Source organism: Trichoplusia ni, chromosome 3 (genome assembly GCF_003590095.1).
Source record: "Trichoplusia ni isolate ovarian cell line Hi5 chromosome 3, tn1, whole genome shotgun sequence".
In the NCBI taxonomy this organism is placed as follows: Eukaryota; Metazoa; Arthropoda; class Insecta; order Lepidoptera; family Noctuidae; genus Trichoplusia; species Trichoplusia ni.
Genome location: NC_039480.1, coordinates 2513434 through 2585522, shown reverse-complemented (window position 1 = coordinate 2585522; position 72089 = coordinate 2513434). Strand labels below are relative to the sequence as shown.

The 72089-nt window shown below is 33.9% G+C and overlaps 2 protein-coding genes across 7 annotated transcripts; one reads left to right on the top strand and one right to left on the bottom strand.

The window, feature by feature from the left end:
- Positions 1 to 25372: 25372 nt before the first annotated feature.
- On the top strand, positions 25373 to 58338 carry LOC113508870 (cdc25-like protein phosphatase twine). 6 transcript variants are annotated; one of them, XM_026892024.1, is made up of 5 exons: positions 25373 to 25611; positions 53209 to 53785; positions 54572 to 55460; positions 56232 to 56565; positions 56653 to 58338. In XM_026892024.1, the coding sequence occupies exons 1-5, from the start codon at positions 25562 to 25564 to the stop codon at positions 56870 to 56872; spliced, it is 2070 nt and encodes a 689-aa protein (XP_026747825.1). In that variant the 5' UTR covers positions 25373 to 25561; the 3' UTR covers positions 56873 to 58338. The 6 variants fall into 6 exon arrangements, with proteins under 6 accessions (XP_026747825.1, XP_026747829.1, XP_026747826.1 ...); XM_026892028.1 differs by lacking the exon at positions 25373 to 25611 and adding an exon at positions 40854 to 43821; XM_026892025.1 differs by lacking the exon at positions 25373 to 25611 and adding an exon at positions 52085 to 52279.
- Positions 58339 to 64143: 5805 nt separating this feature from the next.
- On the bottom strand, positions 64144 to 69984 carry LOC113508869. Its single transcript, XM_026892022.1, has 6 exons — positions 69417 to 69984; positions 68815 to 68983; positions 67865 to 68079; positions 66118 to 66243; positions 65361 to 65545; positions 64144 to 64764 (listed from the first exon to the last, which is right to left on the bottom strand). The coding sequence occupies exons 1-6, from the start codon at positions 69644 to 69646 to the stop codon at positions 64304 to 64306; spliced, it is 1386 nt and encodes a 461-aa protein (XP_026747823.1). The 5' UTR covers positions 69647 to 69984; the 3' UTR covers positions 64144 to 64303.
- Between the last annotated feature and the right edge of the window lie 2105 nt (positions 69985 to 72089).

Genomic DNA, 72089 nt, shown 5'->3' with positions numbered 1-72089 from the left:
ATAAAATCCGTAAAATTAGTTTCATTCAATGTTTTACGAATACTTATCAGTGACATTATTTTTATATAATATATTATTTTTGTATTTAATTAATAATAAATTAATTAACTTATGCGCTAATGCGTTTTATAATATTAATTATGATTAGGCAATAACTACTTCATATGTTTTGTTCTAGTCTTAGACAAAAGTCCTTTAAAAAAGTGATTTCAATAGTGCTATTAATTTAGATTTTTGTAATTCATAGTTTTAAATGTAAAATGTAAATAAACATAATTATGGTATATGTATAATAAAACTATTAATGTTCAAATCTTTTATTTTGACTTATTGACAGTTGAATTGTCATTAATTCCGAATGACAGTCAATAAATACAATTTTGAGGTAAGGCAATGATTGTTACAGTCGTACAATTGTTTTTTGACATTTCTTTTCGACAAGTGATGTGATTTGAGTTTTCAGTTCAATACAATGGAGTAATTTGTCAGCGTTACGTTTAGAGCAAGGTGACTTGAAAGCATGATAAGCAGGCATAGAATTTTTTTTTTAAATGGTTGCACTCCTCTTCTCTCATTTAACGCCATCTAGACTCAAACTAAGCAAAGCTTACTTATGAGTGCTAGACAAATGATAAATACACTTAAGTATAGTCATCATCCCACAAGCATTCTCCTTAAATCGAAAACACTGGTATATCAGGGCCAAAATCAAAAGTTATGAAATACTCTGTTTTTCAGGCAATTTTAAAATTTTACGAGGACTTTAGTTGCACGGTTCCAAATGCCATTTTATGGAGAAGAACCGGAAAAAAAACCATAAGTATTTAATAAAAATATGTATTTTAAAACTATTTAGTAAAAATATTACGGTATAATCATAAACATAAATAAATAAATAAATAAAGTTTAAAATTAAAAAGAATTCAATAAAATCTCACTTCCAATTATGGAAGAGAAAACGTTACAATTACGCTCTCGATACTTATACAAAAACATATTTAAACTAACCATTAAACACTAGACAACAGGCCAATGAAAAACACTCCCATACAATTAATCAAATCAATTAAATCCAGTGGCACAAAACAAATAAGAAAATACCAACACCTACCTACTCCGATAAGCACTCATTCTCATACTCAAAACGCCTACCGCTTCAGAACAATTCACAACAAAAACGAAATTCAACAAAAATAACCGATCCACTTGAAATTTACACAATCGTAAACACCGGATACACAGCCATTCATACTTTAAAACTACAACAGACATACAACCTTACAAATAATGTAAAAGTACCGACTCAATAACAAAATGGCGGAATTCTGGTAACTGACAATTGTGGATTACACGGACGTCTGAACAGAAGTTATGCGTTCATAATACCTATTTAAGTTAAGGTACGTGACAGTTTGAAATGTTAGGTGTAAAACTCAGAAGGGAAAGGTCGGAAATCAAACACGAAACACATAATAATTAATATATTAACAATTAAATCACAGAAATCATTACTTACGTTATTGCACGTTCGACGGCGTCAACGAAAACTGGGTCTCATTCAAATTGACAATTGACGTTACATTGACATGACAGATTTGACACATGAGAAATATGACATTAGGGATGAACGAATGATTGACTGTTGGGATCGATATGCTTATCGATACCAACTTAACGTAACTTTGGATATAAAACTATAACCCTAAAACATAATGCATGTTACATAGGTATAGAGATTTAGCATTCTATAAATTATGGTCCACTCACTTTTGATCGCTACTTCGTCCGCGAGGACGACTAACTTCAAAACGCGACTTTGTTTAAAAATAACTGTTAAAATATTTGTTCAAATGTTGTAACGTTAAAAACATAATTTTCTTAGTTTAAAAAAGAACATCCCCCATTCAGGAATTTATTTTTCACAACCCATGTAACATTATGCTATGCAATAAATAATTGAAATTGAAATCAATATTTACATCGTCATCATGTTCCATCGGCACCAGAAATATTTCATCTGTACAACTACAAATTTCAACTGTCCATCAATCACAGTTCTGAAAGCAGCCTTTTTTTGTTAAGCGGGGGAATCCTCATGGACACCCGCTATCTCGGGGAGGAAATGGGTAGTGTCCGACTCTTACTGACTAAACCTGAACCGCCGTGCTACGTCATCCGCGTTTTGTGTCGGTGTATGGCAATACGTTGCAATCCTTCATAAACACCTGAAATACAGCTGGTTACGAAATAGACAGCAGTGCCTTAGTAATAAGAACGTTTTAACCCTTTGCAAACAGATCTAAAAAAACAAACATCAATTAAGAACATCCTTCTTTATTGGCCTCGGTTAAAAGGACCAGGTTTCATTATTTTAATGGTCAAAATTAACGCCCTTTTAGAAACTTCTCACATCCTGTCTCCTTTGTTATAAAATTTGCATGACAGGAGAAATACAGACATCTTATTTTAAAAAGATTTTGGTATATTGGGCACAAACAATGAGTTGTTTTTCTTTAGGTTAAGTTGGAAGTGTATTATCTGACTGGTATGTTGGTCTAGTAATTGGTGGCAGTGACTGCTATACCGGAGGTCGTGGGTTTGATTCCCACTCAGGATATGTGTGTGATGAGCACGATCATTTGTTCTGTGTCTAGGTGTATGTATGTTTTTAGAAACATATAAGTATTTTTATCAGTTGTCTAGTACTCATAATACGAGCTTTGCTAAGTTTGAGGCTAGATGGCGTTGTGTGAAAATTGTGGAATTAACTATTAAAACCACCACCAACTTTTACAACAAAACTTCAAAAAGCCTCACAATTCTACAAGCCACTAAATACCTAACCTCAATTATTTCCCGCCAAAATGATTTATTGGCGACATCAAAGAATGTTATTATACGCCCGGGAATCGAACCCACGGCCACACAATACCATTCCACCAACATTTATATTAAAAAGGGAAAAAAATACTTTTGAACAAGATTTTTGGTTACAGGTAGGTTAGTTCTTTTAAAAACCAATTGCAGAATAAAAGATGTTATAAATTGTGTACTAGCTGATCCAATGATCGTCCTAATGGGCTAATTATCCTTTCTTTTATAAAAAAGACTACCGAATTTAGGAATTTTATCCTTGTGTCTTGTGTTTCACAAACATTCAAGTCGCATGCACAAGACACAGATCACACAAATGCTTGTCCTACGAGATCGAACTAACACGTCGCGCTCAGTGGGTTTCGCGTGGTGACCTCAACCACTCGGCTATCCGTGCTGTCAGTCTTTCAGCCGAAAGCCCCAATTTCAATTTTCATTTCTATCAGAACATAAAATAACGACTGTCAAAACGCCTTTGGCTGTCAAACGCGTAATATATTAAAAAAAAAAACTTATTTTGAACCTCTCATACAGTTACGGGTGCCATTGTATATTTTTTATAATAGCAACACAAAAGATCACCTGATATTTATAAATGGTAACCTTTGGAAAGTAAAAACCGCGCCGAATTGATTTATTATTTTCTGAGTCCTACTAAACATGACATTTAAGTTTTTAGATCTTTTGGCTAGAGAGGCAGGCTACCAAAGTTTTATAAAGGCGATACAAATGAGTGTTTGTTCGTTTGTGTACACGGTATAATAGTTATCATCATCGCCTAGCCTTTTCCCAACTATTTTGGGGGTCTGCTTCCAGTCTAACCGGATTCACCTAAGTACCAGTGTTTAACAAGGAGCGATTGCCTATCTGACCTCCTCAACCCAGTTACCTGCGCAACACGATACCCCTTAGTTAGACTGGTTGTTAGACTTTCAAGCTTCTGACAGCCTGTATAACTGTCAACAAAAAAATCATAATTTTCTTGTAACTACAGCTCACAGCAAACCTGAAACTCAAATAGCAAGTGTTGCTAACTGCAAAAACGGACACCATAGACAAATATCTGGCTGTATGCGAATTCCCTTGCTTCCCGCGAAAACTATATTTGTTTATGTTAAAGCAAATAGCCAATACTCGTTGCTTTCCCAACGGATGCGACTATTTATTGTTTAAGCTCTTCGTTAGAGCCTCTGACATTGTGAAGATATTTCAGAAGGTCAAGTCAGCTTAAGTAAAACAGTACAACTTACGTCCAAACATCGAGGTGTCAAATGATGTTTTTTTTTAATCAGCATTATTGTTCGATTTTCAGTAAATTAGTTTCTGCTATTATTATTAAAGGATCAAAACATTTTTGTTTACTACAACCATAATTCCCATAAATTATGTTAATACGAAAATCTTTACTCAGTAAATCAGTACAACTTACGTCCAAACATCGAGGTGTCAAATGTCTTTTTTGACAGGAATGTCGCGAGTGTAAAAATGAGTCAACTTTTTAAACCCAAAAGTTAACAAATACAAATAAAAGTTTATCAATCATTGTTTATTATGGGAAAGAAAAGCAATTCAATTATATGCATATTGTAAACGTGAAAGTTCCTTCGGATAGACGAATGTATACACGGTGATTTTTAGTCGTCTTACAAAAGCAGCCCAGTTCATGTATCCGACGTAAAACACCCCTAGGCGCGATTATTATTTTTTTATCATCAACTAAGATAATAAGTACGAAGAAAATTAAACAACAGAAATCCGAAATATACTCTTAAAAATGATAAAAACGCCGCCGCCCGCGCCCCTCACCATTGTTACAAGGCTCGGACCGCGCTCGCAACAGAGCTGTGTTTCTAAAAAACTACGCAATGCATCATAATATTGAATAAAAATTGCATTTTTTTTTTCAAATCTCGTAAATACCTATTTTTTTATCATGACCGTGTTCTAGTCATTGCATACATGAACTGGGCTGCTTTTGCAAGACGACTAAAAAATCGCGGTGTATTGTCATTTTTTTCTTTCTTTCAAGCAAAATCTCGAAATAAACAGATAGTATTAAGATATAGGTACGAAGGTCGGTGAGTTTGTGTCAGGACTACGTGCTGTCACAATATGTCAGACTCTGAAAGAAAAAAAACATACGTTTGTCATTAGCCGCGCTGTACAATCCTTAAATACGAATAAACTATGTCTTTTTAAGTATTTATATTTATGCCCTAACAGATATTTTATAACTTCTATTTATAAATATTAGAGATTAGCGCGTTCAAACAAACAAACTCTTCAGCTTTATATATTAGTATAGAAGTATAGATTTGATGGTCCCGCTTACAGCTATTATTTCTTGAACTTCAACAAACTAAATATATATAATAACTCTAAATAATTATTTCTTAGTTGTCCTTCTGTATATTACAATTTTCTGTCAGCGCTTTACGAGGAAGGATGCTTCTTTAGGCATAATGTTGTTTCCTTAGCTTTTGTCCGAATGCCGTGTTTCCTTTGCTTATTGACTGGAATGGCGGGAAAGTAATATTGACCAGTATATTTTTTTAAACTATATAAGTAATACAGCGAATCATTGAAAAACTAAGAAAAATATAAAAAATAATTTAAAATAACCAAATTGATTGCTTAAATCAGTATCTGGGAAAATATTTTTAAAATTTGAAAATATTTGTAAAGGTTCACCTGACTTAAAATAAAAACTATTTATCCAAACTTGATTGATTATTTGAATAAATGACAGCGATTTCACATTAAATGTAAAAAGGATCAACAAAATACCCATAAAGTCGAAGTTCTGAGGTACTTAACTAAAAGCCGAATTGATAACCTCCATTTTGAAATCGTAAGTGTCGCCAACCTTAGGAATAAAGAAGGCGCTGTGCTTGAAATCATCCTAGATGCCATCATCATCATCATTTATCCCATAGTAAGACTGGTATCGGTTTATTTCTTTGCACGATGGCTGGCAGGAGCTGGATGCGAGCAGCCGAAGATAGATCTCGATGGCGTGCAATTGGGGAGGCCTATGTCCAGTGGACGAATATGGGCTGGTGATGATGATAAATCGGGATAAAAATATCTTATATGTTAATCCTGGTTATAAACTATCTGTGTACCAAGTTTCGTCTAAATCCTTTCAATGGTTTTTGCGTGAAAGAGGAACAAACATCCATACATATAAACTTTCGCATTTATAATATTAGTAGGATTTACAAATAGGTTATGTCAATGTCAAATTCTATGTTAGTTTCACACGCGTATCATTATGATTGCAAAAGAAGAACAATTATGAGACTATCACTATATCACTCGATAGATTATTATCGACCGGTTTGTGATAATTTTAGTTTATTTTTGTACTTAAATCATTTGTAACTTATTTTAAGATTTAATATAACTAATACTAACACTTATACTTACTTACCTACTAATATATAAAGCGGAAGAGTTTGTTTGTTTGTTTGAACGCGCTAATCTCAGGAACTACTGGTTCAAATTGAAAAATTTTGCGTTGAATAGACCATTCATCGATGAGGACCATCACGCTGCGACTAATAGGAGCGAAGATACAATGGAAAATGTGAAAAAAACAGGGACAATTAATTAATTAAATTATTGTTATTCATCTTCGAAGGCTTCCGTTCAAAAATTCCTAACTTATATCTTCTAACCATGCAGATGAAGTCGCGGGCAACAGCTAGTTTATTTATAATTATTTTATATGTACCTACACTCTATTCCATTGTTCAGAAGTCATGCTTAAGCATTTCTTAGTCATCTAATTTAACAAAATTAGATTACAAAAATACACACTTGACATCTAATTATCTCTTTCAAATCAAACAATGTCTACCAAATTCCTTTCACTATTAAATTATCCAATAATTAATCCAATCACAATACTAATGAATATATTAACTACAAAAAGGTTTTAATACCTTTCAAAAATTGCGGCGTTTAAAGCATGCTTAAAAGGATTACTGAAAAGAAAGGCGCAGCACAAAAGTTGCCTAAAAAGACCTCTAATCTGCTAATAACTAAAACCTTCTTTGTTACTTTTATAACCACTTTTAACGCATTCCTTTACACTTACATTGCTTGATGACTTGATGACACCGCTAAAAGATGTCAAAGAAAGCCAGTATTGGATGTGAAACAACAAGAGAAATTCTAACTTTTAACTACTATTCCAAGGAAACTTTTTGTCCGAGTCAATTTATTTATGAGATGTAGAAACACAAAGGAGATTGGTCGATATTTTTTCTCCTGTCATAGATTTTTGGCTGGCAAAGGGGCTGCGTAGGTAGGATACGGCTACATAGCAGGATTATACTTTAAGTTTATTGTAATAATCGGTCAGAGAAGTAAGTCTCTTGGACTAAAGAATAGCACGACTTCTGTATTTATCTTGGTCAGTTACGACCAGGGAGAACAAATCAGTACAATGTGAACTCTTTTTCGATATGAGGACGTTTAAAGTAACGCGTTAAATTTTATATAAGGGTAAACGGGCATTTAACTCTAATAGACCTTTGAAGCAGACTCCTGCAACCAAAGCATTCTATAATTATATTGTAAACGGAATGACAGCGTGCTGCTGGGGAGTTTGTTGCTCTGTTTCTTCTCTCACAGCAAAAGAACTTGGGAAGCGATGAAGGGTTGGCGAAACTGGGTGCCGTCCAATGTAATCTGACCTTCAAAAAGTGCTACTTAGTAGCCTTATTTGAATAAATGATTTTTAATTTTGACAGCCAGAGAAACCTATTCAAATCGTCAAGTCAACAAAGGTTCGCGTTAATTTCTCGCTTAACGATAGCGTTAACGATGCTATGTTTTTTCTTAAGCCTTTATTTCTATAGACACTATCTTATTCCCTTATCATTGCTGATATTTAAGTGCCTTCAAGGCTTCAAAAAGTAATCTGAACAATCAAACACACGTTCAAGATTTCTCCTTTAAAAACACTTGCCAAAATTCAAGTAGGTAATATACTACCATATCAAATTTGGACAGGCAATCGGATATGACAAATCGCCGGCACCCACTCCCTTTATACCCCAAAAATCCCAATCCCAAGCTCCCAAGGCGATCTCCAAACTTTTTCACTGGTCACTTTAAAAAAAATGGTTTTCGCCAAAAAGTTTTTGCTCAAAATTCAAAAGTATTTTGTATTTGGTTTGAGAAATTATGTTTTATTTGAAGGAGGCTTGAGGTATCAAAGATACTTTGGCCGAATATTTCTTTTATAATACCTTTTAGTGGTTAGACCACCCTTGGATTTCAGTCGCGTTAAAGGCATTTTTCCCACGTAATAGTTTCAATAACACAACTATAAAATAAGTACCTTAATACAATCAAATAAAAGAGGTTTTTCAGGTAGCTTCTGTCAAAGCTCTATAAAACCAGCTTGTAAAAATTCCACTGCTGGGCAAGAGTTCTCCTCAATATAAGAAAGGATTGAACATTGATCACAATGATTACATATTTTTGATTATTTAAAAATATTTGATTATTTAAAGAGAAAGATTTTAAAAGAAGGGTATCTTGAACTCTAACACCAGGCTGTAAATACCTTGCGAAATGAAGATTTACAATAAGGATTTCTTGACTTTCATTTGTTAATTTCCATCGAGATATTTGTTTTAGGCAAAAGTAGTACAACATTAGCTAACAAGTTGCTGAACCTACACATATTAAACACAAAGAGCTATGAAATTTATTGTTTAGTATATGATAGTGGATTTACAATTAATAGCAAATTCAGAATTCCATGGCTTTTTTAATGAAATAACCAATTTGTCAAATAACAAAACAAAAATCGCAAATATTAACTCACGAAACAAAATATTATCGCACGCTTACATAATAAGATCATAAAATAAATCACTTGTCAAAAACCTGTTGTCTTTCAAAATGGCTACCCCGAGTTCGCGCCAAACAGCTGAGCGCAAGCGTGCCAACCTCATGTGACGTCTGGGTATTGACCTGTATTATGAGACGCTGAAATTTATCGAAATCAATTTTTATTCATTTTACAATCGTCTTTATTGGTAAAATAGTGACATTTATTGAAAGTATACATATTTTTATATAAGCCATTTTATTTTTGTTTTATTTTGTGTAATCATTTCATTGGACCCCGAATTAAATCGTTATAAAGAATAGCTGTCATTTTGTAAGCAATAAGCAATCTTATCTAACATAATAGAGGTCAGTGTTTCCTTTGCTTTTGAGTTCCATTCATAAAAAGTATTATTTGATCATGTTTATTGTTTCATGTTTCAGTTTAGTCATCATGAAAATGAATGCGCATTATACGTAATTGACAACTATACCTTACCGGGCTTGAAATGTATGTATTTCAGTTAAATTTCAATTTGGGCAATAAAATAAGCTCTTTTTTTCTAAAAAGTCACTTAATTTGACATTCTTAAATGTGTATCTATCTCCTTGCTTACAAATAAGAATGAGACAACGTGTGCTTTAACGGCGACTTATTTAAATGACGATTCAGTACCTATTCAAAATCTCAGCTGTTTTTTGTGACAGCTCTTCATTTGAGATCTGATTAAGTTAACTTAGTATTTATTTATTTAATTATCACACTAATCTACCATTACAGGTTACTTAACCTAATGCGTTAGGACTAAACAAAGGTCTAAGTATTTATGTGAACTAGGGGTTACAAAGATTCAATTATTATGCACATAGTTGCAGATCTAAATTCCAGCAACTGTTTTAATATGTAATATTCTGATATGCATAGGCAATAAGTTAGCCTGATACACATGCCCATCATTGCTCCTTCTGGGATTGCTTGTTGCTTCATCCACTTTTCTCCTAGATATGAAATCCTTACTATTTACGATTCCCATGTTTCAAATTTCTGTCATTCCGCGATTTCTTGGAGTTCTCTGAAAAAATTGGTTTCCAAGACTCTCAGTAACTGTGTATTTTCTATAACTATAAGTAAAATACGTTTGCTATGCAAGTTCGGTAAATATAGGCAATATTGAATATAGCATTTTCCTTAATAATCTATTTTCCAATAACAACAAAGTTTAATATCCCTAGTCATCTCAAATCAAAATAACATTTCTACTTTTGATCTTATTTTCAAACCACGTGTTTCAACTCACTCAATTTCGCCATGTCGGACTAAGTAAGACGTGCAGAATAATAATATTTCGGAATGTAAATAATAATATACTGATGAATAGATAATTTGATAGAGAACTACAGGACATTGACTGTCAAACAATTAATAATAGTAACACGGCAGCTTGAAAAATGGCAGGTTTTGATTTTGACGTCTATCAACCGTTTTATAAGATTTAAATTAGAAAGGAGACTCTAAATACCTACGTAATTTAATAAGGTTAGAAGATTTGCGAACTAATTAGTTTCAAACTGTATTTTAGTTATGAAAAGTAACAAAAGTCTTAATTTTATTAATTTGTCCGCGTTATTTTGCTATTTAAGTAACTTGACATGTAATTGGGATATTGATCATTTCATAGAGCCAAAAAATAATCGCGTAGTGTCACAAACATTTTTGTATTATCGAGGAATAAAGTTATACAGCCTAATATATTAACAATTCTTTTTATTACTTGTTCAAAGTCTAGCTCAAACGTGTCTTTTAAATTAAACGTTGTGTAGGCAGTTCTTAATTTATTCCAGAACAGACTACAGGCGAATTTCGAGACTAACTTGAACATAATTTGTCATTCCATCTCCGTAAAAGAGGCCTTTGCCCCGAACTGAGACAGTTACAAGTTCTTGTTATTACTTCGTTTTAAAAGCCCAAAAAGCTAGTTCTTTAAGTACATAATAACCCTAAAATGATTTGTAAACACTAACCCATTGCTCTTTGCGTTAATAATAGAATATTTGTCAACTATTGTCGAGTTTTTTTTAACTGTGACGCCCGGTTTTGGCGGGAATCAGCTGAGAGGCGAAACAGGTTACACGGCCTCCTTGTATTATGAGAACCGTTCGATATTCAAACTGCGTAACCAAGCGTGTTCGTATTGTAGGAACGATTTTAAGAAACTGATTAAAAGTTTGTTCTTTTGAGTTTTGTTGTTATAATTTACAATGTCAATAGTCTCTAATGAAGTATCATGATTGTGTTACTCAAGATAAACATATTACTTTAAGAAATATGCCTTAAAACCTGGAACTTTTACTGTTAAATCCGGTTTTTAGTAATCATTGTTCAATACCGTCTAGGGGAGCTTTTCAACGAAAATATCTCACGAAAACCGACTTAATACCGAAAACCAGTCTATGTTCTGCATGGATACCGAGACTTTATGATAACTTTAAGTCAGAAATATTAAAAATGGTCTTAAAATCGATCAATAATAATACCGGTAGCGATAAATTCCAATCGACTGCGTCGCTTGGTACAGGGGCGCCTCAGACCAACGATTTTAAAATCAGCTGATGGAGCGAGCGGCCATGCTTTTTGTCCGCGCGTTTTTTTTTAATTCGCTAACAGGTTTGGGTTCGTTCTCGGAAACCTACGATTTTTTTCGACACTAAAATATTTGAAGCAGGTACTGTTCCGCTTTAAAATTGTGTGGTATTGTTAAATGTTAAATTGTATGCCTTTTACGTGTTTATATGGCCGTATGGGTGCGACGCCGAGATCTTATCAACCTCAAAAGAGGTTACGCACTTGATTTTTGATAACTGTCAAAGCTACCGCCATTTTTAAATGTAACGTAACCTATAATAACTGTTACTTTCGAATTTCTTTTGAGAAATTTCAAGAAATGGCTGTTCGTTTATGATTTACTTAAGCCTCTAATACCTATTCTATGTATTTCCATTCAATTGAAGCCTATTCAAGCCCACATTCTTAACATTTCATTTCAAAGTTCCCGAAAGTTTGTAGTTTCTTTTGCCCAAGTGCAGGCATAGTCTTATAATCTTATTACAATATTCTCATACGATAAGTACCTTATGTATGTTAATTTCAATGTAAAATAGAAAGTAGAGACACAGCAGAGTAATGTAGAGACGAATAACACTCAAATGACGTGCCGGTAATTATTATGACAGTCATTAATACTTCTTTCAAAAATCAAATACTTATATGTTTACTGAAAGTTTGACCAAAACATGTTTGATCTTTCATATATGTCCGTAAGTTCATCGAACATTTGTATTTTAATTATTTTCAAACTCATTTAATGTATATCTTGTGTGGCCCATTGCATTATTTTGCGGGGCTTGGCGTAGAGACCTTTAAAGTAGCTTCAATCGTTACTAACTATCAAGTAATATCGACCCGTCACCATCTGGATTTTCTCATTCAAAAACGAAAAAACAATAGCCAAGTAAGCACTTAAGTACCAAACATACAAAATACTTCTAAGAATTTAGTTTAGTAACTAATATATCACTATATTAATACTAATAACTTCCAATTATGAGTTTTCGAAACCCGCCCAGCTGTGTTCAACATTTGGCTTCATTTAAAATCACGTGCGTTAACACTGGGTTCAAGGTCAATATTGACAGGCTGCAATTTTAGATATTGCGTCGTTTTAAAATATCCATAGCTTATTATTTAGTCCTTTAACTAGTAGGTCATTCAACTATTAGTCTTACGAGACCTGCAGAACAGTTTCAGGCTGGTGTTATTAACAGCTTCGGTAATGGCGCCCCACCGTGGGGCAGCTCACAAGCGTGGTGATCATTTCTCGTTCTCTGTATGAGAGGCCTGCAGTGGGACAGTTACAGGCTGGTGTTATTAACAGCTTCGGTAATGGCGCCCCACCGTGGGGCAGCTCACAAGCTTCGTGATCAATGCTCGTTCTCTGTATGAGAGACCTGCAGTGGGACGGTTACAGGCTGGTGTTATTAACAGCTTCGGCAAAAGTCGCGTATCGGAGACTTTCGTTGACTCTATAACGAAAATCCTTAAATGATACGTCATATTGATTTTATTGTATCTAAAACCCATACAAATTCCAATTTCACACATTAATCTCGGCTTTCTTCAAAACTGCCGACATACGTTAATTAAAAGGAGGTTCCGGATCAAAAGTATTTACTCAAAAACATCGCGTGATGTGTTCTAAGCCAGACCTGTATAATGATAAGCTACGCCGGCAATATAAAGACAAACGGCTTTGAATATTTCAAAGCCGTTTACAAACTTCAATATTTGTATCCAGGTTAACCAGGTTTGCGCACTATGTTTTCTGCGTCTTATCTGGGTCTCATCTGAAAAATGTCACATTGGTAAGTGCCAGCGACGCTATAGGGAGTCTACAAATAAAATCTATTATACATATTGGCGATAATCAGCAATCGCCAGTCATAGCATTACAAATCAGTAAAATCTTGGTCTCTTAATTAAAACAATATAAAGCAAACCTCATTACATATATATTGTAGTTTAATTCCCGCTTTTTTGTTTAAGAGGTGTCAAGTCATCAACTGTCAAAGTCAAAATGGTGTCTACGTTTTACTTAGAGGCAAAGGCATGAGGCATACAGCCAAAAACCGGAACGTCTAAATATCATTAACCTCTTATGTCCTATTATTATAAAACTAGAATCAATTTATTTATTAAGTCTGGGAACAACATCACAAATCAGCTGATCGGTATTCATTGGCTTTTTTATTTCATTTCTAGTCTTTTTTTGGATAAAATCAATAAATGTAGTAAATTATCGTGCTTTCGAATCTCTAGCTCAGAAAATTGTTTATTTGCATACTAGATGACTAAAAAAATTAAATTTTGACGAAATCTGCTTTTTAAAGTTTTTTAAACTGTAAACTATAAGATTTAAAATACATAAGAATATTTATTTCTTAAGTTATTTTTCCGTGGTACTAAAGCAATTTTACAGAGCGTAAGTTAAAGTTTAGTAAACCTTTACACCAATTAGTTAATAAATAGTTTGTTTTATGACGTTACTGCCTAACAAATATGCCTTCTATACACTCTCTGAGCGTAAATCAGCTCTATAATTGAAAATGAACTTCCAGCCGTCATTATTTTCCTAAATAATCAATTAATTAGTAATAAACTTTAGCTTGCGGTTCCGGTATATGAACGTCCGTTTTTACAACAAAAAGTATGAAGTCCCACGCAATCTCTTCGATAAATTACGTTAAGTTCTACACAGCAGTTTATCAAGCACAGCTTAAATTTAAAATGTTCTTTATGTAATGTCGCCAAATGATATAAAAATGCATAAAACTTTGACGTTTTCATATTCCGCCATTTTCAAAAGTTACGTAAGTAGGTATTAATTAAGTAATTGGTTTCTTATTCTGATAAATATATTTAAACTTCTGTCTCTGCTTACACCATAATAGTATATCGTGGACATAAAACTAGAAGTGACAAATGTAGAATTAAAAACTTATCTTTTTATCAATGCATCATAAAACGATACCATAAGCAACCTTCAGAGAAAAGCGCGGGAACTTGTAGCTGAAAACGTAATCGAAATTCAACTTTATGTGAACGACTTAAAGTTGAAATTTAATAAAAAGTTGTGACATTTCTTTTTGCCGTGGCATTGTAATATCGATCGTGAGAAATATTTTAAAGTGAAGGATTTTATGTCTTATCTACCTGAGATAAAGTTGAATTTCCAATGTAACATAATCACATACCTGTTCTGTGACCGACAATGACCTCTTGAAAAAGCGAGGGAAAATCATTCATCGTTACGTTTCATTGCCAATTGATAATTAACTTAACTTTTAAGACTTAAGGTCGATTTTCGCGTAACAAAATATGCCAATGATGTAACGATGATAAAAATTTGATTTAATAATTCAGTACTGTTTGTGCATTCATAAAAATCTGCAATTTGGTCTTTTGACGGCGACCGCCATGTTTTTTTGTTATCTTATTATGCGTTATACCTATCTTTACAATGTCGTTTTGTAATAATATGAAAATAAAACAACTGGGTGTCAATCAGACGGTCTTATTATGAAATACTGTGTTACAGTAACATGTGTTGTGTCGTCAGATACACTGTCGCTCTGTAACTTACTGGTGTTCACTGTTCAACTGATTCTGAAGAGACTGGAAACTTTGTAAACATAACCTAAAATGTAACACAAAATACGTTTTAGGTCCAAGCATAATAAAAGATCACAGAATCAAAATGATGATTTTTGAGAAAAAAACTGTTTTTCATTAGTTATCGAAAGTCGTAAAATCTTGGGATTTTTTTTCAATACACGTTTACTTTTTCAAAACAACGGCCGGTCAAAGACAGCAAAGGTCATAAAACTATACAGCCATAGAGCCTTTTAATAAGCTATTAAAATGTAGCACTTCTAGCCTTCTAGATTTTAACCGTTTTTATAGCGTAAAACAGTTTTGTAACTTTTTTTACCATCTAGATTCTGGGCTCTTCAGACAGGGCATTGAATTAACCGTAAATTTAGGAATAATAGTTGAAAAATTGTATTATTGATTACAGAGGAACTAATTTCTAAATTAGGTGAGGTAAAATGACAAAATTATTATTCAAATCGAAACTAAAGGTATTTCTAACAGGTACTTAGTTATGTCTTAGCACTAACTAACAGTAGGTACATACTGCCTACTAGGTTGGTAAGGAATAAGGATGTATACAGTTTCCTGTGCCTCACATTCCATTCCACGTGTCGTCAACTCTTCTTACGTCATTAATTGCAAAGCAAAATTGACTTACAAAATGATAACTAAAAATACATATTGTTGCGTATATTTATTCAAATTAAAAATCGATATTTTTTTAATTTAAGCTGTCAAATTTCTGTTCCTATGATTTTCCGTGATACGGCAATGATTATTCAGCTTGGCTTTTATTTTACTTGTGCAAGATACATAGGTTAACGTTTATTAGCATAATATGTTGATAATCGATAACGTTTTCAACAACAATTAATAGTTTAAATACTGGAAACATACTCACTTGTAGGTACAAAAATAATGTAGAGAGGCGTAAAGTAATAAGAAAATCATTTCAATTCTAAATTACTAAAAAACTACAGACCACCATAGATAAAACAACAAGACAACGCCCATTTCGTGATTCTTCGAAATGTGACAAAGATTTTAACGTCTAATGTCAAATACAAACAAGAAACGTGGTTACAAGTGCCATTGATGATATTTAGGACTTCCGGCGTAGATTACTCAGTGAAGACCACCTGAGTCAAGGAATTTTAGTTTAAACATCAATGGTTCAAATTTAAATTAGTAATAATAAGTAAATTACTTAATGGAAAAAATAAAAGGACTAAAATCGAATGAAATGTCAAATTATGTTTTTTTTTCATTATGTTTTTTTTTTTTAAATCATTTATTCATATATAACTTTACATTGCATTTACAAGATTACTCGCCAAGCTATGTCGCTTGTTGGCGCTTGTTGTCATTCATTACTTTTTAACAAGCACAGATTTCTCCATACGGCCGCGTCAGCTGATTCAATAAAAAATAAAGCAAAAATTAAAAAACAGCATAATTTCTCGCAGACACGTTAAAAACTGAACCACTATAAAATATTACCGCTAAAACTTGTCAATCTGAATTGTTATCTTTAAACCTATAGCGATAAAGTTCAATTTCAAATATCAATAAATTATAGAGATGCAAAGAGACCGGGATACATTCCAGATTTAAAAACAACGGTATAGTAACCGACGCGGTCGTTTCGCGCGCTTTTACGTTCTGCATACTTAACTTATACACTTCTATTCACCTTTAGTCAGTTGAATTAAGGTTGATTTTTGCGTAACATACAGATGTAATAAAATTGTAGAATGCATGACAGATAAGACTGAATGAGCTATTCAGTTCTTAGAAATGGCGGATTTATTCTGAGTTGAGAAATGGTTTTCTGTTTTGTTTTAGGCTTGAGGCTCAGCTGTTTTGAGTTATAAATCAGCTGGGTGTTGTTATTGGAGTTATAATTTACGTTAAAACTATTAAATACCTCGTAAAGTACAGAAAACTTTAACATTGCTTGCTATGTAAACGACATAATGTTAATATGCTAAGTTAAGCCACGTTCGTCGCGGTTTGCTCCACAATGGGTGTCTGTATTAACATAGGATCTCTGTGTCAATGTCTCCTAGAAAGCATTCAAAACCATTAATTTCACAACCTTTCGCAGTAAATACCTGCTAAAGTTAAAATCGATAGTTGACACTTATTATGTCATTACTGACGCAACGGTTTACTCACGCGTATTTATCGGGATAGCCTGACCAGTTTCAGACCCAACCGGAGTCCTTAATCACGGTAATATTATCCTATTACCGTGCCTTAATCATGAGCTCTATAACCTGAATAACCGGTCAACTGCGAGTCAAATTCGGGACAATCACTCGGGTTTCGTGTTAATCATCATCCACACCACGCCTTTGTCCTCTCACTGCTGGGGATAAGCCTCTCCTATCTCGTGCCTAATACTCCGGTCCTGAGCCAGCCTCATCCAGACTCGACCCGAGACCTTTACTATGTCATCGACCTATTTTGCTCCCGGACCACCGACGCTTATATCCGTAACAGGCAAGGCAAGAAAATCAAATCGGTAGGATGAGACATAATTATAATACTTTAGAACCACAAATTTATATGTCACCGAACAATTTTATGACCTCTACAATGTTGCTTAACCTCGATTGTTATTTTTGTCCTTATCGAGAGAGCATAAATACATCTTCTGTGATCATTTCAACAGTCTAACTATCACGGTTCATAAGATACGGCCTGGTGACAGACGGACAGACAGCGAATGCTTCAATATTAGGACCCCGTTTTTACTCTGCGGAACCCTAAAAATGCCTCATTAAGGGATTACTCAGTTACCGGTAAGCGATGTTATATGCAAGTAGGTAAACCTATTCAATTTATTGCAAGTCTAATATTGTTTCAAAATACGACAAAGAAACTTAAAGAAGTCATAAATACAGTCGTTTAAAACACAAAAGATGAAAAAGGATAAAAAGATCGCTCGGATTGTAAAAGATTTGTGCTAAAACGGTATTACTTTCACTGTGGCAGCCATCATGGAAATACATTGCGTATTTTAAAACGAACATTTATAAAGACATTCGAATGAAACGTTCAATGTAAAACAGTGATTTGAAACGACCAATGACCATGAAGTTTTGTTTTTTTAGGCAAAGGCCAGCCTCCATTGTGCCATTTAGACATAAAATGGGTCATTTTGTTTCGGATTTCAATACAGGAACAATTGTGGCGCCTGTACGTCAGCTGTTTTAGTAGATTTAACAAAAGGCCGGCGAAACTTCAAGTAAAATGTAAACTAATATTGTAAATACGAAAGTAACTCTGTTTGTCTGTCAGGAATACTTACACGCATTACTACGCTAAATTGTTGAGCAGATTTCGATATAAGTTGTTCCGGAGCAAGATTGAAGCACGAGAAGTGAACAAACGAGTAAAATAGTTGTCTTCTTTCTCACGCCTATTACCTATACGCAACCAAAAGTCCTTCCATTGGAAACTGACCCCAACTATGTTGCGGTCGGCTTCCAGTCTAACCCGATGCAGCTAACTACCAGTGTTTTACAAGGAGCGACTGCCTGTCTGACCTCCTCTCGGTACCCCTTAGTTAGACTGGTTGTCAGACTTTCAAGCTTCTGAGTACCCATAACGTCTGAAAAAGATGTATGAATAACAGCCGGAATCACAATTTAACGTGCCTTCCGAAACACGGAGGAACTCGTTATGGCATAGATGGTCATCCACGGACCAACCTTATCAAGAATAGCTTAACCTGTGATCGATCAAATTGTGCACTTGTACGAGTTTAGTCAAATAAAAAGTAAATAAATTTGGAAATGTTGAAAACTGAGTAACGTTCGTTCATTTACGCCATTATTTTGAACATTATTAAAGTTCGTTTTGACACCATCTGTAGACCATATTTATAAAAATAAAACTTTCGATTTGTTTTTGATATCCGAATATTTGAATCTTGACGCATGTTTTTGTGAAACACATCCTACTACTATTATAAGGGCGAAAGTTTGTAAGTATGGATGTATGGATGTTTGTTACTCTTTCACGTAAAAACTACAGAATGGATTTGAATGAAACTTTACCACAATATAGCTTATACATCAGAATAACACATAGGCTACAATTTTTGAGGTTTCTAATGTGAGGTCGTAAAAAAACACATTTTTTGCGCTTACATTGCAAACTCTGACTGAATCCTACAAGATAGATAGAAGGCAGATAGATAGATAAAAGGCAGGTATAAATTATAACTTATATCTTCTAACCACGCGGACGAAGTCGCGGGCAACAGCTAGTGTGATATAATGTGTAACATTGTATAGACGAAAACAATGTTAAAATTTCGATTAAGTTATTAAATGTTCAATTATTGTAAAACGAGTTTAGTTAGTTGTTTAGTTTAGTTTTTTATGAGCTTATACTTTTTTTAATCTATACTGATATTGTAAAGCTGAAGACTGTTTATTTTTAAAAAACAATCAATCAATCAATCAATCAATAACTTTATTGCATTCCATAATGTGTACAAAGCTGGTAGGTAAAATTAAAAGAAACAATTATGGACCCTGTCGGGCACAGCAAAATTAGTTTTTTAGAGGAGAGGATGAAGAGCGCTTTTTAACATTTTAATATTAAAATCAAGGAAGAGAATCTTACTTTTACATATTTAATGTAGATTTATTTTATTTTAATTATTTATTACTTTTTTACTATTATTATTTATTACATATTTATATATTATTAGTTTATACTATATACATTCTATATTATATATAAATCTTTATTCATTGTTTTATATACTATATATAATTATACATTAAAGATATGGCACGGTAAGTGAGGTAAATATATTAATGTATTAAGTATTCGTCGATTGTGTAGTAGCTTCTATCTAAGAGAAATCGCTTCAGTTTATTGCTAAATGTATTGTTTGATTCTGTATTTTTTATGTATTCTGGTAAATTATTGTAGATTTTAATGGACGTAACAAACGCACTAGAGGAGTGCATCTTTAATCGTGAAGTTGGTAGATTGAGTCGATTTCCATGTCGAAGTTTATATTTTGTTTGAATGTCTTCTCTTTTATTGTAGAATTGAGGGTATCTTCTTACAAAATTACAAATTTCAAATATATAGAGACAGGGCAGAGTTAAGATGTTTAGTTCTTTGAAGTGTGGTTTACATGAGTCGGTGTCTTCGATGTTAGTAAGTATTCTTATAAGTTTTTTCTGTATTGTAAAGAGTAAAGGTGCGTCTGTACTGTTACCCCACAATATTATTCCATATTTAAGCCAAGCGAACGCGTACGCATAGTATGTTACCATTGCTGTTTTGAGGTCTGTAGTTTTCTTTATTTCTCTGAGAGCATATGCAAATTTAGATAACTTACTTTTTAATTTCTGTATGTGAGGTTTCCAACGTCTTAAAAGCGCTAAAAGATGTAATATTGTTATCATGTCTGTCTTTTAAAGGTTAACTTTTTACAACGGTAAAATGGCGATATTAAAGTGATGGGGCGATGGCCCAGGGCTACAAATTCTGAAGGGCGCCAAGGTCAGAAGTTGGAGTCTCTTGCCTCTCCTGGCGCAAACCCTCAGAACTGTGCTCTACGCTAGAGGTGGAATACTTCCACCGCCAAACGTAACGCTAAAGGAAAGATGAAATTCTTAATATAATTTTACTTGGGATCAGCAAAAAACTAACACTAAACTTGATATTGCTTCCCTCAAGTGGGCGCCACAATATTTTCGCCTGGGGTGTCAGTGGCCCTTACGCCGGCACTGCTGCCAAGTCTATTAGTCTGTTAGACATTACATTTGTCAAATATACCTGCAAATACTCAGGTTAATCCAACCGGCACCTATACTTACATTCGTGTGAATTAACTTATCAATACATATGTAATCTATGTGGTATCGCGAACGGGAAGTCCTCACAGCTTTGGTCGACCGTTACATTATCAGTGACGTAACTGTTATCAGCAAGCTTCATTGATAACCCTGGATGGCCTCTGATCGCAAAATGTTGGACTTTCTTAAGTAGAGAAAAGAAATAAAATCGATTTGCTCAAGAGCCGATGAATGAATGGAAATTGGATTAAATTTGAAATTGTACCTATTCTCTTAAGTATATTGCCAATACAATAATTGAAAGTTAATTGTATTGACCTTGAGTATACCGTCCCGTACTGCATTTACAATTATTATGTAGAAAAATGCTTAAGAGAATACGAAAATTGTCATTTTAGGCCAAATTTCATTCATTCATCGGCCGTTGTAAATAGCAGAATTGGGGTCTAGGTGTTGCTCGCGGCCCTTTACGCTACAACTCAAATTATGATCTCACTTGAACATAAAATCGGGATAAAAAGTATCTTATGTGTTAATCCTGGTTATAAACTATCTGTGTACCAAGTTTCGTTTATATCCGTTAAATGGTTTTTGCGTAAAGAAACTAACATCTATCCATCCATACTTACAAACTTTCGCGTTAATAATTTGAAGTATCTATGATTTGGACGTCTCGTGTGAAAGCAATATAGATAATTATTATTTGTTTTCCAAAAACATAAAATAATAACTGTTTATTGATAAGTGGAAATATATACAAAATTACAGCAAACAGTAACGTAGTAATTATTATTCAAAACAGACGCCATTTTTACAGATTCATAGAACTAACATGGCGGTATCCTAACAGCTGATTACCATAGATTGTGATTTATAATCTTTTTTTATTGCTAAAGAAATAGAGTCCTACTTACGCAGTTGTACTTACTATTTATTTTATTTTCTTGATAATTAAAAGTAAAGACGTTAAATAAAAATGTTTATAATTCTTAATTATTCTAAGAAATTAATGACAAACAGTAAATCGTCGTGAGGAAACCTTATAACCAAATATTGGAATCTACATGTGCAAGCCAGAGCCCCGAATCTGCTATTTACAATGGCCAATGAATGAATGGCAATGGCATTAAGTTTGAAACTATTCCTATTCTCTTAAGCATTATGCGAACACAATAATTAGAAATTCATTTTGACCGTAAGTGTTTCGCCCTGTACTTATTTTATAATTATTGTGTTAATAAATGCTTAGAATAATACGAATAGCGCCAATTTCATCCATTTTTTATTAATTCAACGGCTTTTATAAATATCAGAATTTTGACGCTGGTGATCAATGCTCAATCTTAGTCTATATGGAAAGAGGCCTGTGCCCAGCTGTGGGACATTTATTAATACTACGTCACCTAAATACGGCTATCAAAAGACCGGTCAAGAGCGAGTCGGATTCACGAGACTGACGGTTTTTCAGCAATCTACCAACAGAACTACAAAATGCACCGAGGTTTTTGACAAAAATCTCTCAAGTAGCAATTAAAATATAGATATAATTATTATCTTTGTTGTATAAAATACAAAAGGTAAGTTTCAAACGTCGTGTGAGGTATGAAATCAAACACTTTATTACTGATTGACTGATTAGTTATCGAAGATCATATTTTATTGTATTTTTTTTATGACAGCTGTCAATACTGTAGGTTTTTAATTTAATAAAGGACCACGGAAACAGTTAAACTTATTTGTGGATCTAGTTATTTGACATATTGTGATAAACAGTGTAATGTTAATCTATACACAGTGATGCTTCTGTTGCTATATCATAGTTCTGTAAAAATTTTAAGGAACCTCGAGATTATTTCAAGGATTGTAAATCCATGTCAGAGGCTTACAGGTAACTTAACGTCTAAGCTAAAGTTAAACATGGTTTGTAAAAGCCATTTCCGAGCTCTACGGGCATTTACATTTTGCAGTAAAATAAAAGACATTTGGGGGGGGGGGTGACTTAATATTTGACACAACCGCCGGCCATTTGCAAATTTAATAACTTCTTTGAACGCCCACGCAAGGGGGCGCTTAAAATACCAAGATCATCTGTCTTTTCATTAGTATTATAATCTGAAATAAACACGCTGCTTACTTCATTAAACGGTCACCGATCCTTTAATAACTTACTTTAGAGTTGCTTAACCTGCAATCAAGTCAAAACCTAATAGATAAATCGTTATTTTCTTAGAAAAGAAAGATTCATAATTTCAAACGGATACAACGGAGGCAGTGTTAACGGATTTTACGTTACATCATTTTTTGTTTAGCTGTTATGTAGATAGATACCTGTTTCGCAATACAAAAAGTAGACAGAATTATTACTAGCTTATGTCTTGCCAGGCAAGTGTGCTTACGTCAAATCTTACAAGCTAAACTGAGACTACTTCTTGACAACCGATTTATCTATTATTTATATTATTATAATAAAATGGTTAGTTTTGTAACCTCTGGATTTGTTAACATATTTTGAAAATTATTTTTCTAAACAATTTTTCTAATGGTGACTGTAATAGGTTATTAATAAATCAGTATGAAATACATCGGAAAGAGATAATTTTATGATTAAGTACCAACGCCATTTTTAATCTGACTAGTTTTTTTTCCACAATTTTAGTAGGTTGGTAACTTGGTATCCGAAAATTCATTAAAATTCAAGTCACTGTCATTTGCATGCAATGGAAACAAAGTTTAATGCCTAGTACGTGTTTAAAAACTAGATATGCGACAAAACTTAGCTATTTTTAGACATTGCGTTTCTATCATTTTGAATTTAATTAGACTGATAAATAGATTCCACTACACAACCTTAAATTTTAGTAAACATTTATCAATACTTAGGTACATATATTTGAAAAATTCTTTGTTGTTACTTTTTGAAAATGAACTAAAAACAACAAAGATTAAATTTTAATGGTAGTTAAAATCAGACTGGCTTTCTAGTATTACTTATTTGTGTATTAAAAATAGTAATAATACGTATCCGGCATTGATCATCATTGTCAATTTACATAAGTTAGGTTGACTTATTTTAGGTAATTATTTTCCTTTAATTAATACTTAGTTATTGTTTAAAATTAATTAGGAATCTTGCAGTTATAAATATTCATAACAAAATTAATATATTGATAAAGTTTAAAAATGATTTAATAAGCATTATAATCGAAAACCTAAAACACAAATGTAAAAAATAAACTTATTCATTAAAAATGGTGGTCGAAAATGGCGTCTGCGAATCAGCTGATTATTAATTCGAATAACTGTTTTCTTGAATAATGCGGTTTATTTATTGAACTTGTACCTAAACCTGTGTTATTTTGTCGCCATCACAAAAGCGTAGCCCACCATATGATTGCTAAAGAATTTAAGGATAACACCAAAAACAAACTTGTTTTTGCGGCTGAGAAACTCGTAGCTAATACAAATTTGATCGCACCCCTTGTTTTTTGATTGCCAATAAGTTGGCGGGCTTTTGAGTTAGGTTACAAATTGTGTGATTTCCGATTTTGAACTCTGTCCGATTGGAACTAGGCTTAGTTTCATAAATGTGTCCCATCCTGCGACCATATGATTGTTACTTTGAATTTTGTCTATGTGTTGGTGTGAGATACTGGACTTTTGTGATGTGTTTTATGATTATCAACCTTATCTATAAGGTTTAAGTCACATATTCCCTCTTACCCCGTTTTTTGTATGTGTAAGAACAGGATTCGTTTCCCATATGATTTTTGTATGGCATTCCTTTCAAGGTTATGTCAACGTGAATTATACCCTAGTCTGTAAGCAATAAAGTTTTAATTAATATAAATCATGAGTAATATCCTCGATCTAGTTAGGAGGTACTTGGATACTCCAGTTGCCAACCTTAAAAAATAAATTTCGTACTTATTTTGTTTTGATTTAAAAAATAACAGCTGATTTTAGGTTATGACCGGAAATTGATTTGATAAAAAAATCGAGATGTTATCTATGATAATGTCAGAAATCTTCAAATATTAATGTCGTAATTATTTACTTTAAATATTCATATGTAATTTAATTATACGCTCGTTGTAATGTACAATTTAGTTTTAACTATAAATACCTTATCGTCATTTTTAAACAAGTTACAAATCTATGAGAAGATGACGATAAATTTAATAGTACCATGCTATGAAGGTTTTTAAGAACCATGCATAATTTAATGTAGATTAAAATTTTACTCATAATAAGGATTAATCATCATTATTACAAATTATGAGAAAGAATATACGAAATGTTTGTATTCTAAGGACGAGCTATTGAAACAAATGCTTAATCAATACCTGCATAGAGTTAGTAAATTAAAGGTACATAAATGTTTAGTAAGGTCTAGTAAGATATTAAAATTATTATTTTTAGAATTATTTAGGTAAAAGGAACAATTCACTGCATTTTAAAAGTTTAAAAAGATCTCTACATTTATCAAACATCTTTATCCAATTAAAATTTTGTAAATCATCCATAAACAAACAGAAATCCAAACAAAAATTACTAAACCAGTAGAATTCCAGAAAAAAGTGTTAAAAAGTTTTCGAAGTGTGGTATCACAAACGGTCGTTTCGCGCGCCCGCGGGAACCCAGGCTCGATCCCCACAGTCACCGCCCGTCGGCAGTCGTCGCCGGGATAGCGTCGCGAGCGGACCTGTGCACCCCAAAAATATACTGTGATAAAACTTTTCTAAGACTGATCGAATAATGAACTATTTGTGATTCTGTGCTATATAATTGTGACAAAATGTGGGGAGAGAGTAGCAAAAACTGTGAGGTTAACTGCCAGTGCTCTGGGTAAGTCAGCCATCATTTTTTTTTATCGTAATTTGTTATTCAACCCTTGTTGTTTTTAAAAGGGGTGGACGGAACTTCGTCATATAAAGTTTATTCGTCCTTAAAATTACGACGGAAAGAGAATTAAGTTTGCGCTACCCGTTGGTCAGATATTCAACTCTATTTACATTTAATAATCTGAATTACTGACTAAAATCTTTGATTGACTAACCAAGGGTATTATAATACTTTCAAGTAAATAAATCGAGTGTTTTCTTTCATATTTCTAACGTTTTTAGTCTTAAACTATTAAGCTTTGGAAAGCTATCACATATGCGCTGAAAATTTAACTTTAAACTTATGTCAATCGATTATTATCGTGCTAATATTGATGTGTTATAAAGCTCAATACATTTTAACAAAAAGCCTTCACGCATGTTAATTCTAAGCTTAAATCGTCGTTAAAAAGTAGAGATTGTCTCTGCTCTGCACTTTATGGTGAAATTCAAGGTCACACCTAACTAAACGTGACGTGTTACTTATATGTATAAATAACCGATTATAATCAGTCAATATTTATGCTAATTGCAAACCTCTGTGCTATTTGTCTTAATATGTGGTCGTTTACGAATTGATATGATCTGGCTTTAAAGAGGCGATGGCTGCCTTAGCGCCAACGTTTGTATTAAACTTAACCTATATTATAGAAGCTCAGAAAACAGTATAATTATATGTAATTATGTGAATATTATAAAGAGATAGTTTGTGACGTTGCAGGGGATAATCGGAATCCACTGGACTGACTTTGAAAATCGTTTTACAAATACTAGTCCACGTCATTTATGAGAGCCATAGGCAAAACTCTGTCCAACGAACGATGCCCTATAAGTTTTAAAATGTTTCGCAACATAACCTCCTTAGGTATATGAACGCAGTCACAGGTACAAGCTAGTGTTAATTTACACTACACCATGCCGTAGATAGCTGGTGTCATATTAACTACGACATGGGAAATTACTATGCCTCTGCTTATCACTAATTCCAAGAAAATGCAAGGAATAAAGCAACTGTTTAAGGTATAAATAGTATCTTTACACTTTTGAGAGAGCTTTAACTGAAATGCGACCGATATTTCGCCGTTTCTTCTCACGCAGCAAAAGCACTTAGGAAGCGGTGATGGGTGGCCGAAAATGGGAGCTGTCCAATGTAATTCGATCTTCCAAAAGTTCTGTACAATAGCTTCATTTGAATTAATGACGTTTTATTTAATACTTTGGTTGGAAACGTCGACAAATAACGACTTTAAACATCGGAATCGTATAAAAATAAAGTCGTGTTCAAACCAAGCGTATACACAAACGACCGCCGAATCAACATGTTTTATGAGTGCCATAGTATGAACGTAACTCTACACAGTTTATTGAGACAATGACTACACTTAGCCAAATAACGGATTGTCGGATAGATGTCAACGTAAAAGTAAATATTATGTATAAAAATAAAACAAAATCGTTTGTAAATGTAAAATATACCGTTTTTTATAACCTAAGATCGATTAATTGTAAAGTGGACAATCAGTATTTATAGTTAAGCGACTGCTATCCGGCTGTATAGCTTTTCACCACTAAGTTTTGTTATATTTTTTTTCTTAATAGCTAGGTACTTGAATTTATCTGTATAATAATTTAGTATCTTGAAATTAACAATTAGTATTTATTCTTAAGCGACTGCCTGGCTGTACAGCTTTTACCACGTAAGATTTATTATAAAAAAAAATATAGCTAGGTACTTGAATATCTCTGTAATAATTTAGTATCTTATCGATTCGATATAACTACATTATACATATAAGCTTTAAAAAACGTGTTAAAATGACATCATAGCTTAGCCTTGGAAATGTAAAGCGTTGTGTAGGTGACTGACCTTTTTTAGCGCGAATCTCTATGGTTCCGAAGTTGTTTGGCGCGAAAGTAGAACGAAAGTGAATTTTTAATTTCTCTTTTATTTGATCGATGTTATGACGGCAAAAAATGATGGGAAAAAAACTGGAATTTTGAAAATTTGTAGAGAAAAACTTCTAAATTGAAAATATATTATCATCAAATGTAAATGCTTGTGTAAGTTTATCTGTGTTACCTTTTAACGACTAGATAACTAAAACGAGTTCCACAAAATTTGGCATAATGATAGCTTGAACTCGGAGATAGGACATAGGTTCATTTTGATCGCGGTAAGTAACATCGAGAGTCGAGACAGGCGAAAACGCGGCCAAAAGCTAGTTCAATAAAATATGTATATCTTTACATCCACACTTCCTGTTTTCAATACACAAAAATAAGTTTTTATCTCAAAGGATATAACCGATAAGTTGTTTATATAGTCATCTCTCTCGCACTCGTCGCAATACGTATAGTAGACAGAGATAGCATGTATTTGCGTGTATGTCAATGGTTAATGTCATTTTTACGTTTTTTTCAAGTATATTTTTTATGTACATTGACTAAGAACTGTGTAGAAGAGATTCAGACAGGTATGGAAACAAACTAGTAGCCGATCTGAAGAATACACGGCAAAATGTCGTCAAGTAGACACGTGGAATTATATGTACGAAATAAATGAATTGACGACGAATAGACACTTCAGAACTTAGCTGAAGTGTTGACACAGCATTGCTTTAGACAGTAGACTTTAATGCCATCTTTTATGTTAAATACCAAGTTGAATTGCTTCGCCTTATTTGTAGATTTTTCGTTCATCTTTCGTTCTGTTATAAGGTCTAAAACACGTTGATCGCTAAACTTCATTATTAGTTGGTGAGTAACTACTAGAAGAATAAAAAAAAATTAAGCTTAGTTTAAAAACATTCAGTGCTTCTTAAATTAAATTCCAACAGTCCATAGACTGACAAAGATGGCGGCTATCAAACGCGGGGTAATCAACATTTTTTGTTAAACTTTTTCCCATTTTAAAACATTAAATTCTAAGGGTCAGGGTTTTCTTGAAACTCTTTATCTGTCACTTATCTGTTTTAATCTTTTATGGACCATAATTATTGTCGAGTGGTGTAGCTTTTTACATTTTTGTTTATGTTAACGATGTTTGGGTGATTGAGATGTCACAGAATACTTTTTGGGTAAAGTAGGTAAAATAGTTGTACAAACAACACGTAGGTAATTCTTTTGTTTTTCAACGACTCCCAGACTCTAAGGGATTAAATGCTTTTTCGCGGGGCTTTCACAAACATTCAAGTCACATGCATAAAGCTAAAATAATAATTCTACCAGCAGCTTTTCGCGCGAGAATGTTAAGTTATGGGGACTAGAGTTAGCCCTTCCTTGCATTTCCGCTATCGAATATAAAATATCTTCCAAATTAATGATTTTCTAACCTTAAAATAAACAAATATTGATGATATTAAACTGTATGTTTAAAAATGGCCGACAAATGGTCAGATTAGTAACGACCGTCGATCACAACTAGCACACTTAAGAAACCAACTCTCCTACAAATTCTTCCACTTTCACACACAAAAACTTCTTTCCACTCCTTGAATCCCACTTATGGGCGTCCACCATCATAGATAAGAACTCCTAATACCAAGAAACGAAACCATTTAACTTTTAAACCTTTTTGTTTCACAATCACTACCAGAATACAAACTTAACTTTGCTGCTGGTGTAAATCGGAACTAAATATATCTAACTAGCTTTTCGCCCGCGTCGATGTCGGTTATATCGCGTTTCCAAGAGAACTCTTCAAAAGTTCGGGATAAAAACTATCCTATGTTCTTTCTCAAGGTCAACTCTATCTCTGTACAAAATTTTATTAAAATCAGTTCAGTGGTTTAGACGTGAAAGCGTAACAGTCAGAGTTACTTTCAAATTTATAATATTAGTAAGGATACATTTTAAACTTCAGATGGTCGATTTTATATGGCTTGGCTGTGAGGCTAGTGGTGCCATCAACTGCAAATGTTAAGTTTGTGTACGCATTACTTGTAGCAACTTTTTAGATCTAGAAAACTAGCTAGAGCTGGGATTGTATGCGCTAAGATTTAGTTTTTCTAGATTCTATACCTGCTAATGACTAGATCTATCTGACTGGTGTGCTAATAATATAAATAGTAAGTTAATGTGTGTGTTTGTTACGTCTAGGTATATGAGTAAACCTATATAGACTGTTTTTAATCACCGACGCAATAAAAGATGGTGTTTTAATTTAACTGATATATCTTTTCTGTTTGTGGTATCGCATCTCTGAAACAGATTGACCAAAAGTCATTTACAAGACTGTGACGGTGATAAACACTCCTAAAATTCGGTTTCAATAGTTAAAAATGCTTTGTTATGTACTTGCCTTGGCCTGTGTTTTCTTGGAGAGCTGTAGTCGGGTACGAAAAAAGTTGTCTTACGAACTTAAATTACAGTTACATTACAGTTCTTAGTTAACTGATCTCTTTGAAGAGAGATAGTTACAGCTAGGCTAGTATTGGCGTTAGTAAATACATAGTATAAATAAGGGCTTAAGAGATACGCACGATTTTAAGTCACGATTTGTTTTCACGCTATCCTAGTAGGCAAAGTGTTGTTATTATAGTCCGATTTTTAATTCGAGGCAGTAAAATGACAATTGCAACTGTCATTTATACAAAAAAGGGTGACCCGCTACAATAGTGATGTTTGGAAATCTTACTACGACGATGACATTTAGTCATGCTTTATTTTATTTGTATCAAAAATTTACTATTTCTATTAATTGAGCTTTTATAATTGTAAGTTGATATTAAATTTGTTTTTCATCCAACCACTGCATAATGTCAGAATTCATCCAGTTTGGAGTTGGATGCGCTCGACTTTTCTTGCATGGTAAGGTGCTTCATCTTATACCAGCACCGCATTTGGCTTTAATTTTATAAATTTAAATTAATATTATTATTTTTTTTACATTTAAAAACAGTCACCGTCAGTCTTTTGATAAATTGTCGTAAATATATTTTTTTTATACAGAGCTAATTTGATATCTGAATAAAAAAATGTAAGCTCGACTAACTTTTGATTGTAATAAGTCGATTCTAACACATCACTATTTATTTGGAATTAAAAACCTGCCACACTGGAAATGTCATTTTACTGCCTCGAATTAAAAATCGGACTATAGAGATATGCAAGTGTTTTAGATAATTATGTAGTAACGACTAGCGAAGAAAAAATATGTAGAATCTTATGTTCGCTATAAGTGACTAAGAAACTAACCAAAAGTTGACAATCCCTGATTAATAAAACGAACATTAGAATTCAATTTTGGAATGTTAATAACATTCTAAACTCGGAAATGTTTCTTCAACTTTAAATTCTAAATTCAAAACAGTTTCTCTCATTTCACAACTTCTAAATTCAAACATTTTGACACCTCAATCAAACTTTTTAAATTGAGATTTAAAACCCTGGTTTTTTATCGATATAAACCTAAATATTGTACAGTTACAATTGAATGAAATTCTCCACACTTTTTACTAACTTCTAAGAGTTTAATACAAACCTCTTTACTAACGCTCTCGCTTTCGAGACAACTTTTGTTTTCGTGTGTACTCGGCCGTTACATCCTTCCGTTGACTGTCCCATTTTCGGTGCAATCATACAATTGGTTACGTGATACTATCAGGACACCGTTGTATATAGTTATTGTATCACTATGAACTATTTTGAAACAAATCGAAGCTATGTAAATTTTGTTTTGTAGAGTAGCAAAAGCAAGACATGTTACTATTAAATAAATAAAATATTGAAAAAAAAATTTTTGGACGTATGCCAATATAAAAATTCTCGATTCTCAGCAATAAACTCTAAAATCTCAAAATGAATATTCCAGTTCCAAGTCCACTCAAGACCTTTTAAATTACGAAATTCAAATATAGATTTCTCCCAATACGTTACGAAGTATCGAACACCAAACCAACGTATTCAAATTAAGAACTCTCATCTTCGGAACGTAAACTTTCAAACTCCGAATAGAACGTGTTCAATTCAAATTTAAAATCCCTCGGGACAGGTTGATAGAACTAGTTTCGAATTAGAAATTCTATGTACGTTATTATCTATGGATAGAACCGGTTTCCGAAATATACGATAGGGATGCGTTCCTCTATTCTTTTTTTTATTATAGAGGTGGGATACGGGCACATTGTTGTCTGTGTAGACCGCACCGTAAAAATATCCTTGTCTATGATGTGTTGTTTATGATTATTTTGTTTTTGAGCGGGGATTATGGGTCTTTATTGTGTAATTTATTAAATAAAACTTTATTTTAAGCTTCTGGATTGTTAAGCTACTTATTATTCAAAATGTTTTGTCTTAATCACCTTTTCTATTCATTTTGTTAAAACTGACGAAAATAAATTAATATTTCTAATTATGAGACTGGAGAACATCATTATTTTTATATATTCTTGGGTTAGATGTAACCAATATGATGAACCTATGCTTGTCCTACGCGGGAATCGAAGACTCGACACGTCACGTATCATTGGTTAGGCTTAATGACTTCAACTATTCGGCTTACGAAATTATTTTACGAATCTTACGACAAGCAAAGCCACAGCGAACGGCTAGTATAATAACATATAAACACATACATACACACATATATATACATAGACCCAGACACCATTACCAAGCGTCCACTTTTTATACTTACCTACGCCTCAAAGAAAAAAAAAGGATTGTCTATGCTTGAAAGTGACCAGTAATGGTATCCTTCGGACGTAAAGGAAATTACCTTGGTGTTGGTCTTTTAAAAAAAGTGAGATGAGTTGTCTTTGGCATTTGCTGATCGATCTGATTGGTTTGAAATTGATGTGATTTGTATGGTATCGATTTTTAATGGAATTGTGTGTCTGTCTGTTTTGCTATCAAGGATGTAGTTGTAGTCTCAGTAGGCGAGGTATTACCTACATGTCTTAGGACGAAAGAAGATCAATTATGGCTATATTGGTAGCAAAAATTGTACAATGATTCTAGTCATATACTTGACATTTTGATTGCTCATGTTAAGTTTGAACCTACGAAATCTCTTGGAAAGTAAAGAATAATAATTAAAACAAATATTTCATGTTACAAAACCAAAACTTTATCAATTAACTAGTTTATATTTAATCCTCAATTATTAACAGTTGCAAACAAAAGTAGCATTATCAACGAACTAGTCGATCAACTAGTTCACATTAAACCTAGAAAAACAGTTACACTATACCGCCATATGTTAAGGAACCCTTACAACGCAACCCCAACTGACCCCTGCTTGCCAAAGCGTGAAATATCAACTGAAACTGATAAGTCTTTAACCCCACTACCACTACCAACACCACATGCCCCACGTGCCCCACATGTGGTACTAGCTATAAGTAACGAATTTTACCGAAAATACCCTGTGTTTTAGAAATTAGAATAATGTATTCTAAATTCGAATGAATGCTTTTGTTTTTGATGTAGTGTAGATGAATTTGTATTTGGAAGCTTTCGAATTGTAGCGCAATTCTTTTTACGTATTTTGAATATTGTGTTCTATTGTTCTTTTTACAAATCAATTTTCTTCTAATTTACATTCTTAGTGCAATTCTTGACAAAATCTTTACATAATAATTCTTCATTATATCTTTAAATAGAAGACTTATAAGTCAGCGAACATCTTTTCGTGAGTTCTCCACAAATATCACACCAAATTAACGTAAAAACTGTTTCTATTTAACTCCCAAGTTACCATCAATTTATATTACAAACCAAACTAAATCAAAGTAACACCAGAAACACTCATCGGTGTAAAAATCGATATTGAACTCTCCCGAATCAATTTAATTCACGAACTACCGTCATTCAAAAATAAACTCAAAATGTAGTGTATAGAAGTACTTTTGCTATATTGCAGTTTATCGTTTAAGCAGGTGTTAGCACCCCTAGCGAAATTGAGGTTTTTTTTTCTGGATTATTTATGTTTTATATAAGTGTATTGCGAAATGCTGTTTCGTTATGCTGATTGTAGTTTTTTTGGCCGTCTATTTATCTTAAATGATAATGATTGTAGTGAAAATAGATATCAAAGGGAAATAATGTTTTAATTGAGGTTATGTGTCAAATGACATGCTTTTCAAGTTTTTTAGGCTCTCGTATTGAGTCTATCTATTATGGAAGGTGAAATCTAGTCTAAAATTAAATAAAGTGACTTCCTCAATCATTTTACAGTAAACTCAAAGATTTTTACTTAAATCAAAAACGAAAAAAAAGAAACACTTACGGAAGTCACGAAATTCACCAAAAAATACAATATACCATAATATGGTTGTATAACCATATTAAAAAACATAATTTGACTTTTTACAAAAAACGCGCCAGAATATGAAAAGCTCGCCTTACAATGACGCACAATGATTTCCAAAATGGTTGCCGTTTACAGTGACAATGGTTTCAAAAGATTTTGAAAACGTAATTATCGGTCAAATTACTGTATTCTTAATACTTTAAATGCCATTATGGAGTAAAGAAGATATTAAATATGCAACTTTAGTCATTTTCGTTAATTTAAGAACTTTTTTTAATATGGCGGTTATGACGTTTGTATCTTTATTGTCCTTTTCTATAAGGTTCACGTTTTTCTTCAATATATGCCATTTTAAGTTTTTTTTTGTCTTTTTTGGAACTGGACTATTATTCAAAAAGGAATATACATGAAACTTTAATGTTTGGTGCCCTGCTTAACTATACAGGTCTATGTTCTAATCCAGCTTTTCCATATTTTATCAAAATAGGTCCATCTATATAGCGTGAAAACAAACAAAATTTTAAAATATCCTTGCCTTGAAATATCCCACTGCTGATCATAGGCCTCTATCGAAAATTTTGAGTTAACATACACAAACAAACACACAATCTCTCGCCTCATAACATTACTATGATAAATGATACCTACTACAATATACAACTACAATAGAGCTTAATTATAACTTTTATAAACTACCCTAACCAAGGGTGTGATACATCTGGCGAGGCCAATGACCTTAGGGGGTGGTATCGATCCAACAAGGAAGCATGCGCACGCGCAACTACGTACAAACCCTACAAATGTACACAGTAACGTGTAAAATAACTTAGTACCTACGTATGTAGATTATATAGGAAGTATAGGCAAACACCTGTGCCTAGAAATGGTGGAAAAAAAAATGCATGACAGTTCATAGTTTTAAAAATAATGTTTCTTGTACGGTATTCGAAATTCAATTGTTTTAGTTTTGGGGTTGTTTACGTTCTTTATTTAAATGTTTATGAATGTATTTATAATGTGATTTGATTGACGAATGGTGTCTATTTTAAAATCTTTTCAAAGGTTATGTTGCTTTCGGTTTCCATAGCTGAAATGTTACTAAACACAGTATCACATAATAAAACTACATGCTTAATTAATTCTAAACTGAAAAACCCTTAAACCAAAAACAACGTAACCTAGAACAAATTCTTAAAAAACACAAGGTCCATGTACAAAAAAAATCTTAATAAAAAGCGCCATTACCGGCTTCATTCAGCCGTTATTTGCTATCACTTTCTAACGCGTAGCTGAGTCTCGCTCGCACACTAATCTCGCATTCCACACTACAACTTATGTCATCTCTTCGTAATGATTTCTGTAAGTGGGACTGTGACACTTGTGTTTTGATATTTATTTTAATTGTATTCCATATTTCTTAGACGAAAATTTTAGGAAAGTTTTTTTTTTTATGAAGCCTATGTACGTCCCACTGCTGGGCACAGGCCTCCGTATAGGGAAGGTTTGAGCACTGATCACCACGTTAGCTCACTGCGGGTTTAAGATTCCAGTATTTGACATCCAGTTTTAATTTAATGTTTGTCAAATTGTATACCTATGTTAATTTGCACTGTATATTACAGAGCCACTGTCTATCTGACAACACAACACATGTTACTGTAACACAGTATCACATAGTAAGACTGCGTCAGAACTGTAATGACTGAACGATCAATAGGTACACTGAAATAATCTGTTACTAAAACAAAAAAAAAATGCAATTTATCGAGCTACGATTTCCCAAAAACGAAAAAATCTGTCATCTTAAACAGACAGTGAAAAAAACTTATTTTCTTCAGTCAGTTAAAAACAAATGTCAAATAGATTCAATAAAATGAATCTAATAGCTTATTAATACAGCTAGCTAGTCGAATGAGCACGAACGGTGTTTTTTCTATGCTCACAACGATCGCTAACGTATCGTCACGGTCGGTGCGTGTAACGAAACGCAACTGACTTAAACTTACGTGTATCGTAACGTAACGTTCCGTTTACATTAATTGAAAGAAATGGCGGCCAAGAAAAAAAAAGTTTGTTGAAATGACAGTTGGATATAAAAAATCAATAAATGTTCGATGATTTGCAGGCGATTACTTATCAGAATCACAAAGTTAGTTATCATGTAATTTCTTTATTATTTTAAGAAACTAAAAAACGGTAAATATCGTGTGATAGTAAGAAAACCGGGATTGAAAATATTGCATTTTAGATTCGCCCGCAGTGATTAGCGTTTTGAACAATGACCAAACTTATGACTGCACGGATAGCCGAGCGGTTGTTACCCTCATTATGCGATATTTCGTTCGATCCCCGCAGTACAATCATTTCTGTGATCCACGAATGCTTGTCTTAAGTCTGGGTGTCTTGTGCATGTGACTTGAATATTTCAAAAACCGCCCGCGATATAATGATTCCTTAGTGCGAGAGTTTGGCGAAAAATACCATCTTTACATGGGAATCTTAGCAAGATAATATTCAAAAGGAAATTATAAATAGTCAAATAACTCTCCTAGTGCAATTCCCAAGTGTTAACTACTAAATGACCGTAATAACGTCTTGTTGTTTCAATCAATTTGACATACATAACACTTCCTCTTACAAAATATACAATTACCACTTGATATTGTAATTTCAACCTTATGGCAATTGGAATAGAGGTTTTAATGGTATGCGGTTTTGAAGAGTAAATATGGAGTGGTTAATTTGCTAATTGTTACTCTTAGTAGATATATACATATACTAGCTTTTCGCCCGCGTCGAGGTCGGTTATATCGCGTTTCCAAGAGAACTCTTCATAAGTCGGGGATAAAAACTATCCTATGTTCTTTCTCAAGGTCAACTCTATCTCTGTACCAAATTTCATTAAAATCGGTTCAGTGGTTTAGACGTGAAAGTGTAACAGACAGTTGTTGGTACAGTCTTTAATTTGAAAGCAATCAAATTGTATGGAATCCGAGTTGCCTCGCCGACACTTGGCCGATTTAATTGACTGACGTGACTCAAATGTCACTTCAATACATTTCATGTCATTCCTTACATGTCATGCCAACATTCCTCCAAAATCTGCAATTCAGTGCAAAGCTACACAATATTTGCCGCACAATATTTAAATAATGATTAAAAAAACAAAATGAACAACGAAAACTTTCAAATAATCGACTATGTCGTTCCAATATTGTCTATGAAAACTTCAAAAGTTCGTTGACTTTCGAATATGGAACGGTATATTTTCCCGACTTACGCAAATAGAAAGCTCATTTCATAATACGAGCTATCAAAGTGTTAATAGCTTCAACCAATATGGCGGCAAATGTCGAAAATATACCTAAACGGGAATACATACTGTTAATTTATGAAGAAAAGTTGGAAAGAAAATGTCTGTATGCTTATATGTACATATTTTGGTAGGTATAGTTAATATTTTGACAGTTTTCTAAGTAATTAATATTTTGTCTACAAGGAAAGCCAAGTGATTGAGGCCCACAACACAACCCAACCAAGTGCAAACATTTATTTGCCACGAAAAATTATGTCCTGCCTCGAAATTTTTGTGACCTATTCATGCTCAAATGCTGCAATTTTGAAAAAGTTACAGAGGTAGCTCAGTAGCTGACATCCTGAATTAAATCATGTTACAAGAAACACCACAGTTCTCAGCTGCTTGCAATACAAATGTTAATACAAGAAAACCTTGACTCCGTAATGAAATTCTCTTAATATTTCTCGACGAAATTCAGTTCGACCTATTTCCACTAATCAAAACCAGTAAACCAACAACGTCACCAATCATTATGATTTAGTCATTCTCAATAATAAAGTGCCCTAATTTATTAGCAAAAGAACAATCTTTGTTCAAAAGATAAACTGGTATTAAAGGTCATATAGCTTCCAAGTATAAAATTATGTCAGTGACAATAAAATCTTTTTGCAATGACGTCACTTCCTATTACATCATGAAGGATGTATCTATTTAAATGGCGAAGGCGTGTTTTGAATTAAGAATTCTCTTCGAGAGTAACGGACTTTTCTTATGGAAAGTGACGTTTTGGTATGACCAGTGACAAATGATTTTGTGTTGTTGCTTTTCTGTTTTATTGCATTGACACTGACTTACGTAAAAATTGACAATTTTAAACTTATTGAAAAGTTTTTCTAAGAGAGGACAAGATTTTTATGTATACAATTTACATTTTAACATGAGTGGTTTTTCCATGCTGCGAAGGTGTTATAAATTGCTCTATCTTCTTAATAATACGTTCTACAGTATTCAGTTTATCAATTAAGTCAAGAAACGAAATAAACAGTTGTTTTACAGCGAGAGAACTTCTTAATTAGCGTCCAACTTGCACAACAGTACCAAACATTCTTAATTCAAATGCTAAAACTCCAACATTCACGTTCTAATTTTTAAATACAATAGATAAGGCGACGCTACAAAGAGGTTTGTTGTGTTCTTAATTCAAAACGTCCTAGTTTAGAGCATAGATAACAAAAGCCGCTGTTGTTTACTTTAAGCTCATGTTTACCATATGCACGGCTTTTAAAGTTTAAAGACGTTATAACTTAAACAAATCTGGTGTATGTCAGAGAGATTTTATAGCCATTTTAAAGATTTTTCGGTCAAAGACCTTAGAAAGATCTTTATGCTATGAATTCACATTTTTTTTTTCGTTGTACATTTGAGCATAAACTTTCTTGATAAAGATTTTTTGGACTGACCAGCTTAAAATGTGGTTCCTAGAATTAAAAAGTGTTTATGAAATTAATAAAATTTTATTTAAAATTGATTATATTGTCAAAGAGTATTAAATTTATATACAGGTTGTATAAAAATACATTTAATATTCGTTGTTTTAAAAATAACTATTTTTTTTCTCTATTATTTTTTTACATGAATCCTTTATATTATATACCTAGTAAATAGATAAAAAACATGTACTTTTACATCTATCTTAACATTTCACAGTATTATTTGTAAACTAATAAAATCTTTGTCAATAGTTAGACCGGGCGACGGTTGCTCCTGCGCTCATTGCTCACATCCTGTTGATAAATGTTAGTGCCACGCGACTGCAACGGTCTTCAAGTATACTTATTTGTTAACATTTTAATGTGTGAGTTAGTTAGTGGTTTCATATGTTTACGCGAATGTTAGACATTGAAATGAAACTACTTTTACGGATTTTATCGCGTCTGCCCGTGACCATGATACCTGCAAAGGTGTCGAAACGTCGGGAACTAAAATCAAAAATTAAACCGCCATAAATTCCGCGACAATAGTGTCATTTCAGTGTGAGTTAGTTCATTAGTTAAGATTGTAGTTTATATATTTACACTTTTTATGAATTGAAAATGTAGAAAGGCGGACTTAATGCCTGAGGCGTTCTCTACCAGTCAACCAAAGGGGTGATGGAGATATATGAAGAGGTAGGCTTACAAATAAATCAACGTAGCCTTACATACTATCCTAATTATACACACATACTGTGCATTATATAAACTTAACTAGCGGTTGCCCGCGACTTCGTCCGCGTGGTTAGAAGATATAAGTTATGATTTATATCTACCCTGTTTTTTCCACATTTTCCATTGTATCTTCGCTCCTATTAGTCGCAGCGTGATGGTTTATAGCCTAAAACCTTCCTCAATTAATGAATTTTTCAATTTGAACCAGTAGTTCCTGAGATGAACGCGTTCAAACAAACAAACTCTTCAGCTTTAAATATTAGTAAGTATAGATAGTATAGATTACATACTAAGCGAAATAATACTAATACATAAGATCTGATATCCCTAAGAAGTTAGGTTTAGCGAATAATGCTTAAACTTTCTCGGTATCGTAAAGAGGTCTGTGTTCAGCCGTGGATGTAGATGACTGACTGAAGAAACTGTTTAGTATCTTTTCGAAATCGTTTTATTATAATGGTGATGTGCAATTAAAAGTGTTTTTTATGGTTTTTTTTATTACTTTAAGATTGTATGGAATATATCACGTAAAATCTTTTTTTTTATATCTTCGTCTTAATTACTAATGAAGAGTTATTTTAGAATTCTATTCGCAGTTTTAAATGAGGAAAAACTGTATTTTGTATGTATTAAGGAAATTTTATTTATAAATACTTAATTCTTATTTTTATTTCGTTTAGTGTTGATGCATTCATGAATAAATCGGCCAGCATCTCATTGAAATTTTAATTATCACGCCCTAAAAAAAAGAATACGTACCCACAAAAATCTCACGAAAAAAAAATCTGCAACATTTCCCAAACGCAATACCTCCAAGAAAAAAAAGAAACAATAGGTCCAAACTAGCATGGGAAACACATCCGATCTAGTTTCACCCCTGCACACAGGTGATACACAAAGATTTCATCCCCTTAGCGTGCGAATTTCATCCCCGCATTATATTTCCGGGTTGTCAGGGGTTGAGTTAAGATTCCCATGTCTTTTGGTCATCCTTTGACCTTTCGGCTATTGTTGTTCGTTATGTCCAAAATTTGCAAGAGATGAGAAATCTTTGCAGATGTCTTGAACAGCTGTTAGTTGTCAAACATCATTGTTTGCTAAATATTATTACCCATAAGTTTTATACACTTACGGTAAGTTACGAGTCTGAAGTTAAATAAAAGATATTTTTATACATTTTCATAATATCTGTCTCACCATATCAATGTCGTAAGCAGAGACTGTCTATCTGACAACACAACACAACACATGTTACTGTAACACAGTACCACATAGTAAAACTGCGTCGCAACTGTAATGACTTGACGACTGTCAAAGATAACCACGTTAGTAGTTGTAATTCAAAAGTTTTATAGTGAAATGTAATAAAAGTTATTTATCTTTCTACTAAAACTACTTAAAAATAAAATAATTAAATCTATTTTTCCTTATAATTAAAAAACAGCTTGTCACACGAAAAAATATGCTAACAACGCGTGTGAAAACACATCAACATCTTGTTTCGTATTCAAATAAATTAGCATAAAATCTGCTACTATTTACATATTTTTATATCTTCGGAAGATTCCTTATTGCATACAACAGTCATATTGTTAGACAAAAACAATTAAATATGGGGTTGGCTTAAGAAACGAATCTGAATATTCTAATTCGCTATTACTTATTTCCATACTGTCCCTGATTTGTGGCATGAGAAAGATACTAATAATAATATATACCAGTTATTTGCAATAACAAGTAACAACAATTTTGCACAAATGCTCCTAATTTATAGACTTAAATGAAAAATCTTATCAAAATTCTAGATTAAATAGTATTATTTGTGAATGAGGATAAATGATTAGAATACTGATGTTGTTGTAATAAGTTGCTCGTATTACATGGAGAATATAATGTATTATATGCATACCTACTTACCTCCTAGCTAGCTATTAAACATAAACTAATGGAAAACAATCATCCTCGTATGTTGAAAATTAGAGGAAATTATTACAGATATTTTTCTAGTTACTGGAAAAGATATGGCCGTACGAAACCGTTGTTAAACCATTAAAATAAAGCAGTTATAGACCTAAAATGTAACTACGTTGCTGTAGGTTTTGTGGTATAAATTCATTTTATATAAAAAATAAGTCTTAATGTCACAAACATAAATAAACAACATACTGTAGTCAACAATGTGCGAAACCGTTAATGACGTCACCCGCTGAAACGAACAGTACTGGTTTATTTGAATTCGGAACGGTTTGAATAAGTATGGAACGTGTGGGAGCGGCGTTTAAAAATAGAATACCAAAGTTAAGTGTAGAAATAGTGTTCCATATTTGGCAAAAACTGTTGGGGATCTATTTGCGAAATGGGTACACATTTCGTTCCATTTTTAAAACTGTGTTCTGTTCTTTTACTTATAATGATTTGAATAACAATGTTATGTTTTCACCCAGGATGAATAAAGGCCATCATTTTTAAATCAATCATTTAACTGCTTTCTATGATCAGAGTTTCAAAAATCTCTGTGGATCAGTAAAATTGATAAGCCTTTCGCCTTCATAATTGGCAATGGACGTTCATTAATCTCTTCAAGTCATAGTTTATCAAATATTATGAATTGTCTTGTAACCTAGTTTAATTTAAAATGGGCCGCTGTATTTGAAGGTCGTTTTAATCATGTAACGGACGTGTTTCGTATTTATCAGCTGTTTCTTGTAAACATAATAACGGTTAGATATCTTCTTCGTAACATAATATTTTCAGTCTATCTGTCACCACTGGGTAAAGGCCCCTTCTCATATAGAAAAGGGTAAAAAAATACTTACACTTGCCCACTACGAGTTCCAATTTAGTTTTTCTGGCTAAATCCATCGTTATCGACCGTCAATAGTGTCTTAAAAGTTTTAAGCAAGAAAACTACAATCTTATTGAATTATTGATGTACACTACGACTTGGTCTCAAAGTGTTAAAGCCGTAGGATTTTGACGTGGCTTTGCACACCCAATAAAAATACCAGGTGTGTTAGTTTTCTTACGAAGTTATCCAGTTAAAGAAATCAACTATGTTGGTTTTCATCTTACAAAATTTTAGTATTATAAGTTTGATCATCCGACAAATACTCTAGTATCCTCGCGATTACTCAAATAGTCTATATTTCTATAACTATATTCAGAGGGTATTGAAGACATCCCTTAAAACGAAAACGCCTAATCAGTCTCCAACACAACCAGATGTAACAGAAAGAAGGTTTTTTTCTCCTCTTTTTTTGTTTTAAAAGCTCTCTCTCTCTAGTTAATTCTGCACCTTGCACAAACCTTCTCGTAAATCATGTGTCTAATACGTTTTGCCGCGTTTTTTGCTGTCACTGTCAAATATACCGCCATTTCTATTTCGAGTTTAGTTTTTTTTGTAAATGGCTTTTGGTAATTTTGATTAGTGACACTCAGACTTTACAGTTACTTTTTTCCTTTTCGCATGTTTGAAGTAGCTACCTACAACCTGGTGTCAGAGTTTAAAGGGCCCATAAGCTCAAAAACGAGTCTTTCATTTTTTTACGGTTTTTAGATTCACTAATTACATAATATTAATATTAAAGGGTCTACCTATCGTTTTTTATTTCATACTCCTAAACCTTACTTCCTAAACCAACTTAATTCGACAGAAAACCTCATCACCGCTATCTACGATCTCTGTTTCTTCTTGCTTCGGAGAAGAAACGCTGCAACAAACTCCACACCAATTACTAGAAATATTAAAAAAAATAAAAGCAAAACTCCACGCTCTATATTCGACATTGTTTTAAAACCAAGATGGCGGGACCTCCCGCGCATCCCTCCCGCGTCGAGCATATGGCGCGCGCATCGAATTATAAAAATTGCGTGACTGCGCCCAATCAAATATTGTTTTACATTATCATATCGCACTGCAGATGGTGCTATTAATTGGGTTATTCGTGTTGGTGACGCCATTTTGTTTTGTATTGCTTTTTGTAGTTTAGTTATTGAGTGGGCTAAAACACACATCCAGTCAAAAAACTATAGCAAAGGCATTACACCGGCAAAGGAAACCATCATACAGCCGGAGCTGTCAAAAGAAAAAACCTCTACATGATCAAGAGACATGTCCTAGAATGTCTTGTGGTATATCATTACGCACAGGAAGACGTGGTCAGTAGGAATCAAGGTTGGTTACTCGCGACCCTATATTATAAAATATGTTACATTACGTACAAACTACGGATGTCTCGCAATCACGGATGTGAGGCAGTCAAGCGAATGCCTTTGCTTTAAGTTTGGCTGATTAAAAAAAAAGTGTCAAATGAAACGTCAGGGTTTTCAAGATGGCTGTATTGTTACGTGACATTGTTAATTTAAATCGCATTTAGGTATTGAAAATTTGAATGCGCTGATAGTAGAAGAAAATCTGTAAGTCGATTTAAAGTCATCTTTAAATATTTCGAATATTAATAGTAATTACTAATTAACATGTTACGTCAGCATGAAAATGAACTAAAGGAAAAAAGAAAAATATATCGGCCTATCACACTCCCAGTGCAATGCATCTAACAAAAATCCCACGAAAATTGACAATAACAAAATTAAGTTCAAGACAACTACAAAATCAAATCGTGAACCCCACACGTCACTTATACAGTCCGTCCACACAACAAAATAATTTAATACCTATAGCAAATAAAATATAACGGATTTCATACACCCAAGATATTCTATAAGAAATGCCGTTGGGAAGAAATCACTGTCGAAAAAAAATACAAGGGGATGTTTGAAGGAAGGAAATAAAAGGCAATTTATATTGTCTATTGTAAGACGCAGCTGTAATGCACTTGTTGCTGGCAGATGTTCAGCACGCGTCTTGTCTATGGTGTACAGAAATTGACGTTCGGTTTGCAAAGCTGTGGGGATTTGCCGCCATAGAGACGTGCAGTAGCTGCATGGAATATTAATAAACGTTAAGTTTTAAAAGACGTTTAAAATATTTGAGAATTGTCATTTTTGGGGGTATTAATGTTATGGCAGACTCTATTGAACTTCATGGTAGAAGACAGTTCCAGGGTAATTAAAGAAAATAAACGTTAAAAATTAAAAATTATTCCTCTCACCTCAAATAAAATTAGTAAGTGTAGTACTTACAAGCTATTAACAGATGAAACATTAATTAAAACTTTTAAGTAACACATTTTTTGTAATCAAGCTGAGACGTTAGGATATTTTCTCTAACTTCTAGTATTTCTCAGAAGAATCACCCGCCATTTCTACTGTTCTAAGCTGCTTCAAGTTTAAAACAATCGTTTTTAACTCAATACCCATTTTTTTTTATCTATTCAAGGAATCACAGCACTCGAATGACATTTCACAGATGACAGCTTTTTGCGTTCTAGAAAATGGGAAACTCAGAAACTTCCTCATTTAAAACTATTTTGAAGGTGATACACAAAATATTCAGGTCATTAAATGCTTTTTGTGGGTAAGTCAGCAGATGGTTTTACAGATAAGGACTTGATGTTACAATTCGATATCTATTTGTAATTAATTTTATTGCTTTTGTAGTGCTGATGGCTGTTAAATATTTATTTATACATAACCAATATTGCGATACATGTCTTTCTGTCAATGTAAGAATTATTGAATCGATTTCGAAATTGCTATAATTGTAGAATATTTGCGTCATAAAAAATACGCAGATTATTTATTAGATAGACTTATTAATATCGAGATAAAAACATTATCATATTATTTTTAATATGAGCATTAGAATCGATTCCACTTCTTGAACATGCAAAAAAAAAACAAGTCAATCACAGACAATAAATACACAATTGTCTATGGATGTGACCGACATTTTTTTATTGGCATAAAAAGTCAAGGATTCACTGTCTTACCGGAAACGGAAACACGTGCGCGCCATACAATGTTCATTCACTCATCTCATTCACTTTCATTCATCGGGTAATTGATGAAATGCTTTGAATGCGAAGACCTTGTTTGCATAATTGAAGTTAGGCTATCCGTTACGTACATAATCTAGTACAAGATGTATTGTCAGATAGACAGTCGCTCTGTGAGATATTGGTGTTCAGCTGTCAGTGAGATTGCAGTGACTGGCCGTAGCTATGAGAAAATCTCGCTATTTTGAAATAATCTTTCTTATACCGTGATTGTAATTCGTAAAATCTCGTTTAATATTTCTTTTTTACACACAAAAGTATAACCTGGAAATTCTGAGCTATCTCTGAAAAAAAACCCTAAACTTAATTGTATTGTTTACGATCTATTTTATGAAACCAAGAATACATTCTGTAAGCGAACTAAAACAAATCATTTGTTCCATAAACTATCTAAGACTTACAAATACAAACATACATAACCATCTAGTATTATAAATTATGAAAACAATATAAAATAAATTCTTAATAAACAAGCAACAACATTAATTCGAATATAAATTCCAATAAAATTAACCACCATATTGATTTGATTTTGACATAACTCCCGCGCTAACGTTACTTTTATTTAGGCACGGACACGCGCCAAACAGCCGCGCGACCGTTACCGATCGATACTCGCGATGCCGGTGCATTGTACTGTAGTACAGTTGTGTGCAATAAAAAAAGTTTAGAAAAAATATTATTGTTTTTTTTTGTTGATAGTGGATTACGTATTTGAAGTATTGTGATTTGGTTTTTGATATATTAGTCGACTATTTTTATGTTAAAATTCTTGAATATTAAATTATAATTTAACTTTTAATTTATAGGTTTATATCTCAATGTTATTTGGCAAATTTATTAGAAAAAAAAACAATTTATTAAACTCGACTAAACTGTTTGGCAGAATATCTGTTGCCTTTGCCCAGAAAAAAAAAACACAAGTTTGATGTTTGACTTAGTTCATGTGAAACATTTTCGAATTATTGTTTAGAATTTTCATAAAATCTCAATGCTATATTCGCAAATACATTTCCAAAATACCCTATACATTATTAAATGACAAGATTGATACACTTTCTTGACCACCTGGCCATTCTAAGATGTTACGGACTAGCACAAAGGTCATATACCAGCTGTTGGTAGCACGCGCCAAGATTTCACTTTATAACATTATTTTTTTAATAAATTGAATTGTCAACTACAATAGCTACTCCCCCATAGCACGTGCCACGCCGTTAAACACAATTTAACGGTGTTACTCTCTATTTGAACTACAATAAGGGTGAAATTCGTTTGTCAAATTCAAGTAACGTGTACTTTTGACATTATTCTTGATTCTACCCTCTGTTTACCACAAAATAAGGTTGAAAATCTACTGCTTTTAAATATATTGTGGGAGTAAGTATAAGTTAACTATTATAAGGTCAAGAAACGGATTTTAATGAAAAAAATGGCGGGTGTCACTATAAAGGGGCTGTCTGTGTGTTACTGTGTAACGATTGAATTGATTTTGATAAGATACGATAAGAGTTGTTTAGCGGTACATGTAGAATTTTAGGGAATATCCCAGAATGCCTTATTTTACTCAAATTATAAACAAAATCAACTAAGCAATTCGCACTCGCATTGTTTTCAAAATAAACATTAGAGTTAAGCGAAAGTTGCTAAGGTTACAAAACCAATTATCTCTTTTTCAAAACCTCGAAAAAGGTTTTTCTGAACACTATGTCGCGAGTCCGACTCGCACTTCACTGTTTTTTTTTTTACAAAATCGACTAAACACACCACCCTAACATTGTTTTTATCCGTTATAACGGTTTTATCGATTACTTAACTATTAGGGTTGTGATTTAATCACTGCTACAACGTGCCAAACATCTGTCTGTTTTTGTAACAATATTAATTAAATATGAATTGTTATTTTGGGAAAGTTATAATCTAAAATAATAATGTTTAATTGAATTTATCCGTTTCTATTTGTAATTAGGTTCCTGTGTAAATTGAATTTTAAAGGAAAAATAGTTGAACTATTTTGCTATCATTATCATTTAATGTCCTTTGAAACTATGTATTTATATTATTTGAATTAGTAACTGTTAGTCCAGTACGATTTTAGGAGGTAAACCGCTGAATCGATTTTGTCAAAATTTAGCAAAGAGTTTTACTCGTGTGGATGTACCACACGAGTAAAACTCAATCCAATTAATGTTTAAAAAATGTTTTTGAATAACATTTCAGTAATTAATCCATAAATGACAAACGAAAACACACCATACACAGAAAAATCAATAAATCCAAAAATAACGGAAACACGCTTCTGCCTGAATGACGCATGCCTTTGCTGAAAAAGCTCATTATGTCAATTAGACACAAACCATAAACTTCAAAGACGTTGACTAAAATGTATCAACATCGGTCATGACAGTACTGTTAAAGCGAGACAGAGTTATTTCTTATAGCGCGGCGTCTTTCTCACACAACTGCAACAATATTTGAAGGAAGCGGTGTTTTTGTCACTTTTTGCGGCTATAACGATTACTTTGTATCGGTATTTCGTATTCACATGTGGTTGGTTCAGTCAAGGTTGGAGGAAGGATATATCGTTTGTGTATCCGGTGTTAAATATCCAGAGGATTTATTTGTACCTTGGTTTGGCATGTCAGATTCTCTAGTTTTCAGAGTGAAAGAATGAAAATGTCTGCTGAATAGATTTGTGGTGGGAAAACTGAACTAAAGTCTGTAAGTGATATGATAACTAAGCCAAATCTTCGCGTAAGACAAGCATTTGTGAGATCCACGAATGCTCGTCCTGAGTCTGGGTGTCTGTGCATTTGCGACGCGACAAATAGATTCAATTCCTTATGGCAAGTCTCATTCTGGTTATCATTTGACATCTGAATCTCTTTCTTCACGTTATGTTTAGTTCTCTAGTAGATTTTATCATAGAAAAGAAAAAGTTAAATATAAAAATTCTAGATCCATATTTTATCTTGGTCTCCCGACGACTACCCTATCTTCAGAACTTAAATTTATGGAAACCGAATTTGAACAAAAATACATTTGCCTCGTGTTTAAAAAAATATTTAGGCCATCAAAAACAACCATTGTTAATATCAGTTACTCGTGTAGAGACTTGACCATCCTGTTTCAACAAAATTGACTGACAGTTAAAAAAAAAACGGTTTTTGACGTCTCAAGAACATGCATTCTATTCTATACTCTTTAAGAAATCTTTTAACGTATAAAAAAGTTGTTAAAAACCAGCTTTCGGCCCCACGGGTGCATAATGCACTGAACATAAAGGCAACATTTAAATATACATATTACATTACTTGTAAAGGAGAACCGACTGTTTTGACGTTTGAATAACGGCCATTTTGATTTGTACTCAATTTGAATTAGCCGTTGAATATTGTCACTTGACAGTTTGATTTTTTTTTATAAATTAGGCATTGTTTTCTTTGTAGTCGTTTTGATTTTAGTCGATTTTCTGTTTTGTCTTCATAGCGAAATATTATACTGTTTATCTGCTTCCTAAATCAACCATTTTTCTAATTAGCTAACAAGATTTAAAAACTGAATATATATCAGTTTTGATTCGCCATTAAATACAATACATACTTACATAATAATTCTTCCTCAATACAACTTTAAACCCTCCTACAGTCGTCTAAAAATCCTCGCTGCGTTAAAACAGGCTATGCTTACCCCCGTAAGATTCCCTCCATTCACAACACATCTTATTTCGTATCTACCCCCGAATAACAATGGGTGCAATATTAAGGGAAGTTTTTTTCGAATAACGGTAAAGGTCGTGACCGGAGAACCGTTGAGCTGTTATAACGTTCATTTGTGACTGATTTGTTGGTAGAAACGATGGGAAAATTTTTAGGGTTCACAAACTCGATTGGTCTCGATCAGCCTGTATAGGATCACGTTGTCTGTCCTATCGTCCGTCCGTCTGTCTAGTGTATTGCTCAGTCTCGATCACACGGACACTACAAGTTGTTGTGTAGGTTGTAGTCTACAACCTATAAGAGCGAAGGAAGGTATTCATTTATTTATTAAATCACTGGCAGTTGCTCCCGGCTTCCTCCGCCTAGTTGTCGGCTATACCTGCAAACACATAACCTTGCTTTTACAAAGTCGGATAATAGTCTGCTTGTTAATCCAAGTTTTCTGTTACCTCCAACCCACATTTCATCGAAATCGATCCAGCCGTTTAAGTGCAAAGAGGCTTTAAACACTCACACATACAAATACATATAATATTAGAATGATTCTCATATTACGTGTGGTCTCATTACTGAAAAAGTAAATATTTTGGCTTCAAAACGTGTTGATAACATTTGCCTAATTTTGTCGTTATTCTTATCGCTACTATTGTTATTAAACTTACACGTAATTGTATCCGTTTTGTATAACAATATTATGTTTTTTATAGTAACGGGTTTTAGGTCATTTAATTAAGAGTTCTATGTATCACTTTGCTGGGGTCAAACCTCTCAGCTTTGAAGTCCAACGCCTGTAAATTCAACGTCTACAAAAACTAAAAAAGCTAAAGTAAAGAGTATTTGTTTTAACGCAATAATCTCAGCACCTACTGGTCTTATTAAAAAAACATTCATTTAAGAAGGGTATATTATAAACCATCTCACTATGATTAATATAAGCAGAGCACTAATTAAATATTTAAAAAAACGAGGATAAATTGCGTGCGTAAGAATTCAATTAAAAAAATCATAGCTTATATCTTTATAGCTACGCAAACGAAGTCGCATTCAACAGCTAGTATTATAACCATTACTAGCTGTTGCCCGCGACTTCGTCCGCGTGGTTAGAAGATATAAGTTATGATTTATACCAGCCCTGTTTTTTCCACATTTTCAATTGTATCTTCGCTCCTATTAGTCGCAGCGTGATGTTTTAAAGCCTAAAACCTTCCTCGATGAATGGTCTATTGAACACAAATTTTTTTCAATTTGAACCAGTAGTTCCTAAGATTAGCGCGTTCAAACAAACAAACTCTTCAGCTTTATATATTAGTATAGATAGATAGATATTTATGAAGACTTCTAACGAGGGTCAAGTCAGTGTCTTAGTTACTACTCATGAGATCATCGCCTAATTAACTCGACAACTGACAGAGGCCAGCATCTAAATAGGTCACATTAGATAAATTGTGTTGAATGCGCGTGCGCCGATAAGCTTTTGAAAACCTCTTTGTTTTGCGATGTTAGTGGGGCTTTTACGCGTAAACTTTTAACGGTCGTTTTGGTGTTAATAATGATTAATGTTTAGAAGATTTAAACAAAAAAAAACAACTTGATAAGTTGTTACATTTTATCCACTGTTATGAAATTCTATCGGTCTTCAATTCGATTTGTATTTTTTATTAGTAGTTTCAAATTTAAGTTCATCTAGTGAAAATATCAAACACGAACAAATATAGTATACTAAGTACCAACTGTTTTTGATAATTGATGGCTCAGAGTACGTTTTTCTTTTTTCGAATAATCTCTTTTCAAAGTTCAAACTTTAAGTACCAGTACAATTTATAATACTAACTCTAATTTACAACTAAAATTGGAAATGTCAAATCACTCGACTTAGAAAATCACATTACTAAAAGCTACATCAAAATTGAAACATAAAAACAGCTGTTTCAACTTCCGAACTTGTTAAAATAACAATTTATTCACAACAAACAGTTTTAACGGTCATTTTTATCAATATAGTTATCATTTGCGTATTGTTAATATTGTGCAAGGTCAGTAAATTACTGCGTTTAAGATAATTATAATTAGTATACATAATTATGAATGAAAGACTTAATAAACGAATTTCTTGGACAAAAATGTCTGATAAAGTGGGCCTTCGGAGTAAAATACAGATTAATGTTGAAAAACAACGATCTTATTATTTTACATAATCAATAATAATAAATATTCTATTTCTCGGTCTAAAGGAAGGAAAATCTATTTAAACAACACTAGATATGCCTTAATTAACTATTTGCGTATTAATAACAATAATAAAACAACAATTATTATGTATATTCTATTAAAACAATTAACGGTTTTCTATTAATATGAAGTCGCGTCAAACTATTTATATTTAAAAACTAAACGAATGTCAGAGATTCAAAATGGCCGATACTTTAATTGAAAATTGCGAATAACAAATAAAAGGCATGTTTATTTTAAACTATCCTGTAAACATTTAATTTCGTCTACTGCAAAATCATTTTACATAATTTGAACTAATTATAAAATTTAATTCCTTCACATACCTATAGATTTAGACCTCTGCCTATTATGAAAAAAAATAACTTACGTCATCATTGAAATTAGCCAGTAAACATACAGCCAAGCTTGCCGCTCCCTACTTAATCGATCGTCTAACTTAATCGATTACAATATCAAAAGCATGTAATATACATCTTAAAAGATCGAATTCATTATACAATCCCCTTATTTATGATTCTAATGAAAAGTAACCGATAAATGTTAATATTTCTTATTATTGCGACCTTCGTAAACGGATTTTGGAATTATATTTAAATAAGATGCGTTAGGTTAGGATTTATTTAACAATTTATTGTAATAATATTGTAATTTTATTTTCTTAGCAGCAATTGGGGCTTCCTACTTTACATACATTGAAAGACATATTTATTATAATCTAAATTAGGCAGTTACACGTCTATTTTGATAAAAGTTAACAATATTCAAAATATATTACTAATTTCGTAAATTATACGATCAAACAACCGAATACTGTAATTAGTAAGTAAACCCCTTTGTTTCAAACATAGCAAAACCGCAAGAGGCAGAACGACCAATACCTCGATCTTGCAACTTTTGACATTTAAAACTTAACCTAAAGAGCGCGAATCGCGGAAATTTGTCTACAGCGATGATTCACAGTCCGATGTAACTACCCTTTTTCTATTATTATTTTAATTAAAATACTATTCAAACACCTCCATAAACTCCTCACAAGTGCCAACAAAACGTGTTCTTAAACTTTCGCATGAGAATTTAGTGTTAAAACTGTGTGCATAGAGGTTAAAAGAAGACTTCCCTGTTTGGTCTTTTGTTACCTTTTTTTAATCGGAATAAGTTTACAATGAGCCTGTCGGGTTAAGAAAAAGGGTTTGTCTTCTTGTGAAACCAGTTACATCGATTTATTTACGAGTATAGATAGGTTAGTGGACAAAAAAATACCAAAAGGGGTCTGTCAAATCTATTGTTATAGCTCCGATGTATTTCTTTTAAAATGTTTCTGCTTTTGATGTTTTCGAGTGCGATATTTTCGGAGACGGGTCACATGACCTCAAGGTTGCTTTAAAGGTATATTTTAGGGTATGTTTTAGTACAATAACCATGTGAAACTAATTTCTGATGTGTTGACTGCTCTAGTTTATAGAAAAAGTTATTGTGATGTACTTTTCTGATTCTCCCACAGTCACTCTTTGATTTAACTTTGTTTTTTTCATATCAGCTGTTTTTGGAACATATGTAAGGACAATGAACACATGACTTCTGGGTGACCAGCTGTTTTTTAGTGAATAAAACCTTTTTGGAATTCTTTCTCCTAATTTTGTATGTTAAATACTAGATTATGGTTTTTTATTTGGTAGGGTAACTATTTATTTATTAATTGAGTTTTAATACTCTATCAAGGTTGAAAGTTAAGTCTTAAACTGATATATTGTTTGAATTGATTTATCTCACAACCTCTATAATAAAAACATGTTAAAGAGTGGTGTTTTTAAAAGTAATAGATAGTCTTAAGAAATGATCACCATTTATATTAACACACATAAACAAATCTAACCGAAACCTCTCTATCTTTCCAGATTAATCACTGAAAATTTCAAAATAAACTCCGGCAACAATGGAACGAAACGCAAGCAAGAAGACTCGTTGACACACAACTACAAAGTTAAAATGAACCCGCACACAATCGACTTCTCAAAGTCACAAATCTCACCGATATACACACCAACAAAGAGGAGAATACTCGGAGAGATACAAGTACCAAAGTCACCACTCGACAAAATAAAGTCTCCGTTAACCAGTCAAAGGAACCATTCTCCGTTATCAGCTCAAAAGTACTCTCCATTACCAAATACATCAAAATTCCAATCACCGTTACAAAGTTTCAACTCACCATTGAAGCTGTTAATGAACTCTCCGTTAGCTAGGACCTCTCCATTGAGCAGGGAGTCTCCGTTGACTACGAGGGTTAAGCGGTCAAGGATTACAAAGGTCATGGAAGAACGGACTCGGTTCAAGATGAGTAACAAGGAGAATGCTTCTCCGTTCAGCGAAACCATGCTGAAGTTGGATGTTGAGGAGGAGACGAGGGACTTCCTGTTTGGAGAACGCTTTGAGGCTACGAGGGAGAAGGTCACTAATTGGTCTACAACCAAGGTGAGTTGTCTTCAGATATTAAGTGGTAGTTAATTCTGAGTAGAGGTTTTTGTCACTTATAGGTCATAGTTGATATTTTTGTGGTAGAATTTAAGTGTTACTTAGTTTTGAGTTTAGGTTTTTGTCACTTAAAGATTCCATAGTTGTTCTGTAGTAATGAAAATATAATTAAGTGAATAAGATACAGGTGTGTATCTGAAAAGAAACATTTCTGGAACAAAAACTTATGTTATATATATAGTTAAAGATACAATCTTCAATATTAACAAACATGTTTTTTTAAGTCCTAAACAAGTCAAAAATAACAAAAACCTATTACTATCAAATTAAAAAAGCTAGAATGCAATATACGTGACTCAGAAAACACATAAGCCAGTACTACAAGATCAAAACTCCCATCTCAATAGGGATGATGACAATTTTTTTTTTGCAGTGTCCGTCTTGTAGTTTTTTTGTATAATTATGGATACGTATTTTTTATTTGTCCCTAAACATAATTTGACCAAATTACAGTAAATAAAACCTATGCGTGACGTCACGATTAAGTATAAATTTTACTGTATCGTTACGTCACAAGCCCCCTTTCCTAAACTTTAAAGCAGTTAATCTTTGTCAAATCTAGTTATTCTGAAAAAGGAAAAAATACGTGTCTCATACTTTTCAATTATCTAACTGAGGGACTAATGAGATTTTTTCTTCTTATACCCAATCATCATCCCTATTACTATAGAAAATAAGACTCACACCACATCCAACAGCACGCCTAACAAACTAAACTACTTTCAGCTGGATTTCACACACACTCTCCCCAAATCACCAAAGCAGGATCTCTACGTGCCTGATAAGGAACCACAAGAAGTCGACGACTTCGAAAGCCTCCACGACTTGGAAACCGAATTCGAAGCCGATAATTTCGATGAGTGCACTAAATACGAAATTATATCCACCGATAGCCCTGACATCATATCTAGAGGACGTGCATCGTCTTCTAGAAAGATTACTTCAAGGAATTTCGTTTTCGGAGCACCCTTAGCTGATGATGAAGCGTCTACCAGCTTCAACAAGCCCACAGTCACCGCTACACGAATGCTCAACTTCGATGATGACGATTTCGAATTCACATCACCAGCTATCAAGAAAGCAGCGAAAAAGTCCTTGAAGTTCAATGAAACTCCAACGAAATTACGTCATGAGAAAAGTGATTCGAGTATTGGATCTCTTAGTCAGGGTTCCATGAGTCAGTCACCGATCACAAAAGGACTACACACATTTGAATCACAAACGTCAATGGAAAGCGGTTTCATATCTGAATTAGATGAACAGTTCTTGGAATTTGAAGAATCTAATTCCCCAAAAGTTGCGAACTTCAACGACTTACTCTCCGGACAGATCAAGTCTTCAGTTGTCACCGAAAAGAATTTCCTACGGAGACCGTTGAATAGGAGTTTGAGTTTCAACCCGGAGTGCAGAGCTAGAGTGTCTCTGTTGTCTATTCTTGAGAGTCCTAGTGTTGAGAAGAGGAGTCAGAAGAGAATGGAGCAGAGTGAGACTGTTGTGGCAAACAAGAGAAGGAGATCTAACTGCCAGAGTCCTGAGGATGAGAGGCTGCAGAGGCCCGTGCTACAGAGAGCGTTGTCAGAGAATAATGCTTCTATCATGTCGGCAATGACGAGATGTAAGTATTATATTACTAGTTTAAAGTTTAGTTGTTAAATGCGCTGTGATAGTAGTATAGGTATCTAGTCTTGAAAACTTGAAAACGTATCAATTTTGATGAGTAAAAGTGTTTGTTATGATGTCAAAGTAAGCTACTTATTAGAATTATTTATTTATTTATACAACATCGAAGACGAATTTTGAACGGTAATCAGACAGCCAATAACAAGCCCTCACGCCTAACGCTAGAGTATAAAAAATAACCATAAAATTACAGTTTAGAAAAAGTCGTGCTAGGAAAAGTGGTTAGTAATAAAGTTATGAATTATTTGAGTTTTTTGTGTATTTTATTTCAAGTTATCAAGGTTAAGCGTAAATTAAATACCAATGACGTCAGAGATTTCAGTAGTTTAGGCATTAAACCGACTAATTCGGCAGCAGCTTAAGGTTATAGTCCCATCTAATTATCGAATCCTTTTTTCTAAGTTTCTCACCGGAATTCCATAAGAACGACATTTAGAACTTCACATCTAGAATCATTAATAGTAACATTTGTAAAGTGCCTAAAAAAGTCCTTTCTTATTAAATTCTTGTCTTGTCTTACAACTTCTGACCCTTTGCTTCCCTTAGCGGTTGAAAAGTGCTTGAAAAAGTCCTAACTTATTAAAGATCTTGAGTTTTCTAACAATGTCTAACCCCCTCGCTTTCCCCAGCGTTTGAAAAAGTTCTTAGTCATAATATAAAGATCTTGATTCTTGGTACACCGTCTAAGCCCATACTTTCTCCCTAGCTCTGTCCGACGTCCCGCTGACGGGCGACTTCTCCCGCGCCTGCGCCCTCCCCCTGACGCGCGGCGCTCACCCCGACCTCAAGAGCATCTCCTGCGACACGCTCGCCGCGCTGCTGCGGGGGGACTACCGACACACCATCAGCGACTTCCAGGTTATAGACTGCCGCTACCCGTACGAGTACGAAGGCGGTCACATCCAGAACGCCATCAACTTGTACACGCCGGCCCAAGTCCTTACCCTCATGAACGCGCCGCCCGCAGACAGACAGGATGACAACAAACGCAGTATCCTGGTCTTCCACTGTGAGTTCTCGCTGGAGAGGGGGCCTAAACTGTAAGTATATATTAAACCTAATTGAATCTGTACCGTTTGTAATGATACACTGATATTAAATCTAACACAACCGTTCTCCCTCCACAGCTTCCGCTTCCTCCGCTCGTCAGACCGCGCCAAGAACAAGGACCTCTACCCATCTCTCCGCTACCCAGAGGTCTACCTGCTACACGAAGGTTACCGCTGCTTCTACCAGCGACACCCTCTCCTCTGCTCCCCGACCGGATACGTAGCCATGTTGGATCCGACGCACAAACAACAACTCAGACTACACCGGCATAAGAGTAATAGTCGACTCTTACTGTAACGTGTCACTGGAAAGTGACCGATTAGTGACAGAATCGCTGGAACATCGAGTGTGTGAGTGACATGTCACGTGACCTTGAGTGTCTCTCGGTTAGAGTGTGTTGTAGAACAAATTTAACCTCAACATCAAGAGATGTGATGGTTATTCAGATGTCACGGATGTTGGATCCGTAAGCGAAAGTAACACAGATTGAGAACATCATTATCCTCAGCACAATTCTCTTACTGCAGATTGCTTGATTTAATATTATTGTTATCTAAGCGTGTAAAGTACTACGGCTATTACAAGATGACGTTAGAATTGAAACATTTTAGCATTACAGTGACGTGAACCAGTCGGTGGGGATAATGATGACCTTAACTAGTGTTATTTTATAAAGAATCACTCTGTTATGATGTAGTGATATTAGATTGAGTTACGGATTTACGGATGTATTGGTTCCTATAATCGAAAGGAAACGGATGTCGAAATGATTAAGATCTGTATTGCATTGTGATGTATTGATATCCTTAGAGAGAAAGAGTTTCAAATTGTGTTAAATCCGTTTACAAAATGGCGTCTGTTAAGAGTGACGTCTGAAGAAACAAATAAGAAATATATGATGTAAAACTAGCCATAGCATGTTGACAGTTAAAGATACAATAGATTACATAGCAAATGATTTTAAATGATTCAATAGAAAATCGCATTAAAATCAATAGTTCTTGTTACAAAAATATTTTCAAAATAACATTCTTAAGGAGAAATTCTAAAAAAGATCATTTAAAACTTACAAGATATTACAATTGATAGACAATACGTACTGAACTTCAGCTTAATCTGCACTAAAATTATGTATTTGCAGAAGCACAACAATTGAGAGCAAAATTTGTGCAATCATTGCTTTTGATTTGACAATGATTGCGCAAATATTGCTGTAGACATTTTAGAAATTGTGTTAACAAAAGAAAAACTAGAAAAATTCTGTAAATTATATCGAGAAAAATTCAATTTCTCAAAAGAAATATGTAAAAAGCATTTTTTTTGTTCAAAATTTTAATATTATTATTATTTTCGAATTTTAATAAGACAAATTTTTATCTGGGTTCTAGATTTAAGTATGTAAATGATGCCATATTATGAGTAATTATTATTATTATGTTATTAGTACAAATATGATCTTTTGCAAGTGTAGGGCACTTCAAAATGTAGTTCCCAACTGCCGTAGACTGAGAAAATCTAAACCTAACATAAGAATCTGACAACAGATGTTTCAATACAGTTCTTATAATCAACTGCACTAGACTTGCAAAAGAATTTAATGAATGACGACCTTATTGTAGAACGATGTTTAGGAAACACTATATCATGCTGTCTTGCTCACCCTTCAGTTGCTAGACAAGGACAACAAACTATGTTGTGGTCGGCTTCCAGTTCAACCGGGTTCAGCTAAGTACCAGTGTTTTACAAGGAGGGACTGCCTATCTGTCAACCCAGTTACCTGAGTAACATGATGCCCCTTAGACTGGTTGTCAGACATTCAAGCTTCTGACTACCTGTAACGACTGTCAAAGATGTAGCAATAACAGCTGGGATCCACAATTTAACGTGCCTTCCGAAACACGGAAGAACTCGTTATGACATAAACCTAGCTACGGACCGAACGCATCAAGCGTAGCTTAACCTGTGATGGATCAACTTGTGTCGTTGTAGTATTGGCATAAGACATATTATGTAGTTACAAATTCACTGTCAACTGGTAACGCATAGGAGTGCCAAGACAGCATAACATAGTGGTACTTTAAGTGCCGTTCCTCACTAAGGGTGTCACTAGTGTGTATAAATATCTCCCACCTCTTATAGCTCGTATCTGTTAGTTTAGAAACATTTGACTTTTGCAATAATGTTAATATTTAGAGACCTATATGATCCTGTAATTAAAATTTCCCTCTTTAAAAAAGGGTATTTGACAAATAAATCTGTTTAGGCCATCAGACAGATTTCCAAAAAATATTGGAAACGTATTTTTTTCCTTTATCTCGTAAACTAAAAATGAATTGCATAGAGTGAATTAAAGTCTCGTGTGACGTCACTTACCAGTACGCTATTTACTAGCAAGTGATGTTACTAGCCCCCACTGCCATACATTTAATCTTCCTAACTTTTTAATGATGTGATAAAACGATAAATACGTATTCAATATATTTTGGAGACCTGTCAGACGGACTGAACAGATTTCTATTATAAGTTGTAGTCAAATACCCTATTTACTCGTACTTTTATAATACGCTGAAGTGGCTATCTCATGAACATCTCTTAGAACTACTGAAGTCCTAGATCTGTATACAAGTTACACATCTCCTCGCTAACGCTGACGAATCACTCAAATGTATTGAACTGACAAGTCAAAGTCACGTCACTTGTCGGAGAGGAATGTCATTCACATACAATTGAAGTTTTCTATTCGGTTTCAAACTCTCGCTTAGGCTCTAGACAGACGGAGAGCATTTCGTTGGCAAATTGTAGTTAACATGCAGTTGACACGATTGCAATAGAATAGCAAACCAAACGTGCAGTCCGATTACAAGCCGACTGCTATTGAACTGCTATTTGCGGTTGGATTGCAGCTGAAACGCGGTCCGCCTGTCTCAAGCCTAATATCACCAAAAAGGTAGCGATAGTTCATTCAGCGTATTATAAATGTAGTGAAAACACTTCATATAAAATTAAGACTTTCAATAACTATAAAAAAATATATGAAAAGCTTTAAACCATAGTTATCCCGTGAAAATATTTAAGTTCTCTTTGTTAATTCAATTTAACTAACGTTTTTGACTGTTACAAATGTTAATAGTTATCTTAAACTCTAATCATTCTTTCAAAAATATCTCCTTCTCCCTTCTTTATGTAACATTGGGCTCCCAGTCTCACCGACAGCTGAACACCAGTATGTCACCTCGCGACTGTCTATCTGACAACACAACACATGTTACTGTGACACAGTATCACATAGTAAGACTGCGTCACAACTGTAATGACTTGACGACTGACAAACATTCTTTTAAAGTATTATAAACATTTGTAACGATTCAAAAACGCATTTTTCGAAATTTTAATTTTTGTTTATTTTGTTTTGTCCAAAAATCGCAATAAACTACGCTTCATTATGTTTTTAGAATTATTTTATCTAAATATCTATATTTTTCGGTTATTTCTAAGTTAATAATTGGGTTTCTATACTAAGATTTCTATATTTTAATTAAATAAAGTTGTTTATGTATTCAAATCCAATTATTTTGATAAATTAAACTTATGTATTAATAATTCCGTGTAATTTGGACCACCAATAATATTAATTTTCAAAATTGCAATAATATCATAATATTTGCTAAGTCATCTCATCTCAGTTCTGGTCTCCTACTGCAGTTGTCATCACTCACTCTGTGCATACGACGCCACAACAGACATTCTGCTACGTCACTGACAATATTTCTATTTGCACTAATTTCATTATGACATCCACGAAGCAGTTTGTATACGTCGCATTGTATTTACAAGTGTTAACAACATTATAAAGGAAATTACTTGAATATATAAACGAAGAAATTATTATTAATACTTAAGTTTATCAATAATACGCTTATTAGTGCTAATATAAGAGTTTAATTGGTTTTATTCTTGTTTCGTATGTTATACAGTTAAAATTGACTAATACAGTTAACTGTCCCACTGATCTGTGAATATCTCTCATATTTAATTAATGACCACGATTGTCAATTTCGACTTGAATAATGTATTATCTGTGAGATGGTGTGATCATAATTATGTGAGAAAATAGTGCTTCTAATAATCTCTAATTGTCATCTAATCTTTCATTATAAAAGTTATTTAAATTCATACTCAAAAGCGTTATTTGGGCTTACTCTACTACTTACCGAACTACTAAACCGATTGAAATGAAATTTGGTACTAGGATAGTCTATCGCCTGAGAAACACATAGGCTACTTATTAACCGAATGGGGGGTGAGAGTTTATATGAAACTTTACGCGGGCAACAGCTAGTACTACATAACTACTATAATACAAAACAAGAATAAAACCAATATGAACGATTTGAATATTGTAAATATTTAAGATGAACAGATTTGACTAGAATTTATATCCCTGCGTGTGCCATTCCCGCTAAGTGTGCCTCGGTACTCAGGTTTAGGCCATATTAACTAAATTACAATAGAATAATATATACTGTATAAAACTGTAGCATAGACAACTAATTGTGAATGTTTAGTTATATTTTTTAATAAATTATGTGAAATATATGTCTTTTGAAGTATTATTTTGATGACCTAATAATTGCACTACTCACCGCAAGTCACCGAATGAAGAAAAATAATGAAATCTTCACAACGCGGGGTGTTTCACAAACATTCAAGTCACATGCACAAGACACCCAGACTCAGGACAAGCATTCGTGGATCACACAAATACTTGTCCATTGTGGGTAATATCACGACGTAGCTGACATCTTGGATCACAATTCACAGGCTTACTTTAATAAAAAATAGTTTAAGGAGGAAATCCAGGCAAGCAAAGCAGAGAGCAAAAACTAGTGATAATGTATTAAAACAACTGAAATATCAACATTCATTTATTTGTAACATAGATAGCTTAGATTTATACATTAAGATCGTCATGAGACAAGTAACATCACTACAAGTATTCATGTATGCAAGTAACAAATCATTCGCATCAATCTGTTTTAGGGTACCGCATCGAAAGGGTTAAAACTTGAACATATTACTGAGGCTTCACTGTCTATACGTCGGTAAAGACAATGTACAATTTTGACGTTTCGTACCACAAGGGTAAAATCGGAAACTAATTAAGCCCTAATGTCTTTCTGTAGCAGCTATTGCAACAAATACTTAACGATGGAGCCCTCAGAGCAGTTTCTTGTTAATCATTTGAAATCATAGAATCATAACTTGTCTATATATACCTACAGTCAACAACATATAAATAGTTTATAACACTTATACTGAAGTATACACCATTTTTTTAAAAATAATCTTAGTGTCTTTGTATTTAAACTTAATCTTTACTAATATATAAAGCTGAAGAGTTTGTTTGTTTGTTTGAACGCGCTAATCTCAGGAACTACTGGTTCAAATTGAAAAAGTATTTTAGTGTTGAATAGAACATTCATCGAGGAAGGTTTTAGGCTATATACCATCACGCTGCAACTAATAGGAGCGAAGATACAATGGAAAATGTGGAAAAAACAGGGAAAATTATTCATCTTTGAGGGATTCGATACAATGGTAAGTACTTGGTGTTGGATGGTAAGTACTTGGTGTTGGATGGTAAGTACTTGGTGTTGGATGGTAAGTACTTGGTGTTGGATGGTAAGTACTTGGTGTTGGATGGTAAGTACTTGGTGTTGGATGGTAAGTACTTGGTGTTGGATGGTAAGTACTTGGTTTTAGATGGTAAGTACTTGGTGTTGGATGGTAAGTACTTGGTGTCAGATGGTAAGTACTTGGTGTCAGATGGTAAGTACTTGGTGTCAGATGGTAAGTACTTGGTGTCCGATGGTAAGTACTTGGTGTCCGATGGTAAGTACTTGGTGTTAGACGGTAAGTACTTGGTGTCAGATGGTAAGTACTTGGTGTCAGATGGTAAGTACTTGGTGTCAGATGGTAAGTACTTGGTGTTAGACGGTAAGTACTTGGTGTCAGATGGTAAGTACTTGGTGTTAGACGGTAAGTACTTGGTGTCAGATGGTAAGTACTTGGTGTTAGACGGTAAGTACTTGGTGTCAGATGGTAAGTACTTGGTGTTAGACGGTAAGTACTTGGTGTCAGATGGTAAGTACTTGGTGTCAGATATATATAATATAATATACGTAATAGATATATATAATATACGTAATATATATATGGATTGGTAATATATTATAATCTAGAATACATTTAAAGCTAATAAAATATTAACTCTTTTCTTTGGTTTAAAACCGTTGTTTCTTTTTTTTAAAAACGACTCCCGCCCTAAGTCATTGAATCCTTGTGTCTTGTGTTTTACAAACATTCAAGTCACATGCACAAGACACCCAGACTCAGGACAAGCATTCGTGGATCACACAAATGCTTGTCCTATCTAAGCGTATTTTACTTTTAAAGGGTAACGGGCCAATATTTCCTTTTATTTCCTTCTCCTTTTTTGCACTTGCAATAAGAGATATTTCATTTGGTAAAACATATTAAGAAATTTATAGAATATAAAATTTACAATTATTTATCTACGCTAAAAACAGCTTTTAAATAGTTATATTCAACGCTGCTTATTTCAATTTTGTTCATGTTTTTTTATTCTCTCAATCTCTTTCAAGGTTTCAACAATTTCTGATTGTGTCGTGTCATGACCGCACATGGGCACAATGTAGATATTATACTGGCTTGATAAAACCAAATTCAACAAAATTGTATTGTAACAGAACAACATTAATTACATATGAGATTATTGGCTAATTATTATGTTAATTACAACAGATATTATTTACAATAGATATTATTTACAAAAATATAATAGACACATAATTATAATGTAATGTATTTAATTAAATGTAGATAATAAATAGATTTGACAGCACTAATTTTTTGAGGATTAAGGGACTTTTCTGGGCCCCGATACTGCTATTTTAAAATGGCCGATGAATGGCAATTGAATTAAATTTGAAATTATTCCTATTCTCTTAAGCATGTTGCCAACACAATAATTGGAAGTTAATTGTATTGACCTTGAGTATATCGTCCCTTACTGGATTTACAATTATTGTGTTGAAAAATGCTTAAGAGAATATGAAAATTGTAATTTTAAGCCAAATTTCATTGATTCATCAGCCGTTGTAAATAGCAGAATTGGGGCCTTGTTCTTCATTTCAGTTTTACTTTGACAAGGCTTCGTCTACATGCGAGTTATCTAGTCTATGGACCCTAAAATACTGAAAATTAAGTCTAAGCGCTCTCTAGAGACAAAAAAGTTATGTCTGTCGACTTCTTGACGGGCCTTTTGGTCTAGTGGTTAGTGACCCTGAATGCTATACCGGAGGTCGTGGGTTCGATTCCCACTCAGGACAAATGTTTGTGTGATGAGCACGATCATTTGTTCTGTGTCTGGGTGTAATTTATCTATATTATGTATGTATTTAGAAATATATAAGTATGTTTATCAGTTGTCTAGTACTCGTAATACAAGCTTTGCTGACTTTGAGACTAGATGGCGTTGTGTGAGAGTTGTCCAATATTATTATTATTATATTATTCTTTTACAGAATATTATTATAATGAGAAAGCACACTTGACCAGTGCCTTGACACTGCCCGGAGATATGTTAAGTGACAAACAAAAAAACTTAGTATTCACAGAGAACTCGCTTTAAAAATCACAACAATCTCATTCCTCTTTCTTTTCCGTACTTTCTTTCTCACTCTTTTCTTTCTCTTTCTCTTTCTCCTTCTCCTTATCAACCTTTTCAATTTTATCGACATCAATCGAACTTCGCGACAGCTGACGTAGAATATTCTCGAAAATTCTTGGCGCGCTTTTCGTGTTCGGCAACGAAATGTCAGTTTGGGTCGTGACAGTCTCGCATCTCTTTTCCTCCTTAACCTCAACAGGTATGCTTGTCTCTTTCAGATCTAGTTTTAGTGTTTTCTTTTTCGTTATAAGTTCTGTGGTTTCGTCGGATTTTGAGCATCGGTCGATGGCTTTCGATAGTACATTACCGAGTAGATGAGCGCATTTGATAATGTTTTGTGTTTCTCGCGGCGTTAAATGCAGTCCTTGGTTGCGAATAATGTTGTTTATGACTTCAATGTTGTCTGGGGATCGTTTTCGAGAGCCGTCGGAGAATTCTAGAATAATAATTTTATTAACATGATTAAAATCAAGGTAAATATATACTGCTTCTTAAACCCTAGCTCTTAAGACAGTTTTATTCAAACATGTCTATTTAGATTTGACTCAAAATATAATGTTTTTGTTGAAACATGTAAAATGTCGTCTTAAGATGTAATTCTGTTCAAGACATATACATACAAAGATACAAAAGTGCTATCACGACTGCCTTTTTTTTGACCTCCTCAACCCAGTTACAGACAACACGATACCCCTTAGTGAGGCTGGTCGTCAGACTTTCAAGCTTCTGACGACCTTCAACGACTGTCAAAGATGTATGAATAACAGCCGGGACCCACAATTTAACATGCCGAGGAAATGAGTAGGGTCAGACTTTTACTGACTAAACCTGAACCGCCGTGCTACGTCATCCGAGTTTTTGTGCCGGTGTATGGCCATGTGTTGCAATCCTTCATATACTGAAAATTTCAGCCTGCTGGCTTATCGGGAAGTGCCTCAACATTGAGCTGCAAAAATCCAAGCGGAACGACAAACAAACATACAAACAAACAAACAAGAAAGTGAGTTTATAAAAACGTGGGGAAATTCTCACCGAAGTCAGCCAATTCGAAGTTTTCTGTCCTGTATGGCGTTGGGCACTGGTCGTAGTAGCTCTTCATGGGGACCTTTGCCACAGAATTATTGTAGTTCGCCCAAAACGAGGACCACTCGCCGTCGCAGAGCTGATCCAACTTGGTGTCCGGTTCACTGCAGTCAGCCCACGTGCTGACACAGCAACTGGATTAAATAATAGATTAAAAAAAAACGGAATACAAACGTTTTTAAATTCATTATTAAATGATGTAACGGTTTACTCACGCGTATTTTATCGGGGGTGCCCGACTAGTTTCGGAGCCAACCGGAGTCTTTAAGCAGTGATTATGAGGAATCCGGTTGGGGCCGAAACTAGCCGGGCACCCCGATAAATTAAAAAATAAGTTTTTCATTAAAAAAATAGCAAATCGTTCCACCCTTTTTATAGGTCATATGGAAATTAATGATAAAGAAAAATAGATTTAAAAATTTTCGATGGTCACTCCATTAAAATTTAATCAATCGGTCCCGCCGTTTTTATAGTTGTAAATTGCATTGTCATCGGGTTCGAAGCTAGCCTGATAATTTCAGCCTGCTAGCTTATCGGATAGTGCCTCAAAATTGAGTTGCAAAAATCCAACCGGAACGACAAACACGCATACAAACAAGGAAGTGAGTGTATAAAAACGTGGGAAAATAATCTAAAATCTCAAGACAAGCTTTTGGCACGCATAATTCACTATATAGAGGGACGCTCCAGGTCCTGTCGGCTTTACCTGGACACCTGAAGATCTTGACTCCTGGGAGAGAGCTGCTGCGAAGCTCTGGTAGGGGACAGGTCTGCTGACGACTGTCCGGAGTACTCCGGGGACACTGACGAGTAGTCCAGCTCAGTGCCGTATCTGAGGTGGGAAGGGTTTTATTAAAGAGGTTAGCTTTTGTTTTGTAAATATAAATAAATAAATATTTCACAACTTTCACACAACGCCATCTACTCTCAAACTAAGCAGAGCTTGTATTATGAGTACTAGACAACTGATAAACATACTTATATATTTCTAACTACATACATAATATAGATAAATTACACCCAGACACAGAACAAATGGTCATGCTCATCACACAACAGTTATCCTGGGCGGGAATCGAACCCACGACCTCCGGTATAGCAGTCAGGGTCACTAACCACTAGACCAACAGGCCAGTATATATATATCGTACTAGCTGTTGCCCGCGACTTCGTCCGCGTGGTTAGAAGATATAAGTTATAATTTATACCTGCCTTCTATCTATCTTGTAGGATTCAGTCAGCGTTTGCAATGTAAGCGCAAAAAATGTGTTTTTTTACGACCTCACATTAGAAACCTCAAAAATTGTAGCCTATGTGTTATTCTGAGCTATATTGTGGTAAAGTTTCATTCAAATCCATTCAGTAGTTTTTACGTGAAAGAGTAACAAACATCCATACATCCATACTTACAAACTTTCGCCTTTATAATAGTAGTAGGATAAATATGTATATTTCTTTTTTTTTTTTATTGTTAAAGATAGCTAAGGAGTTCGATCCTTGTGTAGCGGTTTCAAGACACTAGACTCAAGACAAACATACGTAAAATTAAGGGGCATTAGTAATAGGGATGATCACTGGGTATAAAAAGAAAAAATCTCATTAATCCCTCAGTAAGGGGGAGGCCTTTGCCCAGCAGTGGGATCTAAAACAGGCTATATAAAAAAAAAAAAGTCCCTCAGTTATATAATTGAGAAGTATGAGATACGTATTTTTTCCTTTTTCAGAAAAACTACAATTGACAAAAATTTGCTGCTTTAATTAAAGTTTACGAGAGGGGGCTTGTGACGTAATGATAGAGTAAAATTTATACTCAATCGTGACGTCACGCGTAAGTTTCATTCACTGTAATTTGGTAAATTTATGTTTGCGGGACAAACAAAAAAATACGTAAACATTATTATACTAAAAACTACAAGACGGAAAATGTCATCATCCCTATTCGGTAATAGGTGTTATAAAAGTTAATAGTTAGTTAAAAGTTATTTTTAAAATGAACTACCTACTACTTTGAAATATGCACAGCGGTTTACGGTTATTTTATTTTTAAGTGGGTAACGGGGTTCATAGTATAGTTGCTCACGCAAAAACTGGAAGCATTTTGAGGAAACTTTTTATTGGAAACGGTAAACTGAAGTCCCCGCGGACGTAGTCGCAGCTAACAGCTAGTGTCTATCCCTACTTAATATTATAAATGCGAAAGTAACTCTATCTGTCTGTCTGTTTGCTTTCACGTCTAAACCACCGAAATGATTTTAATGAAATTTGGTACAGAGATACAGTTGACCTTGAGAAAGAACATAGGATAGTTTTTATCCCGGACTTTTGAAGAGATCTCTTGGAAACGCGATACAACCGACCTCGACGCGGGCGAAGCCGCGGGCGAAAATCTAGGACTAAATAAAAATGTGTCGTTTAAACGTGATAAACAAAAATTTTTAAGTCTAAAATCTTACCTATGAGGACTACTACTTGTGGAAGTCTTGAAGCTATCCTTGCTGGTGGTTTTGTCGAGAACGCTGGTGGCCCTCCGGCTCTCGACGCGCTGCGAGTGCAGCTGGCTCTGCAGGGAGGTGCTGCGCCCCTTCAGCCTCGGTTTGGGAGTGGACGTGGCGAGCGCCTGGAACTGCTTCATGCCGTACTTGGAGTTTGTGTCCTCGAAGTCCGATACCTGGAGATTGAAGTGGAGATTCTGAGTTGGATCGGGTGGTGATTTTGGTATGGGGATTTTACGATTTATTCTATGATTTCTTTTTTTATTGGATGTAGCCACCCGTCTGTCCGTCTTTCCTTAGACATTGTATCGTATGTAGATATTGCTACTTGTTATTTCTGTTGTCCAAAATATTAGTAATCGTCATATCGAGATTCAAAACAAAAATATACTCGTATGTCGGCTTGGCTCTTTTGGGTGTCAGGATAGCCATCATTAAGATAGGGTATTCAGTAAAACACTTATTCACTCCTCAATATCTCATTATCGTTTTAATCCTAACCCTATCTGGACATATTCCCAACAACGCCCGCCCGTCACCGCTTGCTAAGCGCGCTGGAGAGAACAAACGGCGCAACAAACTCCCCAGCCTTGCGCTGTCCAATCACTACACATTATTAAGTCACTTTACACAATCTATATTCACAATATTAACAACACAATCATCAAAATAATTACGCCTCAACAATCACTAACTTTAATATTACGCAATAATCACTTAGGAACACGACCATCTTCAAACTTATAATCCACTATTCTAAATTCAAATATACCCGCGCTTCTATTTTCCAACCAGCCGGTATTGGCGCGAATAGTAACTATATAGGTTTTATGAATGAGGTTGCGAACTATTTATCACCAATGAGGTTTTAATTATTATTTTAGAGCCACAAGGCTACGACTGCTCCTCACCTGCGACAAATCCAAGGACATATCATCCTCTTGCGAGGTCTCCTGACTCCTGGGAGCTGTGGCCACATGCGGAACCCGTCTGCCCTCCACCAGCTTCTTGCTCTTCACAGCCACGGAGTCAGACTGCCGTCTGTGGTATGTTCCCGGGAGGGAGTTCGCGCGGTCTGATCTGCTGGTGAATGTATTCAAAGTGTAGGAAGGAGAATTGAAAAATAAATTAGTTTTTGCTAAAGTTTGTGTTCTAAGTAAAATAGTAAATCATAGTCAAAAGAAATAAGTCAGGCACGTGAAAAGTGTTGCAATTTCGTGTAATAAGCCTTTATTAAAAAAAATGATGATTTCAAAATTAATTTAAGTGTAAATAATAATTTACTTCCTCTTATTCTAAAAAGTGCGCCTGCCGTTAAATTTATACGATTTTCGATTGATAGAGAGAGTGCGTTGCTATACTTTTTGTGTCTGGCGTTTTAGTTTTCCAATGCCTAATTGGCTCTGAAGATCAAGTGAGATAACTAAATTAAGTAGCGCTACACTATACCAGACTACTTAATACCGTTGCTGTAAATATCTATTAGTTTCCTAAAAGTTTTCCAAAAACTTACCTCTTCAGAATCTGCTTCCCGGTAACAACAAAATCTAAATTCTGCGGTTTCACTGTCTTCTTGGGTGTAGAAGTAGCAGAAGAAGGAGCAGAGTTCAGGGGAGACTTCTTTACTTCTTTCTCCTTCTTGACGCTGTTTCTACGGGAGAGTGTGACTGAGCTTCTTCTAGAAGATGCTCGAGAGCGAGGAGGGTCGGTATCTTCCTCGGGCCAGCGTTCAGAACGATACATTTTACTGAAAGAAGATATGATGCCTGGTTTCAAACTTTGGTTAAAATGTTGCACGCAGTCGTAAAAACAAAGGAATACGAAACAGAAAGGAAAAGTAAATGAATGTTAGAAAAGACCCATGGTTAGTATTTAAAAGTTAAAATAAGTGATGATTCACCTTATCGAAATTTACAAAATAAAACACAAACCGAAACGCCTTACAAAACAGAATAGCAACAGGTTGTGATCACGTAACGTTGCTAACACATTTCGGTCAGGCGCTCTCAGTTAAATAGGTCATCTCTATAAGATTATGTATGCCCCTTTGAGTCTGCGACGACCCATTAAGGTAGCTAATACAATTATTGATGAATCTCGATGCTTCCAAGTTTATATAAAACCGATAAAACGGTTTCATAACATCAAAACAGTTTATGATTCGTTTGTCATGACAGTAAATCTAACGTAAAATTGGCGGCCAATGTAATCGCCTTTCGTTAAAAAAGTATTTCAGAACGTCAAGGTTAGAAATTAAGTTTTTTAAGGCCTTTACGATGATTATTAGTATACCAAACTTCTGACTTATTAACTAATAATGTTCACAATAATTCATAAACCTGCTAAAAAATGAAGTATTAATAATTATAGAGTATTGTGATATTTTAAATAAACATAGAGTAAAGTAATTTTGATTCGACCATTTAAAGTGTATTTGTGATGGAAACATTGTTAGATATATTTAGAAACTAACAATACAATACATGTTAATAAACCTTCATATTATATGGGTAAAAACTATAAACCAATTATGAAGAAACGTGATCATTTTGAGACAACACGCAAATGAAGAAAATGCTTTCATTCACAGTCCAATTAGATTTTAAATGCTTTTGAAGTAATTAAAGAGAGAGTACAAAAACACAACTTATGATTAGGGGTCATCAAAGTTCTGAAATACTTAGATTTATCAAGGCTGTGTTATTTTACATCACGTTCTTAAATATGAAGATTCACGTTTACTTTTAATGCCTATGACATTCATATATAACCTGGCTCTATATTAAAAAGAGCTCCCAAATTTGGTTCAGTACATCCTGAGATTACCTCCTACAACATCACAAACTTTAGGTTTTTCTAATATTAGTGTAATTTTTCTAGCTGTCCCAGCAAACGTTGTTTTGCTATAGTGCAGAAAAAATCTAAAATCCATGAAAAATATATGTTGTCCTGTCCTCTACCCAAAATTCACACAAATTTTCATCAGAATCGTTCAAGCTGTTTCGGAGTTCAATTTCATCCAGTGTGACACGAGATTTTTCTACATTAGATAACACAAGTACTTACAGTTTGATAAAACCTTCAGTCCGGTTTGATCAGCGGTTCCCAGCTGTGTCCTTCGTGGCACTCACTCTGTTACTGATGAGGGCTATTCTAGTAATATCTCGATGTACGCATGAGTAGACATAGGGAGCGGGCTTAGTAACAAGCGGGGCGGAATAACCCTTCTGAAAACGTATTTTTAAAACCGGACTGTTTTGTACAAATTGTATAAAAGTCCTTAAACAAAGAGAAAAAAACTACTTGGAAACGACTATTATAGGAGGTAATTGGGCGATTGCACGGATAACCGAGCGGTTGAGGTCATCACGCCAAACCCACTGAGCGCGACGTCTTAGTTCGATCCGTAGGACAAGCGTTTGTGAGATCCACGAATGCTTGTCCTGAGTCTGGGTGTCTTGTGTATATGATTTGAAGGTTAGTGAAACCCCCCGCGACACAAGGATTAAATTCTTTACAGCGGGAGTCGTTTTTATTAGAAAAAAATGCAATCGAAGTCCGTTACGGCAATATGGCATCACGGCTTTTGATTTTGCAAATTTCCAAAACTATTAAAGTTATTGAAAATTAGCAAACACAGATCAAGAAAGTAGCATCATAAGTTGAAAATTTACCAGATGTTGGATAACGGCATTTCAGTTAAATAATACAATAATGTTTTTTTTTTTAATTAAATTGAATAATAATAAAATCACTGAACAAATTTAGAAGAAACTTTTATCTTATATATCATATTATTAGCTATAACCTAATTTGAATCGCTCGCTCACCCACTAAGCTGCAACCCTATAATTAAGGGTGGTTTAGACGCGGGGTGGCCAGTGGCGCATGCAACATGTACCTAACTGTGGAGACGATGTTTATAATAATAATAATGTGTGTTTACTTTAAAATATATTTATCATACCCAATAAAAAAAGTGAAGTGCGAGTCGGTGACATGAAACTGAGGGTGCCGTACAAGTAGGAGAAAGAAAAACATTATGGCAAGAAAAAAAATGTAAACCATCTAATTTATAACTGTATTGTTTTTCCTGTTTTTTGTGTTTTTTTGTGTAAGGTGCTATGCATACATAGTGTATATAAAGTTTATAAAAATCTAAAAACCCACGTTTTTAAATGTCACT

What these genes read in the sequence shown, in the direction of transcription:
- LOC113508870 (XM_026892024.1), top strand. Translation starts at nt 25,562, where the DNA reads ATGTGGGGAGAGAGTAGCAAAAACTGTGAGGTTAACTGCCAGTGCTCT. An exon ending in GTTAACTGCCAGTGCTCTGG is followed by an intron (nt 25,612 to 53,208) that starts GTAAGTCAGCCA and finishes CTATCTTTCCAG; the next exon opens with ATTAATCACTGAAAATTTCA. An exon ending in CTGGAGAGGGGGCCTAAACT is followed by an intron (nt 56,566 to 56,652) that starts GTAAGTATATAT and finishes CTCCCTCCACAG; the next exon opens with CTTCCGCTTCCTCCGCTCGT.
- LOC113508869 (XM_026892022.1), bottom strand. Translation starts at nt 69,646, where the DNA reads ATGTATCGTTCTGAACGCTGGCCCGAGGAAGATACCGACCCTCCTCGC. An exon ending in TGTCCTTGGATTTGTCGCAG is followed by an intron (nt 68,080 to 68,814) that starts GTGAGGAGCAGT and finishes TTCAATCTCCAG; the next exon opens with GTATCGGACTTCGAGGACAC. An exon ending in CTTCGAATTGGCTGACTTCG is followed by an intron (nt 64,765 to 65,360) that starts GTGAGAATTTCC and finishes TTATTATTCTAG; the next exon opens with AATTCTCCGACGGCTCTCGA.